Consider the following 72,089-nt stretch of genomic DNA (forward strand, 5'->3'; position numbering starts at 1 on the left):
GGTGGATGGATGGGTGGATGGATGAATGGATGGATGAATGGATGGATGAATGGATGGATGGATGGATGGATGGTTGGATGGATGGATGGTTGGGTGGATGGATGGATGGATGGATGGATGGATAGGTGGATGGATGGATGGGTGGATGGGTGGATGGATGGATGGATGGATGGATGGGTGGATGGGTGGGTGGAGGGATGGTTGGATGGATGGATGGATGGATGAATGGATGGATGGATGGATGGATGGTTGGGTGGATGGGTGGATGGATGGATGGGTGGATGGGTGGATGGATGGATTGATGGATGGGTGGATGGATGGGTGGATGGATGGATGGATGGGTGGATGGGTGGATGGATGAATGGATGGATGAATGGATGGATGGATGGATGGATGGATGGGTGGATGGATGGATGGGTGGATTGGTGGATGGATGGATGCATGCATGGATGGATGGATGGGTGGATGGATGGATGGATGGGTGGATGGGTGGATGGATGGGTGGATGGATGGATGGATGGATGGGTGGATGGATGGGTAAATGGATGACTGGATAGCTGAGTTCAGCACAATGTTTAAGTGAAGTTTTTTCTGGTGTTTTTTACCTAATGTGTCTACTTTCCCCACTCTTGACAGTCCTTTCATCCTCTGCTGTGCTTTTTTCTATTATTATTGTTTCTGTTGTTGTTTTAGTTGCTAAGTCATGTCTGACTCCTCTGCGAATCCATGGTTTGTAGCCTGCAGGCTCCTCTGCCCATGGGATTTCCCAGGCAAGAATACTGGAGTGGGTTGCCATTTCCTTCTCCAGGGATCTTTCTGACCCAGAAACTGATCCCACGTCTCCTACATTGGCAGGCAGATTCTTTACCACTAAGTCACCTGGGAAGCCCAGTTTTTAGTAATTACTAATATTGAATATATGATATAATTTACTTACTATGTTTTTCAATATCTTCTCCACTAGAGCATGAACTTCAGGATAACAGGGAATGTTCTCTGCTTTAGGTACTACTGCACCCCTGTAGCCTTTACTAGTGATAGTGCAAGGGGCTCTAGAGGTCCAAAGGGGGCCTCGCTGTACTGAGGACGTTGTTCTGAAAGCCACGAGAGCACAGGGTGACGCGTGTCACACGACAGCGGCGGGGGAAGGGAGGCACCTGTCCCCATCTCCCCATCTCTCTGGGATGGTGAGGAGGCTTTCTAAAGGAAAGGCCATCTGAGCCAACATTTCAAGGACTGATAAGAAGGCAGAAGGTGGAATTGTTGGCTGAGGTTCTGGTATGTGCAAAAATTTAGGGGTTGAAAGGAGGTTGAGTTTAAAGAAGAGGTTGGAAGGATGGCAAGAATCAAGTAAAAGAGTTGTGTATGGACAGAAATCACAGCATAACAAGTCCTATACTACATGTTGGAGTTTGGATTATGTCTTATTTGCAAGATTTTCATGAAGCAGAGTGATGGACCCAGGTATCATACATCCAGGTTCAAGGAGAGTCCAACTCATGGCCTTTGCAGTCTATACAGTAAGGTCTGCCTGAGTCACATCAAAGGGATTTGGACCACCAAGCTTTTCAGTGGGGAGTAGATTTTGATGTCTGTTCTCCCTGTATCTTCAGTTAATTACTCACATGCTAAGGTATAATGAAAAATGATGATTTATTTGGTCTTAATCCTTAGTTCCTGGTGTTCTCAGTTCATCTCCTAAAACAACTGGAATGTCCTAAGTAACAGGGCACTATCTTTCTGTCATTAGCAAGAAACCCTTCCTATCAGATCTGAATTTATGCTAAACACATGACTAAGACTGGGGGTCCCTAGATAGTCTTTAGGGAAAAGGTATTTTTTTTTTTTTTTTATAAAAGGGACAAATATGGCTACTCCCAGTTAGCTTTCCTTCTTTCCACTTTGAATACAGACGTGATGATTGGTTCTAAGAAAGTAGTTTATAACCGGAGAGCAGCAGTTGATATACCTGTAATGGCATAGCATAGCAGAAAGATACAACGAATCTGAGTGTTAAATGGTATCATGAAGCTGCTACTATTCCAGCCTTTCCCTGCTTACATCTAGAAATTTAAGGTGAAAATAGCAACCTCCTAATTGCTTAATTGAATAATTATTGGATTTTCATAATCTACAGAATCCTTTTCTGATACAGTAGAATTCCAGCTTGATCACTCTTTTTGGTATATGCCTGAGGGATTTAATATTCACTGAATGGTTTATAGCCCCTAACACTTTTTAAAATTATTTGTTTTGGGACTTCCCCAGTGGTCCAGTGGTTAAGATATCACCTTCCAATGCATGGTGTGTGATTTCAATCCCTGGTCAGGGAACTAAGATCCCACATGCCTCATGGCCCAAGATCCAAACACATAAAACAGAAGCAATATTGTAACAAATTCAGTGAAGACTTTAAAAACTGTCCACATAAGAAAAAAAAGTCTTTAAAAAATTGTTAAAGTGGGCAATATATTAATTGATTTATCTATCCAACAAATGTTGACTGTGTCAGTCCAATGTTTTAAGTGTTTGGGGCCTATCAGGAAATGAACTGGACTGAGATCCTTCTCCTTGTGAGGATTAAGGCCCACCTATTCCTTCCCCTCTATGCACTTCAGAGATCTTCACTGGAGTGCGTCCAGCACATGAGTATTCTTCCTCACAAGTTTCTCAGCGTCCATGCCAAGATCACCATCAATTTCCTCCGGCAGAGGCTGACCCAGGGAATGTCACTGACACCATCATCAATCACAATTTAAAAAACACACAGGACATAGAAAGCACAAATGTTTTGCATTTTCAATCACTGACGTGGCTATCTTGATATCATCCTGAAAACAGGAAAAAAGTGGACTCACATGACCAGCTTTCCCTTCTGCATCCCCTTCTGCTCTGGACACAAGAAGGCAAGGTCTGTTATCACAGAGAAGGGCTTAGAAAACATCAGGGTTCATCTTCACCACTGTAGCATTTCAACAAATTCTTTTTGGCCTTTAAATACGACTTTGGGAATTCTCCTACATCTTGCAGTCTTGTCTTTCTTGGATGACAATGTCTCCTTATTTCACTGTATTATTTTTTGTTCATTTTCTCACAGCCTGCTGTGGATCTTAAAATATTTTTAGAATTGTGGGGAGATGCTCAAAGTTTGGATGTGTGTGAGGCAGACAGTCATATTTATCAGTGCCTTTTCTGACTTGGAAAGAAAAAAAAAAAAAAGGTCTACATCTAAATTTAGTGAGGAGAAAATATCCTAAGTTGGGGCCTTTCCTGAAAGAGAGAGAGAGACAAAAAAAAAAAAATCTCATCTTTTAATATTATAAATATGTCTTCTCAGATGAGAATTGTTAGTGTCATTTGAAAGTAGTAAGATTCAAAGTTGCAGTAAAAGCAAAACTTTTGTAATAAGAAAAAAAAAGAGTAGAATCTATAAATGGTTTCATTCAAAGGGCTGTTTTTAATGTTGCTGTGGTGACAGATTAAGAAGGAGAAACTTGAACCAGACCTTTGACCAGTTGTGGGGTCAGGGGTTGCCTCTGTCTGTGTTCGGGCTCCTCTGACAACTTCCTGTATAATTTGACTATTATTTGCGTGTCTGGGCACTGTCTGACCCTGGAGTCTGGAAAAATGAGAAAGGCAGCCTGCATTTCCATGCCATATGGGCTGCAGTGAGGGAGGGAGCGTTTAATCAGATTTGGGTGGGAAACATCGTTTGATCCCAGGTTAGAGGAAGAAGCGTGCATGGGCTTTCCAACAGACTGGGGGAGGAAGGGTCAGATGACAGACATGGCCGTGATTTAGGGCACATGGCCCCCGCCAGACGCTGGTGTGGCTGCAACTACATTTTAAATTTGGAAGCAGATCAATTATGAGAGAAGGGAAGAGAGGTGCTGGTGGCATTTCAAACTGCAAGTGGACTTCTGCCATGAAAGTCCAGAAAAACTAAATTTTCAAAATCCAAATAAATGCATTTCTAACACAAACTTAAATAACAAGAAAATGGGCCCTTTGGACAGAAATAAAGAACTTTAAAAAAAAAAATGTAGGTATATATATATATATGGGCTTCCCTGGTGTCTCAGATGGTAGAGAATCTGCCTGCAACAGGAGATGTGGGTTCGATCCCTGGGTGGGAAATATCCCCTAGAGAAGGAAATGGCAACCCAGTCCAGGATACTTGCCTTAAGAATCCCATGGACAGAGGAGGCTGCTGGGCTACAGTGTGACTCTTTGGATCACAAAGAGTAGGACACGATTGACCAACGAACACATATGTACGTATCTATGTGTGTGCATATATATATACAATATATGATTTACTTACTTAAAATATAACAAATGTATTTCTCTACTTAGGGGACTTAATACAAGAAAATTGTATAATAGTACATCCAAGTTTCTGAGCAGCATGAAATAGTTTACATGGCCATGCAAAGTTCTTAAAATGTTACCAAAGGTAAAGTCTTAACTTTCTAACCTGTAAGATGTTATCATGTTAAACGATATACTCACAGATTTGAAAAGCCCTGGATTTTATTAAGAAAATTCCCAGGACCAGTGACCTCACTTGTTACAAAGGCTCATCTTCTTGACACCCATCGCAGCCTCCTGAGATGGATGGCAATGGGGGAGAGTCCAGGGTGGGTCTCAGATGGCACCCGCTCACCTTTGGATTCATAAAGATAGACTCTCAACAGCAATCAGTAGCCATGTCTGAGGGTTGGAGCCAAGAACTTAGGCATTACTTCAACAAACAGAGTGAAGGTACGATGAGCGAAACCCAATTGGTCTTAAAAGTCTGTAAGGGAGTAGGGAGCAAGGCAGGACCAGCTCAGGGCATGGTCAAGAGCCAAAGGTCTTTTTAGAGAGTGGGTTATAAATGCCTGAGCTGAGCCTGGAAGGAGGGGGAGATTTAGGGAAGAGAGAAGAAGGGAAGATGAAGAGGAGCAAAAGGACCACAGAGTTCAGAGCTAGGTCAGACTTTTCAGATATCACCATACTTGACTCTTTTCACTTTACAGACAAGGAAACTGGTGGGGCTTCCCAAGTGGTACTAGTGGTAAAGAATTCGCCCGCCAGTGCAGGAGACACGAGATGAGGGTTGGATCCCTGGGTAGGGAAAATCCTCTAGAGAAGGAAATGGCATCCCAGTCCAGTATTCTGGCCTTGGAAATCCCATGGACAGAGGAGCCTGGTGGGCTACAGTCTCTGAGGCCGCAAAGAGTTGGACACGACTGATCTACTGAGCACCTGAAACTGGGTGGAGACAGAGCTCAGTAAGTTGGCCCTAAGTTACTAACATCTGGTTAGGTAAAAGCAGACCTGCGTTCAGTCCCAGTGATGTGGCACCTGAAGTGTCAGACCCCAAGGTCACCCTGAAAGCAAGGACCCCAAGTCCCATGCTTTTTCTGCTTCAAGTGCAGAAGGAGAAAGCATCTAATTTCTACATGTTAAAAGATCCTCAGGCTTTAGATATATGAGTAAGTTTTAAGTTTTAGTGAGTTCATAGAAAGATAAAGGATCATAATCAGGGAGGTTTTGGTCTTAAGTTCCGTCTGACCAAAACTAGGATCTTAGCAAAAAAAGACTTCTTTTCCTCTTCTAAGAACCATACTACAAAACACTTTAGTTAATAGATCAGAGCTATTCTATTAAAATGTATCTTCTGGCTACTATTTTTTTTTTAATTTTATGCCTGTTTGTTTTAGTCACTTTAGTCCTGCCTGACTCTTTGTGACCCTAAAGACTGTAACCTGCCAGGAAACCTCTGTTCCTGGGATTTCCCAGGCAAGAATACTGGAGTGGGCTGCTGTGCCCCCCTCCAGTGGGTGCTCCTGACCCAGGAGTGCAACCCATGTCTCCTGTGTCTCCTACACTGCAGGCGGATTCTTTACCACTGAGCCACCTGGGAAGCCCCTAGGGAGGACATTTATTATGAAACGTATTTCATAGAAATGGACACCACTTACGGAGCATCTACTGTATATTAGAGGGTGTTTAGTAGTTCATAAACTCATTTAATCACAAGACCAAAGCTGAAGATGCATATTCATCACCTTGCTTCAGAGCAGAAGAAACTGAGGCTCCCAGAATAATGAGCCAGGTGGCTGCAAGCTTCAGTCCCCACCCAGGCCCGCCTTCCTGCAAGTTCCTCCCACTGCACCCTGCTGGACCCCTTAGGGCACCCAATCCTGGAACAGCATTTGAAGAAAGCAGTCTTACTTCCTACATGAGGGTTGCTGCACTTTGCATTTATTTTAATTGCTAATTTTTAAAAATGTAATATTCTAGTGTTAGTAACTCGGTCGGTAAAGAATCTGCCTGTAGTGCAGGAGATCCAGGTTCAATCCCCAGGTCGGGAAGATCCCCTGGAGAAGGAAACGGCAACCCACTCCAGTATTCTTGCCAGGAGAATCCCATGGACAGAGGAGCCTGGGGGGCTACAGTCCATGGGGTCGCAAGAGTCTGACACGACTGAGCGACTGAACCACCACCACCGGTGTCATAAATAGGAATTAAAGAGAGGTAGACATAGGAGGAGCCTGGGGGTCCAGGTTGAGGACCACATCATGATCCTCTTGATCCTCTCTGGACCCAGACCTTGTCAGGTCTTCCTTCTGGGCCTAAGTGACTTCACCCAAAAGGGATACAAAATGTACTGGGGACCAGATCCTCTCTGAGGATTCTTCCACTGTAGAGAGAGAGTCTGTCTTCCCCTTTGTTTCTTGCTTGGCATCGCCAAGAGCCTCAGACCATTGCAGAGTGGGGGAGGCAGAGGACATCCTTGCTCCCTTTTCCAGAGACCCGAGCCACTCTCTCTCTCTCATGTTTAGGGACACGGAAGCTGCTAGGGTCCATGCCCTGGTGTGCTTTGTCACAGTGGAGGTACTGGTGTCTGGCTTGGTTTTAAGACTCCTCTTTCCCCTCAGGCCCTGTGTCCCCTTTCACAGCATGCCGTGGGGAATGTCGAGCCCTTATTAAATATCAGGAGCCCTCCATCTGCCTCTGTCTTTCCTCTGAGACGACTGCCAGACAGCCAAGGTCAAGGCCACATGTGCCCCGCTGATCCCACGGCAGGAGGGGTGGGGGTCGGGGGGGCTGGAGGCTGCCTGTCTGCACAGGGCAAGACACAAAAGCACTGCTATTTAGAAGATTGCTCTGTACTGTGGGAGGATCAGGAGTTGTACACCCACACCACACACTCCCAAAGCCACGTTTTTGTGTTGCTTTTTTCCCATTCGCTTCATCAGGCTGTCACATTCAACTGAGACGTGAGGACTCACTTTGGAGTCAGAAGAGGCAGGTGAAGGGAACAGTTTTTTCCCCCTGCTGACGTCTGTATCTGATGGAGGCAAGGGATGTTCAGTTCAGCTTTAAGCCTTACTTGAGATCAGGTGTTCAGATTATTTGAACCAAACGATGATTGATCCAAAGACAGAGGTGTGTGCATGACTTCAGATAAAATTATTTCTCTGAAGGAGATGATAGTGAAGCATTTGGGTAGGAGGAAAATTTCCCCAGCCCCTGGCTTTTCACTTCCTAGCCAATGGGTCTGGATGAGTTACATCACCTCTCTCTGCTGTGGGCAATAATAAAACCTACTGCTTTGGATTTTGGTGAGGATTGAATGAATCAGTACCCAAGAGCGGGATGTGGCCAGTGGAAAAGTGCACAACAAAGGCTGATTGTCATTCTCATTATCAATTTTATCATTGTCATTGTTTGGGGACTGTATCATTGCCCTTAGCCTCGGTGTCCCAAATTGTAAAATCTGAATGGGGAAAAAAAAAATTTCGACTTGTCTTGCAGGTCAGGGCTCCTAATTTTGGGCTCACAAAGGAGTTCTACAACAGCAGTGGGGCTGTTTGAGAAAGGAGGCCTTGCTTCTCAAACTGATTCATTTCTTAGATGCTATCCCATAATCAAACTTGGGCAAACTCCAGGAGATAGTGAGGGACAGGGAGATCTGGCATGTTCAGTCCATGGGATCGCAAAGAGTCGGAGATGACTCAGTGACCAAACAGCAACAGCAATCCCATAATCAGAGGGGGAAAAAAGGGAGAAATTAGAAGGCCACAAATACGAAGGCTTACCTTGCTTTTTCCCACTTGAAAGTCCTCATTTCAAGAATGTTCCCTTGGTCCCCAGAGTTCTTGTGTCATTATCTCCTGTTAAAAGGATTCAGATGACATTATTTGTATGGAAACTCGCATGCCAAAGACGCCATCTATGTCAAAAGGCTGCGTTACAATGAAGGGAAAGATGACTGTGTCATGTGGACTTGCCTTTCCTAATGCCTTCAAATCAAGTCAATACTAGCAGTTCTCAACTGCCCAAGTCCACTGAAAATACATCACTTCTTATATGGAAGGACTACTTCCATATAAGGACTATATACAGGTCACATGGCATCGACCTGTAGTGTAACCGTTGTCATTTAACCACTGAGTTGTGTCCGACTCTTTGCAAACCCATGGACTGAAGACTGCCAGGCTCCTCTGTCCATGGGATTTCCCAGGCTAGAAGACTGGAGTGGGTTGCCATTACCTTCTCCAGGAGATCTTCCCAAGCCAGAGATCAAACCCTACATTGACAGGTGGATTCTTTACTGCTGAGCTCCTGGGGAAGCTCCGGTAGCCCAGGCAAAGATAGCTAAACTGAGGCAGGTGTAGGAGCTTTGAGTCAGCAGGGCAAGATAGGTTAACAAATTACAACCTTTCCCCAACCAACACCATCATGACTTGATGACAGTGTTTTTAATATCTTCTCAAAGCAGTTGCCCTTGGAAATGTCTGCAGGAAAAAAAAAAAAAAGAATGACTCTGTTGACAGGTGGGTCAGCAGACCCCAGATGGCCTTCTATTGGATGGAAACAGCTCTGAAGTCTTGTCTGGAAGACCAAATACTCTCTCTGTGTATAAAGCAAAATTCACAGGGTGGTCCAGGAAAAGAGCATTTAGGGAGTATGAAACAGAAAAGAAGAAGGGCATGAGATGTAGGATAGCGTGTCCTTATCAGTGAGTGTGGGAGAAAACACATTTATCCAGAGACCCAGCTGCACAGTTATGATTAGAGATGCCAATGGCAGGAAAAGGGAATAAATAAGAGAGATGTCTTCACCCTGTGAGACAAGACAGGGGAGTGGAGGCCATGGACTCATCCCATCTTCTCTTGTGGGCTAATGCTGGGGGCGACTCATTATAAACCCTACAGTCTACCAGGGCAGGCTGGGCACATGAGAGCCAACCAGCAAAGAAAAAAAGGGAGTTCTATGGTAAGGAAGTTATCCAGAATTGTACAGCAAGAAAAGCTAAGAAAGAGCTGACAGTAACTTAGAACAACTACAACAGCACCAATGAGCATGATAGTGGTCATAACCACACAAGCACAGTTAATTCTATGGTTACTCCCCTCTTCCCTCTCACATTTTGCTTTCTGGGTCCTGGAATGCCTCCCTTGCACCTTCACCTCTGGGATCTCACCTCCACTTCCTAGACCTTGTGAACTGAATGCGTTAAACCTGGCATCCCTGGCAAAGGCTAAGAATGGCAGCCATCTCTCTGCCTGGGGCAGCCTTCACCTGTTTGAGCCTAACCCCTAGCTGTCCCCGGGAGACACCGCCCTGAGACCACAGCTCTCATCTTTGGCTGATGTGACAACAGCATTACCAAGTCTTATCCTAACTAGGGGATTGGAGAATGTGTGCCCCCAGCGTGCTTAACGTGTCCCTCTAAGATAGCGACTATCACCCACTTTTCTGGATGCGGGGATGTCTGTCCACACCACTGCACCCGGAGCATCCTCGGTGAATGAATGAGTCCCCTCTCATCCCCACTGTGCTCGCCTCGAGATCTTATATCATCATCAGGATGAGAGCAGCTACCTGAGTGGTGCTTCACTGTGAGCCTGGCACTGAGATGGCTGCTAATTTTATCCCTATTTTACAGCCAAGGAAGCGAAGGTATCAAAACAGACCCAGCAAAGCGCCCCAAATCCCTGTGAAGACAAAGCAAGGCTGGGACTGGAAGAGTCTAGCCCTGAGTCATGCTCTAACCAGCAGGCTTACTGCCTCTCTTAGAAGGCAATCGCCAACTGGCTTTTTAATTGAATGAAGCATGTATGATCCTGTCTTTCAGAAAAGAGTGACAAAGAAACCACAAAAGTGATTATCCCTTTGGGCAGGACATGTTTACCTGGTCCCCAGTGAACTTAAAAATTCTCATTTTCTGGGAAGCCAACTCCCTAACCTTTTGCAAACAGCACATTCAGTGACACTATGTCATCGGAGGGTACAAAAATCAAATGTTATAATTAAATTTTTTCTCAAAGGGGGGGTAGTTTCCTGCCAAAGATAAGTGTCCATGATGACCAAGAGACAAAGCTTAAAAGAAGGGGGTCGTTGAAAGCTCCCTTTAGCTCTTCTTTTTTAATATTATTGCTACCACTGAAATATAATTGAAACATCCTTCAAAGCAAGCTATGCCAGCCACCCTTCAGCTTTGATACAGCTTTTTAATCAGGAGATATTGTTGTGGCTTCACAATGAATATGGAAAGCGTTTAAACTATTTTGTGGATGGAGTGCATCACTTCTGACCTCAGTCAAAAGACCACATTAAAAGGAGTTAAAAAGAATTCACTCTGAGTCCTCTGGGCTCCAAAACCCTGAGGGCACGTGGAACAAGGTGAAGGTCAGATTCATCCAGAGAAGAGGATTCAGCACCATGTCAAGGGAAACATGAGAGGTCAGCTTTGCCTCCAGAGGTAGAGTGTGGTGTGTCAGGGCACCAGGGATGCTAAAAAGATCCTGGGCTTTGCCCTGGAGCAGTGGGCATAATTGCTTTCTTCTGGGGATCCCTTAGCTCAGGGTTTCTTAAGATTTAGCCAGTGGACTGTTGGTCCAGAAAATAGTTCTCCTTCACCTGATGCCGCTGGGTCACCCGAGCCCAGGGGACGTTCCGCACTGCTGATTAACCACAAACACAAATGGATCCAAGGAAAGTCACCCAGAAAAGAATTCTCTGTAAGGCTTTAAAAACTTGAAAAAGACTTCTTTAGGGCCTTTGTTGTCTGCAGGACATAGTTTAGGACAAGACACCTGACTCAGAAAGGGAAAGAGCATAAGGGGTTAGGAGCGGTCTGGAGCGACACCCTGGTTAGTCCTTGAACCTGTCTGCCACCTCCAAATCCTATTTCCTCCACGCTCATCTGATTACATGAGTGACCAGGAATAAGTCAGATGTAATTAGTTGAGTTTTTTTTTTTTAATAACAAGATATAGATGATCTGATCTTACTAAAACAGGAGTTGGGATAGTATAAGACATAGAAATAAATAAGCGTAACATGAAGAGGAATGACATCAATACCTGAGTGGGGGAAAGCCTCTCCAGATGGAGGAACTAGGGGAGGTGGGAGGGGTATTCCCGGAGAAGAGTCCTGGGGGCGGGGTGGGAGGCAACGCACACCTTGAAGCAGGACTACAAGGTGTGCGTGTTTCCTATTAATGAGAAAGAGTCAATGATGCTCTTCTCCAACTCAAAAAAGGACAGTATCTCATTGTAAAAGAATTATAAAGAAGAAATGTGTCATCCATCACTCTAGCAATGAAAGATACCTGTGAGGATGCTCTTTCATATTCCTGTTCTTTCTCTATACAATACACAACTGTCTTTGCAAACAGCTTATATATATATGTGTGTGTGTGTGTATATATGTGTATATCATATACATACACACACACACACACACACACACACACACATATATATATATATATATATGCTATGCTAAGTCACTTCAGTCGTTTCCGCCTCTGTGCGACCCCATAGACGGCAGCCCACCAGGCTCCCCCGTCCCTGGGATTCTCCAGGCGGGAACACTGGAGTGGGCTGCCATTTCCTTCTCCAATGCATGAAAGTGAAAAGGGAAAGTGAAGTCGCTCAGTCGTGTTCGACTCTTAGCGACCCCATCGACTGCAGCCTACCAGGCTCCTCCGTCCATGGGATTTTCCAGGCAAGAGTACTGGAGTGGGGTGCCATTGCCTTCTCCATATATATATATATATATATATACACATATACATATACATATACATATACATACACACACACACAATATTTAGTATATATGTGTGGGCTTCCCAGGTGGCTCAATGGTAAAGAACACTCCAACCAATGCAGGAGATGCAGGTTCAATCCCTGGTCTGGAAGATCCCCTGGAGGGGGAAACGGCACACCACTCTAGTATTCTTGCCTAGAGAACCCCATGGACAGAGGAGTGCGGTGGGCTACAGTCCATGGGGTTGCAAAGAATCTGACATGCTGAGCACATAACCACATAGAATAAAGATATATATAATATAATATGCATATTATATATAATATAATATCTGTGACTTTGTAGTGTCGTTTTTTTTTTTTAATTGGCTTATAATGGCAAAAGAAGCCTATATTTCTTCCAATCATTCTTTCTAATCATTTTCTAATATTTTCCAATTTGACAGATCATTATTTGACTAAGTGATAATCTCTTATCAAATAATTTTCCCCTAATTTTTATATTTTTTAATATTTTCCATAACAGCTAAAAACATTTTTGTGCACACAAATTTTACCATATATCAAGTTATGCTCTTAAGGTAAATGCCTTAACGATTTCACTAGTCTTTTAGGGTAAAGAGATGCCTATCAATATGGCATTGATTTGGTGTATTGACATGCAAAGTGTTCATCATCCTCATGGACACATTCTTTGAATTTTCAGCTTTGTTCCACAAAGAACTTTATCTAAATCCAGACAGACGGATATGAGTCACCTACTGTCTGGGGGTGGGGGGCTGGGGAAGAGGGTCAGATTCAACTCCAAAATCTGATTCAAAGCTATGAAATTTTAACTTCTCAGTTGAAAAAAATTACTATTCAAATGTGAGACTGAAAGTTTGGAAAAGGGATACAGATGGAAAAAGTGTCTCCTCTTCCTTGTTAAACTTCTGAAGTCCTTTGAACTGAAGGGGAAGACAGAGAAAAAGAAAGAGAGCATATGAGTGAGGGTTTGTTGGAGGGGGGACTCTGCACCCTGCCTTCCGGGCTCCCAGCCTCTGTTCCAGAAGAAGAAGATCACAGACACCCTACTTTGAACCTGGGAGATCCAAGAGTTAGGAGGAACCGCCCACATGACCCGTCTCTTCTGGAATTCTCCTTGACAGCTGACCTGTCTTATTGTGACTCCAGCACAGAGGGTGACGATGGCAAGGGAATAGAGGACAGGGCACCCGTGAGCTGGAGAAGGTCACCGCAGAATGGAAGAGCCATTCAGAGCCCATAACAGTGGTGCAGAGCACTGAGGAGGGAACTGAGGTCTGAGTTGATCTAGTGACTGAGTGCAGATGGTGCAGGGTGGGTTGTGTGTGTGGTGGGGGGGGGTGGTCTGAAGCCTCCTCTGAGTAAGCTGAGAGCCAGGGCAAGGCGGGAAGTTGGAGTGTGAGCAAGAGGCTGGCATCCCTGCCCACAGCTGCCCTGACCATATAATAAGCCCCTGAGAGTTTCAGACCTATACTAAGAAGGTAAAGTCCTCGAAAAAACAGAGTAATTGCCTGTAGAATGTAGTTGCACAAAGTTAGTTCTACTAGGGATTTCAGATTTGTCTGAGCCCTCTCATTTTGTCCATAAGGAGCCTACAGCTCAGTAATTAGCCAAGACCCACTTGACAGTCAGAGGAAGGCCAAGAAACCAAATCTTTGAGTTAATCCCTGCTGTCTCACTGGACAAATCTACAGCAATTGACTGACCAGAGCAGAGTTCAATCGTAGCAGCATCTTCAGTGATGCATGACCACCTGTAGGAGAATAAGGATGGAAGGCAAGAGAGGTGATGACGACACCTGTGTTCAGGTAAGGGTGACACAGTGTGGTCCACAGGCAGGGGCTGGTGCTCCTAGCTCATCCTAGTCACAAGAGGCCACTTCGAAGGGACCAGCCAGAGGAGGACACTGTGACGCTCTCAGAAGCACAGAGCAGTGGATGTAAAAACTCCCGGCGTCTCTGGGCTTGTCTTTACTTAACACAAACCAATTGCATTCACTTCTTTTCCCAGGACTTTTGATCGTTGAATTTCAGGATGAGGCAGAGACATATTAAGGATTTATTATGTATCAGACCTGAGTTGAATTCCCGCCTTTTCTGCTCCATAGAGACATAAGCCACTTGAGCCACTTATCCTCTGTTGGCTTAGTTTCCGCATCTGTAAACGTGGGGATGGTGATGCCTACTCTAAACTGAGTGTCTTGCGTGAAAGAGCACGCACAGTAGGAACTCAGCTCAGGATCAGGGGCTGACACTTTTCACACGCCATGTCTCGTTGACGTCTTATGAGTTCTCCTGTGAATGTGGTTATCCATTTTATAGGCCAGGCAGTGAAAGTTCACTAAGTTGGATAATTTACAACAGACTGCGGAGTGAGTGTCTTGGCTGTTGTATATGTATGTATATCCCCTGTTAGGACAAACGAAGATCAAAATTCCCCAGCCCTTAGGCCACAGTGATGGGTTCAAAAGATGGTCATGGTTCCCAAGTCTGACCCATCACTGGTCCTTCTGATATAAAACATAAAGAAGGCTCTTCACTCTTCTGATTGGCCACCTGGCATTGTCCATGGCCAGGCCTGGGCCACACAGAGTGACTGGTCTGAGAGTCTGAAGGTGACACAGAGGGGAGTCAAGACACAGCAAGACGGAAGGTCTGGATCACAGACCCATTTATCCCTGGGGCCAACTCCATCTCCACCTCTGTCCCTCTTGTGCTTTAATTTATGACTCATAACTTCCCTCTTTCAGCTTTAGCTAATTCCAGTGGAGTTTCTATCACCTTAAATCAAAAAAGTCCTGGTGAATGTAGAATATGGACCTAGCCACCTAAATCCAGAGCATCTCTGTGTTCACTCTACTCCCCTAGAAGGAAGAAAGGAAAGAGGTAGGCAAAGGAGGAAGAAACACTTTCTCCTTAACTCCCCAAACATCAAATGGGAGCTTCCTAGGGTCTCTCATGAGATGGCCAAGGTGAGCTTGAAATGCATGCTTGCATTTTTAAAAGAGCGCCCTTTCTAAATCACCTTATTTTGATGTAACTGCAAAAGGCAGTACTATTTTGGGTTCTTGCTATGATAAAACTGAAGCTGTAAGCTAGGGACTTTCATGAGAGATTGCACCGAAATGTCAACAGATGGCTTGCTAATCATGTTAAAAAATACTCATTTCTTTTCAAAAATGGCATCCCCCTCCCAATAAGTAGATCAGAAAGCAGTGTTTATGATATAAAACATATTAGTCACAATGCCATTTAATTATCCTACTTAATCATCAAGGTCATAATGATAATTGTTTCTAAAAATTAACACCTCTTCCCTCAGCAAGGAAGCTTATCCAGAATTTATGGTCAGAAACACAGAACTGATACATTTAGATAGGATGTGAGCATTAAACGGAGACAAGAGGAATAAGCACAGAGGTTGTATGAGACGATTCACAAGCCTTTTGCCTTTGCAGTCTAAGGAATACCAAAGAATGTGTTGATTCACTTTTGCCCAATGGTCCCATTTTTCCCCAGCAAGGAGGAGGCAATGGAGGCTTAAAATCATTCACTCATGATTCATCATGGGCACCACCATATTTGCATTTAAAAACAAGTGGGTATCTTAACAATACTTAGGACCTACTCAAACACTGAAGACCACACCACATGGATTCTCTTTTCTGACTTGCAACAACCTCCTTACATCGGCTCTTGGGCTCTCCTCCTTGATTTTATTGTTGATCCTTTTCTAGCTTTTTTTAAATGGCCTCCATTACTCCAACTCTATTCTTTTTTTAACAATTAATTTTTATTTTATATTAAAGTGTACTTCATTTGCAATGTTGTGTTAGATTCAAGTGTACAGCAAAGTGGTTCAGTGATACAAATTCATGTATCTATTCTGTGTCAAATTCCTTTACCATATAGCTCATGGCAGAATGTTGGGCAGAGCTCCCTGTGCTATACAGTATGTTTTTATCAATTATCTATTTAATATATGATAGTGTGTGTTAACCCGATTCTGTCCTTAAATGTCACACTTTCTGGGCTGTCTCACTACCCCTTTCCAAGAGTAGGATCTCCCCTTTCTGTCTCCTCCCTTCCAGACGCAAATCCTGGATGTAGTCTTCCGAGTCAGCATCCTTTAGCAGACCCCTCCATACTTCCGATGCTCTTTTGAAGAATGCTTCAAATAACTGTATCACCCTAGTTACTTGGAGTTTTACCCATCAAGCTGGTTTACATACCAGTGACTGAAGCTTATCTTTCTAAGCATCTCAAACAACTTTTACCTCTTCAGCTCTCAAGTCCTTCTAAAATGAGTTTCAGGGGCAGGAAAAGAAATAAGCTTCACATTAATTCTTCGTAATGATTACAGGTTATTATTTGGGATTTTGATGACTCTAGGTGGCTCAGTGGTAAAGAATCTGCCTTACAATGCAGGAGACAACATAGGAAACGTGAGTTTAATCTCTGGGTCAGGAATGTCCTCTGGAGAGGGAAATGGCAACCCACTCCAATGTTCTTACCTGGGAAATCCAAGGACAGAGGAGCCTGGTGGGCTACAATCCGAGGGGTTGCAAACATTTGGACATGACTTAGTGACTGAACATGGATGCATGTTCTCTTGGGTTGACACCATCAGAGCTACCAAGAGGAAATAGAATCATTTGATCCTACATAAAACGACTTGGGTTTTTGAGCTTTTGAATTCTTGTGTCATGCCATTAATTATTTGCCCCTTGATCTCAGGCTGCCATCTGTCACTTCTGACCACAGCTCTTCCCTCGCAGGTTCAGACTTCTCATCTGCAATAGCCTCAGGCATGGAGTGCCCACCTGCTTTGACTTGGTGTCTGAAAGAAACTGGAGGGGTTTTGTTGGGTTTTGTTGTAGAGCTGCCTCCTCCAGGAAGCCTCCTCTGCTCACCTTTCTTCCCTCTGAACGGTATAGGGGTTGGGAATACTCAGAAGGCCTAAGTTCAAATTCCTGCCTTGTCACTTACCAGCTAGGTGACCTCGGGTAACTTGCTAACATTTTTTATGCCTCAGTTTCCTCTTCTGTAAAGTAGGAAAGATCATTGTATCTAATGCGTGGGGGTGTTCTGGAGATTAAATCCATGAATATTTGTAAAGCGCTGAAAGTACTTTCTGGCACTACTGTATATTTGTTAACTAAGTGGGGTTAAATCTTTTTTTTTTTAGTCCCTCATTGCATTATCCGTACACATGAAAATACTTAATTTGTTCTCAAGTTTATTTCATCAGTAAAGGAAGGAAAAGACATCATATGTGACTTACTTAATGTCTTGGGTGCATAGCTGCTCATCTTCCCTTTTTTGAATTTCTCACCATTCTTTTAGCTAAATAGCAGCACCCTAGTCCTCCACCACATCCTGTAGCGGGGGGTCTGTACCCCTGACCAGATTATGGTCAAAGAGATTATACCATAATCTGTCACAGATTATGAAACAGACTATGATCATCTGAGTCAAGGTCAGCCCACATCTAGCCATTGCTCTGACCAGAAGCAAAGCTGGGTTTAGGAGGCCTGAGCAAATGCTATTTGGGGATCCTCTTTATGAAAAAAAGTATAAAGTTTGTTTATGACATCAAATACATATTTAGAATGAGAAAATGCGTTTCAACAGATTTTTAAAAATTAACAGATATTCAGAAGAACAAAATAACTTGTATTTATTACTGCCTGAAACATCTCAAAGATTCTTTACCCCTGCATTTTTGGCTGCTTGTACATATAACTAAATTTTAAAATATCATTTTCTCCAGAGAGGAAAAAAAGGTAATTCATAGGTGATTTTGGAGCCTATTATACAGAGTGAAGTAAGCCAGAAAGAAAAACACCAATACAGTATACTAATGCATATATATGGAATTTAGAAAGATGGTAATGATGACCCTGTATGCAAGACAGCAAAAGAGACACACATGTATAGAACAGTCTTTTGGACTCTGTGGGAGAGGGAGAGGGTGGGATGATTTGGAAGAATGACATTGAAACATGTATAATATCATATATGAAACAAATCGCCAGTCCAAGTTTGATGCATGATACTGGTTGCTTGGGGCTGGTGCACTGGGACGACCCAGAGGGATGGTACAGGGAGGGAGGTGGGAGGAGGGTTCAGGATGGGGAACATGTTTATACCCATGGCAGATTCATGTTGATGTATGGCAAAACCAATACAATATTGTAAAGTAATTAACCTCCAATTAAAATTAAAAAAGGAAAAAGTTGGTAATAAAATCTCAAAAAAAATTAAAAAATAAAAGTTATTGTCTGAAAAAGCTTGCTTAAAGTTCACAACTCATTATTGTTCACAACTCTTTATAGATTTTTTTAAAACAATTTTTATATAATTTTAGGGCTTCCCTTATAGCTCAGCTGATAAAAAATATGTCTGCAATGCAGAATCAAACTCCTGGTTTGGGAAGATCCGCTGGAGAAGGGATAGGCTACCTACTCAAGTACTCTTGGGCTTCCTTTGTGACTCAGCTGGTAAAGAATCTGCCTGCAACGTTGGGACCTGGGTTCAATCCCTAGGTTGGGAAGATCCCCTTGAGAAAGGAAAGGCTACATACTCCAGTATTCTGGCCTGGAGAATTCCATGGACTATATAGTCTATGGGGTTGCAAAGAGTTGGACACGACTGAGAGACTTTCACTTCACTTCACTTCATACAATTTTTAAAGGTTAATTTCCATTAACAGTCATCACAGAATATTGGCTATTCATGTTGTTTTAACATGTGGCCAAGTACAAAAAATATTGTTAAATTTCTTATATAGATGCGCTGTTTCGAAATAGAGACACAGACATAGGGACTGGATGGATGGATACCAAAGGAGGAAGAGGGTGGGATGAACTGAGAGATTAGGATCGAATACTTTGTATAAAACGGATGACTAATTAGAGCCTACTGGATAGCACAGAGATCTTCACTCAGTGCTCTATGGTGACCTCAATGGGAAGGAATCCAAGACAGTGGGTATATGTATATAAATAACTGATTCACTTTGCTGTTAGTAGAAACTAATACAATATTATAAGGCAACCCTACTTCAATAAAAATTAATTAAAAAAGAGATCTTGATATCCTGAAAAAAAATATATGCTGTTTGTAGCTCTAATAGGGGCTTTTGTTCTACAAATCCAATTTCACTTTTAAAAGAACTGTGTGTTTATACCTGAATATGTTGCACAGTCTAGTGCATTTGTGATGGGACAGAACTTCCATTTTTACCAAGTGTTACTGAGAACCCAATGTTCTCCTACAGTATTACACATCTGCTAAGTGGAAGAACTTTCCACAAATAGCTTCTGTCTCTGTTATGTCTCCTCCTTTACTCATCTACCTCCAAGCCTGAGCACTGAGAATGCATTCATATCCCAATGCCCACCTCCAGCCACACTTCTTCCTGTTATCAGGGCAGGCAACTTAGCACCACAGATAGCAAATGGTTTCCAGAAGCCAGATAATTTACATAAGGAGAGCAACCAAAATTTAGCTTTTAAAAGTACATCACTTTGCTGACTGACAAAGGTCTGTCTAGTCAAAGCTGTGGTTTTTCCACTAGTCATGTGTGGATGTGAAAGTTGGACCATGAAGAAAGCTGAGTGCTGAAGAATTGATGGTTTCAAACTATGGTGCTGGAAAAGATTCTTGAGAGTCCTTTGGACGGGCATGGTGATCAAATCAGTCAATCCTGAAATAAATCAACCCTGAATGTTGGAAAAGACCCTGATGCTGGGAAAGATTGAAGGCAGGGGGAGAAGGGGATGACAGAAGATGAGATAGTTCGATGGCATCACTGACTCAATGGTCATGAGTTTAAGCAAGCTCCAGGAGTTGGTGATGGACAGGGAAGCCTGGCATGCTGCAGTCCATGGGATCACAAAGGGTCAGACACGACTGAGCAATTGAACTGACTGAACTGAACATTCATTGGAAGGACTGATGCTGAAGCTTAAACTTCTAATACTTTGGTCACCTGATGTGAAGAGCCAACTCAGTGGAAAAGACCCTGATGCTGGGAAAGATTGAGGGCAGGAGGAGAAGCGGGTGACAGAGGATGAGATGGTTAGATGGCATCATTGACTCAATCGACATGAGTTTAAGCAAACTCTGGGAGACAGTGAAGGTCAGGGAAGCTGGGGTCCTGCATTCCATGGGGTCACAAAGAGTTGCACATGACTTAGTGACTGAACAACAACAAGTAACTGTGAGTGTACAACCCCCAAACTAAACGTCTCCCCACCTTCCCCTTCTCTGGATGCCCAAAAATGTTTTGGCTGTCCCAAGATCGCCTGGGAGGAGAGAAAGAGTAGAGACAGCTGTCTTTACCAATGTGGATAAACTTTCTTACCAGAGCTCAAGTTCCAAAGATATAAGACTGGAGGAACACATTTCTAGGGTTCTTCTTCAAGGGGCCCAAGCTAGCAAAGATATAAATCTTAAGCTTCATTAGCTTCAAGGTATGTGTGCTTTAGCCAGAGACCACAAGTCTCTGTGGACTAGTGGGAAAAGATGAGCTGATTCAAGGAGATCTCTTGCCAAGGGTTATAGAAGTGGAATTCTGAGCCTATTGCCAAAAAGCTATAGGGATCTGAGCTAAAAGTCCTGGGTACGCACTGACTGGGGAAACTATCAGGGTATTATCTGAAACAAAAGAGAAAGATGCTGATCAAGAAGGAGTGAGGAAAAAAAAATTAGACATGCTCCTAAAATAATGACCGGGACCTTGAGCGAGATGTCCAGGAAATGCATAGACTTCCAAGAACTGCTAACATTATAGCCTTTTCTGAGATGTCTTGTTTGTTTTTTTCTGAATCCCCAAGCCATCACTCAGGCTTCCCTGGTGACTCAGACAGTAAAGAACTTGCTTGCAATGCAGGAGACCTGGGTTTGATTCCTAGGTCGGGAAGATCCCTTGGAGAAGAGAATGGCTACTCATTCCAGTTTTCTTGCCTGGAGAATTTCACGGACAGAGGAGCCTGGTGGGCTACAGTCCATGGGGTCACAAAGAGCTGGACACAACAGTGACTAACACACACAAGCTATCACTTTGTATCTGCAGAGTAAACCCCATTAGTTGAGCCAGTCCCAGTAATTTCTTTATCCCTTCAACTGAAAAGTGTGCTACAGTTGCACAATATCTGCTACTTTTGCATGACTTTTATTTGAAAAAAAGTAAACCACTAGAATGGGTCCACAGCCATGAGGGCCTCAGGTATCGATTTAAGTTACTCAGCATGGTCATTTGTCCCTTTGTTGCCATAGAGTAGTTCTGGGCAGCTGAATTGATGAATGAGAAGTTATTCTTATGTGAAGCAAGAGTGTGGACAGTGGGGTGTAATTTTAGAGGAAGATTGAAGGTAGTTTCGTGTCTACCCCAAGTCTCGGGGTGCTCCCGAAAGAAGTTTGTTCTTGAAAATCACAAGCACACATCTCCGGAAAGAAAGGAAAACTCTTTTCTCTCAAATGCCATATCCTTTCTGATGCTTTCCTATTTCTTTCTGTTAGTGAGTGTTTAGCTTAAGCTTAGGATGTATCTTGGACTGTTCTAGTCACTTTCAGTTCAGTTCAGTCTCTCAGTTGTGTCCGACTCTTTGCCACCCCATGAATCACAGCACACCAGGCCTCCTTGTCCATCACCAACTCCCGGAGTTCATTCAGACTCACGTCCATAGAGTCTGTGATGCCATCCAGCCATCTCATCCTCTGTCGTCCCCTTCTCCTCCTGGCCCCCAATCCCTCCCATCATCAGAATCTTTTCCATTGAGTCAACTCTTCACATGAGGTGGCCTAAGTACCAGAGTTTCAGCTTTAGCATCATTCCTTCCAAAGAAATCCCAGGGCTGATCTCCTTTAAAATGGACTGGTTGGATCTCCTTGCAGTCCAAGGGATTCTCAAGAGTCTTCTCCAACACCACAGTTCAAAAGCATCAATTCTTCACTTTACAAGATATAAAAATATGGAGTCTTGTTTTAATTCCTTGATAGCCTAGTAATTACCTTAGTTAGTTGTAGTAGCTTAATCGTGGCCAACTCTTTGCAACCCCATGAACTATAGCCCGCCAGGGTCCTCTGTCCATGGAATTCTCCAGGCAAGAATACTGGAGTGGGTTGCCATTCCCTTCTCCAGGGGATCTTCCTGACCCAGGGACTGGACCCCAGATCCCCTGCATTTCAAGTGGATTCTTTCCCATCTGAGCCACCAGGGAAGCCCAGTAATTACTTTATGTCCTTTCAAAACCATTTCCTATTAAAGGCCTGCCATCATTATGAAGTTCACAGACATTTTCAGAAATTTACTGCCCCAAAGGAAACCACAAAGCCTCTCTCTTTTGAAAAATACCATCATCTTATCATTTAGTTCTTTTGAATGAAGACTGTTTGAGAAACAGACATATTTTTATAACCATGCAAGAATTTTTCATGAATAAACATGCACATCAAAAAATATATATCTTTTTCTTGGGGCCATATACATTTCAACTTAGATTTAGAAAATATGATCACTTATTTGACAACTAATTAGTTATTCGGTAACACTGTTAGTTTCCATTCCTTCTAATTTTGCCCCAATTTCTCAGTTGGACTACAGTCTCCTACGATAAGTATTACATTTAAAATACTACAGTGTTTCATTCTTGTTCTTTCTACATGTTCTATGGATGGGTGTGAATTGTTTTAAAATGTTTGGACTATGGGATTCCTCTCTTTGTGGGATTACACCCTTTATAATGATTTAATTACTACTTTTTGATTTTCTAATATGGTCTATAACCTATATTTGGTTTCTGAAAAATCTCTCTGTAGAATAAGACCATTTTATTACTAACACACAAGGAGTCTTCATTTTAGAGAAGTTTCAGAATCTTCCAGCCACGAACAAGGATGATGTTATGGAGAGTTTTCCCGCCATTGGCTTTGTCCTCTTTCAGCCAGCTCATGGGGTCTCTCATAATGTCAGTTCCCTGATAGCTGATGGTCACCAGGCACAGAAGCGGAGGCAATGGACTGAGTGGATAAATAAAAGAAAACTAGAGATGAGCTATCTTATAGTAATCATTGCTGGCCCACTTTCTGCACCAGATCATATGCGGGTGTCTAACTCTTCTCCTAACCCACCTCTGTGCTGTGCTGTGCTAAGTTGCTTCACTCGTGTCCAACTCTTTGTGACCCCATGGACTATAGCCCTCCTCTGTCCATGGGATTCTCCAGGCAAGTATACTGGAAGGGATTGCCATGCCCTCCTCCATCAAGGTAATGCGCTATGGGATCTGATTCCAGAGGTTTTGGACTATTGGGGAAATAAATGAACTGTATCCTTTCATCAATAGACTCCTAGCTTTTCCAACACACCCTGGGGTCAAGGGAGGTCCATGCTTCCAGATGCTCTGCCTGGAGTTACTCTCAGGCTACTGTCCTAATTGTCATTTACTGGACTAGCTGGGCTCCTCTGCATCAGCCATCAAAGTTCTGGTCACTGACAACAGCCCAAAAACCTAGAGAGAAGGGAAAAGACTTGTGTTCTCAGTATCTCCAGATGGTGACCGTAAGTCAAAACCCCACTATAGTTTTTATCTTGGTGTTCTGGTAGCATGCAGGTATATGCACTAGACCTTCTGTCTTCTGTTATTTGTTTCTGGAATATTCTGAGGATTGCCAGAATCCACAAGCCCATCAGCTACAACTTGGTTGCCCAAACAGTTTGCTGTCCATGTGTGACTTCACATTGCCAAATTAACATGAGCCTGGTGGGGCTGTAGGTGGGTTTTGGAGTTTTCCCCATGCCTCAGAAATGTAACAGCCAAGTGATGATAGAGACAATGAATTCAACTCTCTCTCTCTCTCTCTCTCTCTCTCTCTCTCTCTCTCTATATATATATATATATATATATATATATTATTTTTTTTGCTGATATTGCTTTGATTTTTAAGTTAATGAAATAAACATACTTAAAAAAAAAAAAACAACTAAGCATTGCATGCGAGAGCCTCAAACTGTCAGCTTAAACCAATCTGAAAGTTATGTCTTTTAATGCAGACATTGGACATGAAAAAGACCTCACGGGTCATAAAGCTCACCCCCTGCCAATATCAGAGGCGCCCCAGGCTGGTTTGGGGGGTGTGAGTGTCTCGAATTCCCTTCCATCCAAATCAAGGGAGGGTTGGGCTGAATCCTGACTCTTGTTAGTCACGCCCTGTGGGGTGAGTTGGAGCTCACAGCCGCCCTCCCTGGCCTAGACTCCACTCTCAGCCTCCTCTGATCAAAATACATGGGACCATTACTCCCATTACTACCTGACCTTGGACTCTGGCCAAAACCCTGGACATAGACTTTGAGTCTTAAGGATGGTCCATGGGTTGTGCAAACATTTCTAAGGGATCCCAGTCCAGTTCCCCACTTAAGTCACCAGATAGGGAGAATCACCCCATCTCTGTTGCTGAATCACATTTACCCCCATGAGGGTTTGGTTGGGGCACAGCCATCCAAGCATTTATCTCAGCTCCGGCCCTGCCTCCCTCCTGCCTCCTCTTTGTGTCCAGGGTGAGACAAACCCAGCGGTTGCCTTCAAGATCACCAGCCTGCATTCCAGCCAGTTCTCATTCTTTGCTTGTGTTGAGAAAAGTGTGGGAAACTTCATCCTGATTTTAAAGCAGTCTCTTCTTCTTGGAAGATACCACTCAGTGTCTATGTCCAGTGAATTACTGCAGTTTGACACACTCGGAGAAATATTTTTGCCATAACCCACCGCTTGCTGCACTGTCGATCCAATTATTTGGAACAAGCAATCTGTCATTCCATTGTTCCTTTCCAATAGTTTGACTTTGGTGGCAGTTGTAGAAAAGAAACAAGTATTTACGCTTTCAATTTAAAAAGAGAGGTGACGGGAGCAACCCAAAAGAACATCTTAAATATGTATTTCTGTGGTTACTGGGGACCACGGGTCTGAAGACCTGCTCACTTCAAAGGACAAAGAGTGCTCTTCTTGGACAAATGTCCAGGAATAGGTAAACTCAATCACATGTTTTGGCCACTTTAGAAATAACACACTACCTCCTAAACTCTCTGCCAATGAACATAGCCTCCTGCTACTAAAAGCCACCAGCTTTCTGGAGCTGTGACTATGGGATGATCTGATTAGTTCTATTAATTAAAGAGTTTCTATTTTCTCTAGCCTTGCTGGAAATCACTAGTTGCCATGTTGCAAGTATTGTAAGGTATGAAATTCTTTATTGATTTATGTGTGTGTGCTTAGTCGCATCCAACTCTTTGCAACCCCATGGTTGTAGCCTGCCGGGCTCTTCTGTCCATGGAATTTTCCAGGCAAGAATACTGGAGTGGGTTGATAGTTCCTACTCCAGGGGATCTTCCCAACCCAGGGATCAAACCTTTGTCTCCTGCATCTCCTGCATTGGCAGGCTGATTCTTTACCACTAGTACTGCCTGGGAAGCCCCTATTGGTTTATATGCCTACTTTTTCAGAACCACAAAAGAGGACTCCTGATTCAAAAACAGGTCTTTCCTTTCTTATTTGTGAATACAGTTATTTATTTAAATATGTTTGTTTAAAAATATAAGCATTAAATATAGTATAATATAATGAGAACATTATCTTTATAATGTTGAAGGAGAATCCAACATTCTGGACAAAGCAGGTATGAAACAAACAGTTACTTAAATTATAAAAAAAAAACATGACATCAATTTGTCAGAATTTGGAATTGACTACGAAAATGAATCCAGCATGTATCGTGTGTTAATTGGCCAGAGCTGCCATAACTAAGTACCACAGACCAGGGGGCTTAAACAGCTAAAATGTAGCGGCTCAGTTCTGGAGGCAGGAAGTTCAAGCCCAAGGCGTCCACAGGGTTGGTTTCCTCCGAGGCCTCTCTTCTCGGCTGGGACCTTCTCCTTGTGTCTTCGCATCATGTTCCCGCAGCGTGCCTGTGTTTAAATATCTTCTTATTATAAGGACACCATTCATATTGTATTAGCACCCACCTTCACGACTTCTTTGTAACATGACTATCTCTTAGAAAACACTGTGTACAAATACAGTCAGATTCCAACGTTAGGACTCCAGCACGTGAACTTGGAAGGGATGCAATTCAACCTGTATTAGGCCCTTCAAGCCACCACCGCCACCTCTATGTTCTTTAGTACTGACTTCCACGTAACACAGCTTTATCGAAGGTTCCAGGGACCTCATCCTAAAACCCGTGGTCTTCGCTAATCCATAAATTAATCCAGACCTACTCACGTGGATCCACTGGATTCTCCCAATTTTTGCATCTTTACATGTGGCTTCTCCTTGCCTCACATATCCCATAATCATTTGCCCTTCAGCTTTTCTGTCTTTGCTCACCCCATGTAACACCCTTCTTCCTACCTCCTTTCCATTCCACTGGCCATTCCTTGGTTCAGAGCCTGTAGCTCTTAATTTTCAGGTTTCACTGAAGCCAGGGAATCTGAACTCATGTTAGGGAGGAACTTTCAATGCTGAATCAGAGTGCAGTGAAAAATAATCTAGCTTGCAGATTTATTTTCAATTCCGAATACTTACACTAAATTCCCAATGTTAGCATTTATACTGACCTGGTAGCTTCTGAATTTCCCAAAGTAGTCATAAATTTGAATGTGCATTATGGAAGTTATATTTGTCAAAGCAATTACTCCAGTGTAAAACTAAATAGCCAACACATATTAAAACTTCAGAGAAACATTTCACCTTGCTTTTTATTCTGAGGCAAATGAGGCCCCAAAGCCACAGAGGTAAATTGTTAGACATCTGAGTATAGGCTCTAATGTTTTTTAAAACTCTATGTCTTTTGGACACATGCCCTTCAGAATGGATGCATAGGGTTCCAAGTTATCTGAAGGAAATGCACCGAGTCCAAGAAACACAACATCCTTAGAATAAGCTTGGCAGAAAGAGCAGTTAATATAGATACATTGTAATTCACAAGGGTGCCTGAACAATCCTAATGTTAAATGCCATTCTGGTGGCTCAGAGGGTAAATAGTCTGCTTATAGTGCAGGAGACCCAGGTTCAGATGCCTGTGTGGGGAAGACCTCCTAGAGAAGGGAATGGCATCTCGCTCCAGTATTCTTGCCTAGAAAATTCCATGAACAGAGGAGCCTGGTGGGCTGCAGTGGTCCATGGGGTGGCAAAGATTTGGACATGACTGAGTGATTAACACTTTCACTTTTTCATGGCTGGTGAGAGCATCTGCTGTAGGCTGCTATGGTCAAGAAAGATTCAGAGAAAGATAGGAACAATCCTGAAGTTTTCTTAAGTTCAGGGAGACCAAAATGAACCAGTGCACAGAGAAAGAAAGCACCTAAATGTCCAAATATTTGTGGAGCCACAGGAACAAATACCACATTCAACTTCAAATACACTTGGGTTCTGATTCCAGTTCTTAACCTACTTTGGAAAGACTGTTAACTTCTTTGTGTCTCAATTATCCCGTTTGTACAAGGGGGCTAACCATCTGCATGTGAGAATGACATGAAACTTAGAGAGATGATGCCTGTAATGTACCAGGCCCAGTTTTAAGCCCACAGTGGCCATGTAACAAGGCTCTTGTTAAGGTTTTACTCCAGTGGAAATTTGACAAAATGCATAGGAAGAGATAAGATTGAGAGATTCTGCAAAAATGTAGAGGCAGACGCACAAAAGAAAAAGATATCCTCGTAACTGACAATTGTCTAGAACTCGTATGAATCATGCATCTCTGCTACATGTATGATGAGCATGAATCTGCTCAGTGGCAAGTCTCCAGGATTCTGCAGCCAAGGCGATGCTGGACTATAATAGTCAATGGATGTTTTGCATGAGAAGGAATTTTTCTGTTACACTTAATTTGAGACAGTTATTTTGAATCCTTGTAAAAAAAGATTACATGATATATCTTATCTCCCCAATATACTATGGCAAAGGGGAAGGCAAGTCCTTTGCAGTGTGTTTCTGGAAAGGCAAACTTTTCTAAATTTCAGGATTATGCAAAGACTCTTGCATCAGAAGAATTGGAAGCAAGGAGTTGAGACTGTGGTGAATAACTCTATGAAGTCCTAAATGAGAAATACTGTCAAAAATAGTGAAGGGGGATTCTGGTCATTCCAGGGACCTGATTCAAAGCAGGAGAACCCATAGTGGAAAACGGCCCTATCTAGGCCAGTGTGGGACACTGAAGAAAATGAGTGAATGACACAGCATCAGATCAAAGAGGTAAAAAAGCACCTGCCCACGACACAATGGAGAACTGTCCTCAGTTCCTAGTGAGATGTTGCATTAACACCAGGCCACAATTTCATGTAGTTTGTGCATATAGGTGGCTTAAATTTGTAAATGAAACCTGACTTCTTCTACTGTATAGAATTTGATTTTTTCAGTGAAGCTTCTCTCCTGCTATTATAAATCTGAATTCAAGATTCCTAATAATTTTCCCTAATGAGATGGAAAGAGATATCAAGAAGAGTGCTAGCTCTTTTATATGCAGGATTTCTTTGTATTGTCCTAACAATCCTGAAATATGTTATTATACCCATTTTATGGAAACAGCAATACAGAGACTAGAGAGAGGCAAACTCCACCTGCAAAATTTAAGGTGGCTCTCACTGTCAGGTTCCAACCCTACACTGGTATAGCCCTTAGAGCAAGAACTTCCTTAAATATGACACTCTAGATGGCTTTCTTTTCTTTATATACTTTTATTTATTTCTTGACTGTGCTGGGTCTTTGTTGCTGCATGGGCTTTTTCTTTAGTTGCTGAAGGCAGGGGCTTCTCTTCAGTTTTGGGGCGAGGGCTTCTCATTGTGGTGGCTTCTCTTCTTGCGAAGCTTGGGCTCTAGAGTATAGGCTCAATAGCTGTGCCACACGAGCTTAGCTGCTTTGTGGCATGTGGGAGTTATTTGGACCAGGGATTGAACCCGTGTCCCTGGCACTGACAGATGGATTCTTTACCACTGAGCCCCTAGGGAAGTCCCCTAGATGGCTTTCTTGTCTTGCCCTTGGAAAATAGGTACAAGGAGACCTGGCTACCATTATCAAGCTGGTTCTACTTAGACCTTAAATATCTCCCAATTGAAACCAGCTGACATTTGTCGAGACTCTGGTGGCTCATGGGGCACTATCTTGCCGAGATGTCCCCCTGGTGAAGGGGCTCTAAACCATCTGAACGAGCTCGATTTCTGATCAACTGATTACACATTACATGAAAGCAGAGGAGCCATAGCAGTGTTCTGCGCAGGCGCACGTGCCGCGGAAGGAAGCAGGTCTGGTCTCCAGGGATACCTGGGAACACAGCCAGAAGGAGGGAGATGATTTGGTGCCAGTTGCTTGACTTTCCCCCAGCAGGAAGGCAAACGGACAAATGGAAAGAAACCCCTGTTGATCCCTGCAGTGGACTCCAGCAAGGCCAGGGTGATGGAGATGGCAGAGGGTGTAAACTGTGGAACAGGACTCCGAACAATTTTCTCTTGGAGCAAAACTGTCCTTACACCCCAACGTGTGGAGCACACAGTGTGCCGGTCGGTGGCTAACCAGCCTGTTCCTGGGAACAGGGACCCAGCAACCTCCTCCGAAGAGGAGAGGCATGTGCTGTGACTGTTATCTGGGAGGGACATCTGCGATCTCAGTGCTCCAGGCACAAGCTCTGGCAGGATACCCTAGCCACCCAGACATTCAGCTCGTCCCTCCGTCTGCTTGGGGTGGTCTGCAGCCCACAGGTCCAGCCACGGCCACCTGTGAGGCCGCATGTTGGGGTGCAAGAGAGCATTCCTAGAATAAGATGTCATTTGTCTATTTATGATGGAGCCAGATGACAGAAGGTAGAGATACAAAAGCTAGGAGTGTTTCCAACTGGAGGTCTCCTTGATGTTCATGTAGCCTGGTACTGCCTCTTCATTGCACAGAAGAATCTGAAGCCCAGGTAAACTAAATGACGTCTGCCAAGTGCGGAACAGGAGTAGGATGCCAATGGGATTCATACATGGTCAATAGGACCAAGACACATAGTTACAGAGCACAAAGATTATGTTTTTTTAAACCCTGAGTTAAATTTAAATATATTTTCATTCATTTAGCAGCCCTGAATCAAGAGCAGTACATATATAGGAAACCCAAAGAGGAATGTCTTGCTACAACATGCATTTGCTTTGTATGTTATTTGTTTCTTTCATTTTGCTTCACCTGTCCACTTAGGTGCCTCGAATCCTGACTGTGACATAGTGTTCTGTTGAATCTATCTCTTCCATATATGTATGTCTTTAATTTTATTGGAGTATATTGATTTATGCTGTTGTGTTAGTTTCATGTGTACAGCAAAGTGATTCAGTTATCCATAGACATATTCACGCTTTGCATGCATGCATTTGTATCATAGCTAAACATATCCTTTACAAAACGGTCTGTTGAGAATGCAGGTTGACCAGGTGGGAAGCAATCTGAGTTGCCCAATGAAGACAGGACACCTGTTTTGCCCTAAGGTGACAGTAGTGAAGAAGGAGTGATAAGAGGATTCAGCATCTGCTTAGGAGATAGAATCTATAATATTTGCTAATGAGCTGGTTTCGTGGTGGATGGTGGAATATTTGAAAATGCGGGTGAAGTGTTCAGATTCCAAGGTTTTCAACACATGTAGCAGCTGAAGGAGAAACAAGTCAATGACGTTACTTCTTGTGCTCAGCAAAGCTCTCTGCCTTCACTTAGACGGAACTCACTGCTCAGGTGACTTCAGTCTGTGGTTTTTGCAGTGGTCACTAAACTCTAGGCAGCATTTGAGAAGTTGTAAGGACTCCTTTTATTTTCCACATCGACATCCTAAAGACTGAAATGAACCTTTGGGATATATGGATACAGTCCTACATTTAATGGACCTGAGGTGGAAAAAAAGAATAAGAACACATGTTCGCATTTCAGCAAGTCAGACAGATGGGTCCTCGCTGGCCCATGTCCTGTAATCTGGCTGTGTGGCTCAGGAGGGAGAGAGGCAGGAAAAAACATTAAGGGTTAGCTTTATGCTGAGTTCTCAAAATAGCCTCATTTCCAAGAAGTCAAGGGAAAAGAAGGCCATTTCTATTGGAGGTGTTACGGACTGACTGTATCTTCCCAAAAGTCCTATGCTGATTAGGAATGGGAGGTGATTAGGTCATGAGGGATTCAGTTCAGTTCAGTTCAGTCACTCAGTCGTGTCCGACTCTTTGCAACCCCATGAATCGCAGCACGCCAGGCCTCCCTGTCCATCACCAACTCCTGGAGTTCACTCAGACTCACATCCATCGAGTCAGTGATGCCATCCAGCCATCTCATCCTCTGTCGTCCCCTTCTCCTCCTGCCCCCAATCCCTCCCAGCATCAGAGTCTTTTCCAATGAGTCAACTCTTCGCATGAGGTGGCCAAAGTACTGGAGTTTCAGCTTTAGCATCACTCCTTCCAAAGAAATCCTAGGGCTGATCTCCTTCAGAATGGACTGGTTGGATCTCCTTGCAGTCCAAGGGACTCTCAAGAGTCTTCTCCACATGAGGGATTAGTGCCTTTATAAAAGGGACCCTGGAAAGCTTCTCTTGCCCTGTTTCTGCCATGTGAGAATATTAGGAGAAGGCAACAGTATTCAACCTGGAGGAGCCACCATCTGAAACTGATCATGCTGGCACCCTGACCTTGGACTTCCAGCCTGTGAGAAATAAATTTCTACTGTTTACACAGTGCTCACTCTATGGTACTTTTCTATAGCAGCCGGTATGGACTAAGATGAGAGGGAACAGCACCAACGAAGGCAGAGAGGCAAGAGGGAGCTAGGGCCCCTTGAGTAGGGAGGGGGAAGTTGGTGGATAGAGAAAAGCTTGTAGATTTCAAGCAGGGGAGTGGCATAATTAGGTTTGCATTTTTCAAAGAGAGTTTATTGAGGTGGAAAGCAAAGATCCAAGGTTTGAGAGAGGAGATGGTTAGAAGTCATTAAGTTATTCCAGGAGAGATTAGATGACAATTTGGGGTAACATTTTAGTGGTACCAAGATTTTTGAGAAAAAGTAACAGATTGGCAGATTTGGTTGTCAATCCAAATGCATATATTCAAAACAATGTTGACTGATAGATATATAATGAGAGTCACATATAATTTTAAATGTTCTAGTAACCACGTTGAGATTATCATACTGAGTGAAGTAAGTCAGACAGAAAAATATATTGCTTAAATGTGGAATCTAAAAAAATTGGTGCAAATAAATTTATTTGCAAAACTATTTACACTATTATCTGCTATTAAAACTATTATAAAACTATTATCTACTATTTACAAAACAGTAGAGTTGCCAATATAGAAAACAAAGTGTTTTCCCTTTGTTTGGTTACTAAGGGGGGCAAGGAGGGAAGGGATAGATTGGGAGATTGGGATTAACAGATGCACACCACTATATATAAAATAAATAACTAATCAGAACCTACTGTGTAGCACAGGGACCTCTACTCAATACTCTGTAGTAGCCTATGTGGGGATAGAATCTGAAAAAGAGTAAATATATGCATATGTGTAACTGATTCACTTTGTTGTACACCTGAAACTAACACAAGATAGTACATCAAATATCCTCCCATAAAAATTATTTTTTTTTAAAGAATAAAGGACAAGAGGAAAGGTCATGATTTCCCTTTCAAATAAATCTGTCAGTATTTAAAAAAACAAACAAAAACAAAACAAACGGAAATTCTCTAGTAGCCACATTAAAAAAGACAGGAATTTAAAAAAATAAAGGAATAAATTTTACTATTTTATTTATCCCTGTCTATCCAGAAATCATCATTTTGACACATAAATCAGCATAAAATATCAATGAGATAGTTTACGTATCTTTTTTATTCCCCACTAAATCTTGTGGTATTTTACACTCACGGCACATCTCAGTTTGATCTACCTGCATAGTTTGATCTACTGGGAAGTGCTTAACAGTGACACATGCTACCGCCTACTGCCACGCACAGTTTCAGTCTGGAGTTTCTAGAGTTCTCACTTCTGCATGGAGCCGTGACCTCCTGTAAAGATTCGTCACTGCCGTCCCATCACAAACAGTGAACCTGGAGCCAGGAGATTCCGATTCTAGTCTCAGTCCTTCTACAAAGTTTCAGTAAGATCTGAAGACAAAATAACCAACGGCCTGGACTTGAGTCATCCATTGTCTCCCTGAAAGGCCTGGCAGTGATGATCCCTTTTAGCTCTGAGGGCCAGTGACTGAGTAACTTTTCAGTGGTGGTAATGGGGGGAATTCTAGAAGATTCTTCCAAGGGACTGCTACAGTCCACAGTTTCCGTGTGTGGACATTTTTCCTCTGTGGAGTAGTTTCACTCCAAGCCCTATTTAAATCTGCTATGGTCAGATGGGTTAGCTGAGTCAGTCATTGGTCAGAAAGCCTGAGAGTGTGTCTATGGGTCCGTGGGAAGTGAGTAGGGTGGTTCAGCCTCCAGGCTTGTCCCATGAGTCAAGACTAAGCCAGATGAAGCCAGGGGCCCTGACAGAGATAAGAGGTGGCTTGGACAGATCTCTGGATTCATCACCCGCTGTCCCAAGTTCCTTCTTGCAGAAGGTGAGGTGTTAACCTATCCGGCTGCATTTCAGCCTGGGAAACTTCATTTTCTCACCTGTATTCCCCTAAAAGCTTCAGCTGGCCAAACTTTTTCCTTCCTTTCAGCTCCTCCTCTGCAATGGGTTCAGCTGGAAAAGTGCCAAGTTTCAGGAGAAGGTAGGGGGAGATGGGTGTGTAAAAAATATTTTCTGTCGACCACTAAGAGCTCTTGGAGGTATTCTTTCATTCTGAGTTAAGAAAAGAGACAGAGTGCCTATATTCATAAACAGATTGGCAAGTGGATACATGGCGAAGAGAGAGAAACAGAGAGACAGATAAGGAGAAAAAGATGGAGACAGAAAGGTTTGTTATGAATATAAATATACACTGACATCTACAAAATTAACAATTGCTCTGATGAGACTTGATAGGTGAGGAAAATATTATTTGCAGAAGCCAAAATAAATTTTACCATATACATTCTTCAAAACTCCTATACTTTTCTCAATGGAAAAAAAATAACTGGATCCTAATCAAAGCTTAATGGGTGTTCCTTTGCATGTAATTTCAACAGACCTGGTAAACAGAATAATTAGCATGGGTGTGAATGCTGACTTATAGTGGAAATCTTTTTTATTCCTTTTAATTGAAACTGGATTGAGCTTCATTACTCTGCCATCAGCCCCAACTTGATTTGGCCAAGTCTCTGAGTTCTTTAGGCATTTGTAGGCATCTCCTATGAAGTACTTCTATGAAGTCTTCACTTGAGCCCTCCTCTATAAACTCCAGCTTCCTGTGTCCACTCTCCATACCCTGTCAACTCTCCTGTCTCTGTATTATTCACCTTTTCAACTGAAAAGGATCTATAGGAGAGTTTCTGAATCTCTCCCATAAAAAAGAAAAAAAAAGGGGGGGGTCAGGGGCCAGTTTTATTACAATAGTGCAGGGTAACACTTGAAAAAAAAAAAAAAAACACCTCTAGATTCTGTTAGGTAGTTAGACTAGGGAAAAGAGTCCAGGATGGCAGTGGCTAAAAGACAAAGAAGGGGAAAACCTGAAAAAATAGAACAAAGGAAGGTCGGAGGACTGGAGTGAGGAACTCAGGTAGAACAAACAGCTCTCCTGGCTAGCCTCATTTATATAGGGCAGGCCCAGGGGGAGGAGAAAAAAACATATAAAAAGAGGAGTCAAAATTGGGCCAAGGGCCTCTCTTCTCTTCCATCTTTTGGGTTGGCATGCCATCATGCCTCAAAGATGTATTTTCCCTTATTTTCTAAATAAAACTGAGCTGTAACACTGGTCTGTCCGAAGGTTATAATGCTGGTCCAGCCGTCATGTAACTTCAAATTTTTGTTGCAACAAGACAGAACCGAGGAAGTTACAAACTTCCCTGACAATTCTACCCCAGGGCTTCTGAATTAGAATCAGCCTTTGTAACAAGGATCCGTATAATCCTGCTGCTAAGTCGCTTCAGTCGTGTCCGACTCTGTGTTATCCCGTAGACGGCAGGCCATCAGGCTCCCCCGTCCCTGGGATTCTCCAGGCAAGAACGCTGGAGTAGGTTGCCATTTCCTTCTCCAATTCATGAAAGTGAAAAGTGAAAGTGAAGTCACTCAGTCGTGTCCAACTCTTCTCGACCCCATGGACTGCAGCCTACCAGGCTCCTCCTTCCATGGGACTTTCCAGGCAAGAGTACTGGAGTGGGCTGCCATCGCCTTCTCCGCCGTATAATTCTAAAGCTCTTTAAATGTTGAAAATGTTCTAGAAGGGCAGTGGATTTCTTGTCTTTGGTTGCATATTGGAATCACTTGGACAGTTTTGAAAAGTACTTCCTGAGTTCCACCTTCACATATTCTGATTTAATTATTAGGTGGTGTGACTTTAAAAATGCAGGATGTTTAAGACTGCTTCAGCTTCCCAGGTGGCCCTAGTGGTAAAGAACCTGCCTGCCAACGCAGGAGACATAAGAGATGTGGGTTCAATCCCTGGGTCAGGAAGATCCCCTGGAGGAGAACATGGCAATCAACTCCACTATTCTTACCTGGAGAATCCCACAGACAGAGGAGCCTGACAGGCTACAGTCCATGTGGTTGCAAAGAGTTGGACACAGCTAATCAACTACCACTACACTATATTACACTACAGCAACTTTAAAATGTATGGCCAAGGTTGAGAACCACTATTTGGGTTTAGGACAAATCCTCTGTAATGTCCTGGCAATTTGTTAAAAGGGACCCAGTACCCTCAGCGCACGCACATGCACACACACATACATCACACACACATACATCACACACACACACATGGACACACACACATTCATACCATCTGCACTGGTATGACTCCCCAGTCTTGTCACATGTTCACCCTTCTCAACAGCCCTAGGCAGAATTTTGAAAGTCAGTCACACCCTAAACTTTGACACCTTGAAGTTGAAACTTAATATTATGAAGCAGTCAGGGGACAATTTTTGCATTTTCTCCAGTTTATTCACATTGCTGTAACCTTCTCTCATTAGCAAAAGAACATTCTGACACACAATCCTCCATGTGCAGAGTAAACATGCAGACATATCCCCCATCGCCCTTCTGATGGCCTACCCAACTTCCAAGCCGTGGCATACTGATGCCCCCTTAATCCCCATCCCATATCCCAGCACTTATTTATATGATGATCAATCTGAACATCTTATTCCACACTGTGGTTCCATAGGAACAGAGTAGTCTTGGATCCTGGAGTGGAGGTGACCTGAGTCTTGCAACAGTGCTTAATGTTTATATTTGAGAAACGAAATGCATTTTTCCCTCGCTGGTAAATATCTCCTTCATTGATAGTCTAATTTGTTTTTCAGCTAGAAAGCCTGAGGCTGTAGTTTCCTTGGGGGCTAAGAAATGAGTTTGTGGATGACCAAGGCCAAGCGGAGGGTATGCCTTCATAACAGCATGCTTACTGATATCCAGACCCAGGTGCCTGGGTCCTTGGTTTGGTTGTGGGCACCTGAATCAAAACACAGAACATGGTCTGTTCCTCTGTGGTAGTCTCTGCTGGGTGCCCTCCTGGCTGCCCACAGCATGGCAGCTGTAAATTTCCTAGGCTATTTTGTCAGAAATCTACATTTAGATAGACTATTTCATGAAGTAGAAAGCCTGACATTTTTGGTGCTTCTTCCCTCCCCCCATTTTTTTTTTTTTTTGGATAGGTAAAAGAGTAATTTTGTAGCATCTTCAATAAGGAAAAATTACAGCACATATTCCAACCTATTATAAATACTGAAAATACATTAATCCTATATTCTTCAAACCCCCCCAAATAAGCTGACATAGCCCCTGGGGTCTCTTAAGTAGACAGATGGCAAGCTCTCAATTGCACACATTTTCTCTTTAATTTAAAGACAGTTAACCTCTCCTTTCTCCTGTTGAAAAGTAGGTCTAGAATTGGTGAGTTAATAACTTAGGGCTTTTTTCTTTTTACAATATGTGCTTTTCCCCTCTGTGTCTTGGTGCTATTTTTCTTTCTTCATTTATAGACTATGAATTTTCTTACTTTTTGGTGGCTCAGATAGTAAAGAATCTGCCTACAATGCAGGAGACCTGGGTTCCATCCCTGGTTTTGGAAGATCCCCTGGAAGGGAATGGCGATCCACGCCAGTATTCTTGCTGGAGAATTCCAAGGACAGAGGAGTCTGGCAGGCTACAGTCCTAGGGGTTGCAAAGAGTCAGACACGACTGAGCAACTAACACTTTCACTTTCATTAAATATATATGTTCTGTGCTCAGTTGCTCATCATGTCCAACTCTTTGCAACCCCATGGAATGTATTGGCCAGGCTCCTCTGTCCACGGAATTTTCCAGGTAAGAATACTGGAATGGATTTCCATTTCCTACCCCAGGGGATCTTCCTGATCCAGGGATTGAACCCGAGTCTCTTGTGTCTCCTGCGTTGGCAGGCAGATTCTTTACCACTGTGCCACCTGAGAAGCCTATTATATATATATATATATATCTTTAAGTAGAATTGAGTTGTGACTCAAGACTTAATTAGTTAATTCTTTAAGTGAAAATGTGAATTCTTTAGGGCTTAAATCAGCATTTTTTGTGTCTAAAAATAAAATTAATCTTTTGGTTTGACTAGTCTTATACTATGTTTAAAAAATTATTCCAGTGAACTGATCTTTTAATTTTTTTTTCTATTCTCAGTAGTTTAATTTGTGTATGATTAAGGATAAAGTTTAATCAAAATGCTTCTCATCTAATTTTCCCAAAACCTCCTTGTTTCAATGCTTAGGAACTTTGCCGGGTCAATCTCGCTTGGAAATTGTGGAAGGCAGCCTCCAATGTGACTCCTAGTGAACCACCTCTCCTGATATTTACAATCTTGTATGGAATTTTTCTCCATTGAATCAGGCTGGACTTCACAGTGAGCAGAATGTGGCAGATGATTTCCAAGACTCAATTATATTAATAAAAGGCTCTGTAGCACTTTTCCTTGATCTTTTGGTCTCCTGGATGGTTAATTCCAGTGTAAGCCAGTCGTACCTCATAATGACTAGAATGGCCAGATATAGCAAATAAAAATGCAAGACTCCTAACTAAATTTGAGTTTTAGAAAAATGATGGATTTTTTTATAAGTATAGGTGCATCCCATGTACTATTTGAGACATTCTTGTACTAAAATAAATCTTTGTTATTTATTTAGAAATTAAATTTCACTAAGAATTACATGTTTTATCTTGGAAAAAGACCCTCCATTTGTGATCAATCCTTCAGATAACTACAACTTCATGAGATACCCTACCTAGAACTCACCAGCTAAACTACTCCAAATCTCTGACTCACAGATACCTTGAGAGCTAATAAGCAATTATTATTATTTTGGGATATCTTATTTTGGGATATTAGATAACTAATAGAAAAAATGTTTATAGCTAGTAAAGAAGCTATTGACAGCTTGTTTTTATTTCTGTTTTTATCAAAGGAGGGTTTTCAGATCATCACCACATCCACTGATTCTGGCAAAGGGAAGAGCAAAGTTGTATGTCTTGATTAAGACAACTTCAAGGGGACTAGTCAAGAGTTTGTCAGCTAAGGGACTTAAATTTAAACTAAGAAGGATTCCTGAAGGACCAGAAGTATTAAATCTGATCTAACTTCCTTTGAATCTCTTAAGAATTGAATTTGGGAAAATTAAACCAGTTGACAAACCTGGAAGTCAGGAGTTATCTTCAAAATAAGAGAAAAAAACTCAGACTGGGAGCTGAAAAGAAGATAAATAGGATTAATTTCATGAGTATAAATGAGGAAGGAGGATTTTGGCCAATTTCCCAAAGTGAACCTGAGACTCTTGGCTTGCCATTATTGACCTGTGTTTTCCCTGACTTCTTTAATACTTTTTGTATGCAGCAATGGTACCTGAGTCTTTTTTTGCACTAGGGGTTAGAAGCATCCTGATAAAAGAGTAATCAAAACCCTCTTTCTCTCTTTTACAAGTTCAGTATTGTTGTCAGGCGTTTGATGGGTGGTGGTGTCCTTTCTAAAGCTAGCCATTAGAAAAGGACTTCACATATAAGCTCGTCTTTAAGGAAGGTGAGCTGGAACATGATCTCATTGCCAGGGCCCTTGGCTTGTGAGGAAACTTGGCTTCTTCAGTGCTTATCTGAGCCCAGAAATCTCTCTAGACCTGCCCACCCCCCCATCAACCATGGCCATCATATAGCTTCAGTGGCTGAGACTGGAGTATAATTTGACCTGAAAAGTCTGAATGAGTGAGTTAATCTCTAGAGAAGAGGATAATTATCCATTGGATTATGGAGCTCCATGTCCAGTGGTGAGTCCCAGTGACACATAAATCCCTCATGGCTTAGCATTAGGTATGAGAACTAACCTGTTTAGACTGAGTGTTTGGATTAGTTACATAAAGTGATGTATCTTTACAAGGGAGATATTGACAAGCATGCTAAGTTGCACAAGTAGAAAATTCAGTAAATAATTATATATATGGAACAAGATCATATTGTAACTCAAATGAAGTCATTCCTGACAGTTGCATGTTACATAAGGCAAGCTTGGAAGGTTGTCTGGATCTGTATTATGTTTTAAAACCAAACTGAGAAATTTGAGCTTAATGTCATAAGCCAGGAATTCTCCAACTTTAATGGGCATCAGAATGACCTGGAGAGCTGATTAAAATATAGTCACTAGGCCCTGTGTTGCAGAGTTTCTGATTTAGTAGGTTGGGGTGGGACTCCTGTGCTTGCATTTCTAATATGTTCCCGGGTGATGCTTCTTCTTCTGGTCCTGGGACCACCTTTGGGAACCACTGTTGTAAGCAGCAAGGTGTCAGTGCTGATTCTGAGCAGAGAAATAATGCATGCTGGTGGAAGGCTCTGGTTTAGAATTACGGGGCTGAAACGAGGTAGAAAAATCAACTGAGGGGGCAGAGTTTCCAGACCAGGTCAAACTGGGTTCTCCTTGTGTAGTGATTGAAATCCTTGGGAAGATGCTACAGAACAATTTGAATCCTCCTCCAGTGCCTGGAACTTGCTATTCGGTTATGGCTTTTCATTCTGAGAAATCCCACCTTTTAGCTTCTTTCTTTCTTTCTTTCTTTTTTGGTATGCCATTCTATTCAGGGAACTATAAAATGGATTTGAAAATATAAGGTGGAAATATCATTACATATTATTTCTGGCACTCTTTTTATTAATATATTTAGTAATCTTTAAGACATATTTACACTATCATTTACACTATCTCAAAGTTTTCTGTTAATTATTTTCTGACAGAGAAAAATCTTTTGTATATTTATTTATATGTATTTTTATTGAAGTATGGTTCATTTACAGTATCATATTAGTTTCAGGTATACAGAACACAGACTAAGTAGTTTTACAGATTATCCTCCATTAAAAGTTATTACAAGATAATGGCTATAATCCTCTATGCCTTGTTGATTATCTATTTTATGAATAGTATTTTGTATCTCTTAACTTGCTACCCCTAATTTGCCCCTCCCCTTGTTGGTAAACACAGTTTTTTTCTATGTCTTTGAGTTGCTTTCTGTTTTGCATATATATTCATTTGTATTATCTCTTAGATCCCAAGTGATATCATACAGAATTTGTCCTTCTCTCTCTGACTTATTTCACTAAGCATAATATTCCCTAGGTCCATCCATGTTTCTGCAAATGGAAGGATTTTATTCTCTTTTATGGCAGACTAATATTCCATTTTGTATGTATGTGTGTGTGTATATATATATAGCATTGTGTGTACGTTTGTATGGCATCACCGATTCAACGGACATGAACTTGAGCAAACTCTGAGAGATGAGAAGGGGCAGGGAGGCCTGGTACACTGCAGTCCATGGGGTTGCAAAAAGTCTGACACAATTTGGTGACTGAACAACAACAGTGTATATAAATACACATTTTCTTTATCCACTCAGCTGTTGATGAAAACAGGTGCTTCCATGCCTTGGCTACCATAAATGATGCTACTATGAACATTGGGGTGCATGTATATTTTTTGAACTAGAGTGGCTATCACTGAAAGTCTACAAATAACAAATGTTGATGAGGAGGTAGAGAACCTCTGTATCCTGTTGATGAGAATTCAAATTGGTGCAGCCACTTTGGAAACCAGTATGCTGCTGCTGCTGCCAAGTCGCTTCAGTCGCGTCTGACCCTGTGCGACCCTATGGACAGCAGCCCACCAGGCCCCTCTGTCCACAGGATTTTCTTGACAAGAAGACTAGAGTGGGTTGCCATTTCCTTCTCCTGGAAATGAGTATGGAGGTTCTTTAAAGAAAAGAAAAACCAAGGCCTAGGAGGTAGAAGAATCCCAGCTTTCGTCCCGCCAGCACACACCGTATGACCCAGCAATGCTCCTCATGGATTAACCAAAAAAAACCCCAAATTACTAATCAACTGGTCTCTTAGTTAAGGAAGAATAATGATATTTAAGGTTGTTAAGACCACACATAGGCTTTTCAGTGCAAATGCGTCTCACATTCCAGTTGTTAGAACAGGTGATTTCACTGATTTGGTGTAGGTAAAGCTGAGGTCAGAGGCAAAGGAAGTCAGGTGCTCTTACCCCAGAAAATTCTGTGCAGTTTGCTTTCAAACTGAGCTCTGACATCCTCCCCTGCTACTGAGGAAATGATCTACTTGAGGAAAGAAAAATGTTTCTTATGTGTGTCCGTGTGTGTGCTGGCGGGACGAAAGCTGGGATTCTTCTACCTCCTAGGCCAGACTTCCAGCTTCGTGCTTGCCAGATGCAGTCAGCAGCTGGCACCAAAGACAGAAAGCAATGTTGAGCGGCTTTCTTCTTTCTTTTTCCCCCTTGATTTTCTCAAGATTTAGACAGATGAAATAATACTCCTTCTGCTCCTTGCCCCTGCCATAATGCAGTCCATTTGTCTAAATTACAGACTTCAGCAATTATTTGTGCTTTTTTTTTCAGATTGAAAGCAAATTATCTCCATTCTGAGTGAAGGTGGCGAAAGCAGCAGTAGAATCATCTCTTGTCAGGGAGGAGGAGAAGTTTATTGAGACCCTGCGCTGTAGTACTTATTTTGTATGTTATCTCCTTGGATCCTTACTTCAGCCTCATGAATTAGCAATCTCATTGGGCCCATTATTTTAATTCTAAAAGTTTATTTTAAGTAATGTTAGGTTTGCCGAAGAGTTGCAATGATGGATGGTACATCATCTCTATATACTCTTTTTATAAAATTGTTGTTTAATTGCTTTACAAAATCATGTTACTTTCTGCTGTACAGCTAAGTGAATCAGCCACAGATAGACATTTATCAGGCTTCCCTGGTAGCTCAGTGGTAAAGAATCCGCCTGCTAATATAGGAGACGCAGGTTTGATCCTTGGGTTGGGAAGATCCCCTGGAGAAGGAAATGGCAACGTACTCAAGTATTCTGGCCTGGGTAATCCCACGGGCAGAGGAGCCTGGCAGGCTATAGTACATGGTATCATGAAGAGTGGGACATGCCCTAATGATACAACAACAAAACAAAATACCTATATCCCCTCTTTGTTAGTACAGAGCATTGAGCCTTGCTATCTGTTTTATATATAGCTATGTTCATGAACCCCAATGTTCATTGCACCACTATTTATAGTAGCCAGGACGTGGAAGTAACCCAAATGTCCATCAACAGAGAAATGGATAAAGAAGAGGTGACACATGTATATGATGGAATATTATTTGGCCATGAAAAAATGGAATTGTGTCATTTGCAGAGACTTGGATGGACCTGAGACTTCTAATGTTAACATCTCACATAACCACAGTAGCTTTTAAAATTAAGAAATTATCATGGATAGACCACTATTCATTCAATTACAAACTTTATCCAAATTTCATCAGTTTTCCCACAGATAATGTCTTCCTGTTCTAGGATTCCATTCAATGGAATTATATTTCACAGTCCTAGCTCCTCTGTCTCCTCCAGTGTGTGACAGTTTTTCAACATTTACCTGTTTATCATGATTTTGACACTTTTGAAGAGTATTTTGTAAATGAAATAAAATAAAATAAAAAGCTCCTCAACATTGATTGGTCTGATGTCCCCGTATGATTAGACTGAAGTTGTGAATTTGGGGAAAGAAGACCATAGATGTGATGTGATTGGCTCCACTCTGCAGATGAGAAAAGTGAAATTCAAGGTGACTTAATAAATCAGTCAAGGTTACTCAATTCAAAAGCTATGTTATCTCAAATTTCTGAGTCAATTCATCAAAATACTTCCATAGGAAGAATGAAACAAAAGGTTTATGACAGAGGCAATGAGAAGAGTTTGGCTTTAAGGAGAAAGGCCACTTGAGGTGGGGGGATGGCCCTCTCAGAAATTGTCTTTATTCTTGGGCATCACCTGGGACAACCTCCCGGTGCTTTATTTTAAAGTTGAAAGCAGTCTGGGAGGACATCAGTTCAGTCATGTGTAGATTTTAGATTTTATCCATTTCTATGGGATTTTTTTTGTCAGTTTTGATTATCAATGCAAACAACATTCACTCAGGCCGTCTATCATCTACTGCACAGCGTGTTTGTTTGCATCCCTTTTCCATTCATTACCAGCTTAGGGGAAACCATAATACTTCGTAAATGATTTGTGTGTTTTTAGAACATTTTTACAACATGAGTCTCATTTAGCCCTAAAACAAATCATAAGATTTTTTTTCTTTTTGACTCGTCCAATGCCTTCACTTTAAAACTGGGAGACTGAGCCTCAGTCAGTGTATCTTGAGTCACTCATCTAAGGAACATTATTGAACCTAATCTTTAAAGCAATACTCTAAAGCAAGTTTTAAAATTTCCCTTTGAAACACAAGGTAGTGATGAGAATCATCACCCACTTCAAGGTTTTAAATGATAAAAGCAATGCTTGAATGCAGCCAGATCTGCTAAACCCCAGCCTAGAGCTTTCTCACTTGCCAGTCTGCTAGCTCAAAGCATTTGCCAAACCTCGTGGTGATCTCACAGTCTGACACAGTGATGAATCAGTATCCAGTGTATTGCCTCATAGTATGGAGACACCTAAAGGTTACCAAGCCTTGGGCACGTTTGCCACCTCTATTCCATATTTTAAGAGCAACAGGATTTGACATGGAAGATTAAACAGGATACTGAAAAGATGGCCTTAATCCCCCCCCCACCCAGGTGGGTAGACACTATTGTTTTTTTTAATTTCCCCATTGGTTAAGTAATATTTTTAATCATTCAACAAACATGAAGAATTCTCTGTGTCTAACACATTGTCTTAGATGCTTTGAGAAACAAAACAGATGAACTGGGTGTGTCCAGTCATCAACGAGTTGGTTGCCTTGCACCTTTCCCTCAGGTTCATGAAAAAATTCACCAGAATCCACAGAACTCTACTCGTGTCCTTCTGCTGAGCTGCTCTAGTAGGGAAGAGACGACGTGGTAACTCACACCATATAATGTGACCACCGAAAAATTCATGGCTAATACCAACCGTAAACTTAGTTGTTCAGGAGACTGTTTTTTCTTTGCACCCAGAAGATTCATCAAAGGTGTATGGAGAAGTGAATATTTGATGGCGCCTCTATGGTGAATATCTTTCTTTTGTCTTGTTTGTTCAGGGCCCATATTCCACTCCCATTCTGCCCTCTATCTTGAGTCCACAGGTTTCTTAATGGAACTGACCCAACCACAGCTCCAGGGATGGGACTAGGACACAAGCCCGAATACTCATATTTAAGATAACCATGTGACCTAAGGAGAAGGGGACGACAGAGGATGAGATGGTAGGATGGCATCACTGACTCAATAGACATGAGTTTGGGTATAAACTCCAGGAGTTGGTGATGGACAGGGAAGCCTGGCATGCTGCAGTCCATGGTGTTGCAAAGAGTCAGACACAACTGAGCGACTGAACTGAACTGAACTGAACTGATGTGGCCTAAAGCATGTGGATGAGAACTGGACATGGGAATTTTGCAGAAAAGAGGTTCCCTTCCTCTGCTATTCTTTATGCCATGGTGATGTAAAACCTGATTAAGACAGAGACCAGCATAAGGGGAAAAGATTCTTACATACATCATTTGTGTGACTAGATCTAGCTATGCCTGAAACCCAACCAGTCCTGGATTTCTTAATTAGTGGAAACAATAATTAAATTTCGCTAGGTTGCTTCCATGTCCTGGCTATTATAAACAGTGCTGCAATGAACATTGGGGTACATGTGTCTCTTTCAATTCTGGTTTCCTCGGTGTGTATGTCCAGCAGTGGGCAACCTAGATGTCCATCAGCAGATGAATGGATAAGAAAGCTGTGGTACATATACACAATGGATTATTACTCAGCCATTAAAAAGAATACATCTAATGAGGTAGATGAAACTGGAGCCTATTATACAGAGTGAAGTAAGCCAGAAAGAAAAACACCAATACAGAATATTAATGCATATATATGGAATTTAGAAAATGGTAACGACAACTCTGTATGCGAGACAGCAAAAAGAGACACAGATGTATAGAACAGTCTTTTGCACTCTGTGGGAGAGGGAGAGGGGGGGATGATTTGGGAGAATGGCACTGAAACATGTATAATATCATATAAGAAACGAGTCACCAGTCCAGGTTCAATGCACGATACAGGATGCTTTGGGCTGGTGCACTGGGATGACCCAGAGGGATGGTACGGGGTGGGTGGTGGGAGGGGGTTCAGGATGGGGAGCACGTGTACACCCGTGGAGGATTCATGTTGATGTATGGCAAAACCAATACAAATTGTAAAGTAATTAGCCTCCAATTAAAATAGATAACTTTAAATTAACAAAAAATTTCTCTCACTTGCAACGCAATGATTCCAGGTGAATGTATTCTGTCAAGGGGAGTGGGGAAAGGCAGTTAATGGTGTAGTTGAGGAGGGAGGAGAACAGCAGATTTGAGGGAAATGACATGTAGTTTCCACTAGCTGAGGCTCCTGGTCTTTGAAAGGTTGCTTGGAAAGGCATTCCGAGTTTAAAAGGTGTCTCCCTAAAAGCCAGACATTACACGTTCTTGAGATATCCAGAGAACAGCCTCAGAATCTTATTACAACCTCAGCATTTTGAATCGGTTTTCATTTTAGGAAAATCAATTTTGTTCTTCTTAATTCCATTCTGGATGATTGTTAGAACTAACAGGAAAAAAATTAATAGTCACTTCAGCCCTTTTAAAGCAAGAACTGCCCTCTTGGCTTCATATCATCTACTCAGTTCCCAGTTTTCCCCTGAAGGAAGAAGAGACGGGAGAGAGAAATATATATAAGAGTGCATTTTCTTTTATCATCAAAATGTATCACAGCTCCCGAACTGTGTATGTTTTGGCTGCTGGGTATAAATGTGTGTGGTTTTATCAAAGACACGGGAAGCTTAGCAGTGCAATTCCACACACAGTGCAGCTCTGGTGATGTTTTGAATTTCAGGCTGCACCTTAGAGGTTAACTATACCAGAACCTTTCCTGGAGGTGGCCGAGTTAACACTCCCTGTGGGGCAAATGTGCCTTAATATCTGACAACAGTAATAAAGCTTCTACCTCTGAGCACTGATCTGGCCCACTCAAACACTCATTTAGTAACTATTTATTAAATACCTCTCATCTGCCTTCAGGGATCCAGTTTAATCCTCATGGCAATCAAATGAGGTGGTTGCAAAGATAGATTAAGACAATGCAAATACCACACCTGGAAAGGGATGAGGCCAAAATACAGTGGAAGCCCCAGGCAAGACCACCTAACACCTAGAGAGATCTGTAAACTATTAGTGAAACTTATTTATGTAACATCTCTGAACTGCCACCACCATCCTACAAACATATGAATGGGCTTGCCTCTCTTTCTTTGCAACTGAGGTAGCTGCTTATTAGACAGGCTGGACTTCTCCAGTGGAAGATTCAGGGTAATAAAACTTGTTATAATTGGTGTTGCTTGCTTTCTGAGACTTTCAAAGCCCAGGAGTGGCCACAAATCTGAGTGCACATTGGAACAGGGTTTTGATGAGTAGAAGTCTAATGACAGAGGTTCCCACTTTACTTGCATTATATCGATGAAGTTTGAGGATTAGGGGCAACCTCAGAAACCGTCAGAACCTTCAGATTCTACTTCATACTCTCTACCCACCCCCTCTGCCTCTCTCCCATTTGCTACTTTTTCCAAAAATGCTGTAAGATCCTTTCTTCAGACTGTAAGTTTTTGAAGTGTTCTCCTTTTTTCCTTTACATATTCATTGCAGCTGAAATGTTCTGTTAAAACTGGGAAATGTGGTTCTGTTTGTGCCAAAGTGTTTCATACACTGGTCCCCAAATCCTAGATAACTTCATCAGGCTACAATTCTTTCTTCATGTGATTTCGGGACAAAGCCAGTTTTGGGTGGCAACTCATCAAAATCTACAAAACTGTATATTTTATCTTTTTGTGAGTTGTTTTTTGTTTTTGTTTTTTAATCCACCCCCCTCTCCTCTGGATAGATAATACTGGTGGGGGGTGGAGAATGTCTGGGAAAGGGTGCCACTTAGGCTGTCAAGACTAAAAACCCTTAATCCTCCCCTTCCCTGTAATGAGTTTGAGACACCACTGATTTGGTTTCCCCCAAGCCTTTCTGGGTGGGCTTCCCCGGTGGCTCAGCAGTAAAGAATCCATGTACAATTCATGAGAAGCAGGAGACTCCAGTTTGATCCCTGGATCGAGAGGATCCCCTGGAGGAAGAAATGGCAACCCACTCCAGTATTCTTGCCTGGAAAATCCCATGGACAGAGGAGGCTGGCCAGCTACAGTCCATGGGGCCACAAGGAGTCAGACATGACTCAAGTGACTTCGCATGCATGCACACAAGCCTTTTTGGTACGATTCAATCCAATCAGTGTTTAATTTCCCCAACTGGCTCTGTGAGAAGATTTATTTCCTTGCGTTTGTCTTGTAGACAATATTTGTTCAAAAACTTTACACCAAACAAGGAGGAAATGCTTATTTATTTATTTTTTTTTTTAAGGAAGAAGTTTTTACAGGAGGTGCGTACTGGAAGGCCAGTTGTGCCTCAGCAAAGCAAGCAAGAGGGGAAGCCACTCAACCTGACACTCTGGGTTTCCCCAGTCACCTACCTGTGACAGCTTACCTTAAACAGAACATTCCTGTTGAGCTGTTTGCACTCAGTCTTGTCTTGTATCATGTCAAGCTGTTCTCGTCTTTCCAAGTTTGCTTGTCTATAAACATGCTTCAAGTGTCCACTGGACACATGCTTGGGGTCTCCTTGTTCTCCAGTCTCAGTTCCATGATCAAGGTCTATTGCCTTCTAGGAGATGTTGCCCCCTCCCTAAACTCAAGGGCCATTGCTTTGTCTATTCTGCGGTATTATGAGTCTTCATTTTGCTCATGATTCCTTTCTCCCTAATTACCTGGAGGGATGGACATTTTCCTCAGGGTCAACCAGAGTGTCTAGCATAATGGAGGTGATTCATATCCAATAGCCAATTATTCAACTGATAACATTACCCATTCTTGGGGATCATTTCATTGTTTAATAAAAGATATGCATTCTCATAAACATGAAAATCTGAGCAACATAAAAAAATGCAAAGACAAGATAGTTAAATTACTAAAATGCTTTCATCGAAAAAATTACTTTCAATAGTTAATATATTTTTAAACTCTTTCTAATGCATACACATAGATAAAAAGCTACATAGTTAAACTAACACTTAGGTGGAAATTATTTTGGTAAAATGTCACATTTACTATACATATAACTTTTTAGGGTTTTAAAAATAATTTATTTGCATGTAAAAGAAAAAAAAAGCTGTGAAACTGAGATCATTGTTGAACTCTAGTTAAATATCTTTCAACAACTCAGATTACTACATACTACTATATATAAAATAAACAACTCAGATTATCCCTTAGTACTCAGATTTAGCTGCCAAAAAACAAAATGTGAAAAACAATTAGAAGTTAGGAATCATCAGCAGTTTATTATTTGATTCTTTTTTAAAAATGCTGTAAATATAACTTTGAGATAGTATTCATTTGTTCTTTACCATGAAAAATGAAAATATTTGCACAAACACATTTACTTCTACGTTTTTATTCTCTCTTTGGAATTTTTCAAATATATTATTGCTTTTATATCACCAAGGTTTATAACATGTGTGTTTTATTCTGTAACCATAAATCCCAGAGTTGCTTATTCCTAGCTCAGTGTTCAAACAGATTTAATTCTCAGTGCTGGCCTTTTAATTTTTTTATTTTCTATTTCTAAATTCTTTATTTTGATCTTCCCTCCCTGGAAAGGCTCATTTCTCATGTTCTTTGCTTTTTGAGAATTTTTGTGCATGAGTCTCATACATGAAGGACATTGGATAATATTATTAAGTAGGAAGATATATTTTACTGAAGAGGGATATCACTTTAGAAAATCAGAAATTTAGACATAGAATGTATTGAACCAATAAATTCAGGGAGGGACCCTGAGAAAGGCAGAGAAGATGAGGGGGAATGCCCACAAGGCCTTGCACAAAATAATCCCATTGATGAGTTCATCCCAGGCACAGCTGGGAATCCACCTGGGTCTCCAGAGCTACCAGGTTAAAGCAGTGTTCTGCAGACACGTGTTACCTGTTTTGATGCCCTTCTCTTATTTACATTTCTTTACAGTGGAATGTTACAAGGAGAGTGTCTGGGGTAATAACATTCTTTTGTTCACTTGGTGAATATGTAAAGAATAAGACTGATTTGATATAATTGACATGATTGATCGAGCCAGCTCCATCTTGGAGGATAGATAACATGGGGAAAATTCTGGACAGGACAGAGGTTGAGATCCTGAAGCGATGGAATTGGACCACTTCAGTTTGTGAATTGGGAATTGCCAACATGTTTCCTAAATAAGGATATTGCTAAAGGAAAGGAAACCCCAGAACTGAGAGGTGACAGAGCCTTTACAAACATGTTTGGTGCAGTGGTGATTGTGGCGGTTCCCTAGCTTGATGTCATTCCCCACAGAATGCTGTACATCCAAGGCATTAGGTGAGCAGAGATTCTTAAGACATGCATCATTGCCTTCAGAACTTGGGAAATGCTGCGTTCCAGTCTCCTGGCACTGGTGTTTGTTATAGAGAAACCTGCAGCGAACTTGATTATTTCCGTCTTTGTCAGGAACTAGCTTTTTTTTTTTTTTCTCTTCCTTGATGCCTGTAGCTTTCAGCCTTCATCCTTTTTCAGTAAATTTTACATATCTTGATGTTGTTCACCTCATCAAATTCTTCCCTGGGATCTTGGGACCTACTATGTACTTTTTAAATTAATTAATTTATTTTTAATTGAACTATAATTGCTCTACAATGTTGTGCTAATTTCTGCTTTGCACCAACATGAACCAGTCCTCCTTCTTGAGCCTACCTCCCACCCCTCCAGCCCATCCTTTTAGATCATCACAGAGTACTGAGCCCCTGTCCTTAGCCCAGTGTGTACTATACATTTTTACTCCAAATTCAAGCTTTTATCTAAGCATTAAACTTTCTTTATAGCATTGGATATTTTCCTATGACCTTTTATGTTGACCTCTTGATTCACTGTGCTCATTGTCTTCACTCTGACTCTCCTTCCCCATGTGTAGTAACTTCTCTGTAGTCATTTATTACTCAGCCATCAAAAAGAATACATTTGAATCAGTTCTAATGAGGTGGATGAAACTGGAGCCTATTATACAGAGTGAAGTAAGCCAGAAAGAAAAACACCAATACAGTATACTAACGCATATATATGGAATTTAGAAAGATGGTAACAATAACCCTGTGTACGAGACAGCAAAAGAGACACTGATGTATAGAACAGTCTTATGGACTCTGTGGGAGAGGGAGAGGGTGGGAAGATTTGGGAGAATGGCATTGACACATGTATAATATCATGTATGAAACGAGTTGCCAGTCCAGGTTCGATGCACGATACTGGATGCTTGGGGCTGGTGCACTGGGACGACCCAGAGGGAGGGTATGGGGAGGGAGGAGGGAGGGGGGTCCAGGATGGGGAACACATGTATACCTGTGGTGGATCCATTTCTATATTTGGCAAAACTAATACAATATTATAAAGTTTAAAAATAAAATTAAATTAAAAAATAAAATAAAATTTAAAAAAAATTAAAAAAAATAAAATAAAATGCTTTCTCATTTAAAGGACTGTCATTTTTCTAAGAGAATTTTCTATGCCCTTGTCTCTGCTTTAGTTTGTTTATCTCTCCATTTTCTTTCTGGTTTTTTTTCTAATGTACCTTTTACTTCTTTTCATTTTTCTCTAATACCCATTTTCCTGACCTCAATTTCTTTCTATTTAATCCTACCATCTAGTCATCAGTTGGTTGCATCTCTTTCCTGAGCTGTTTTCCCAAAACACCAATTTCGGGATTGGTGTCTTCAATGTCTCCCAACTCTTCATCTGTTTCCAGGATTTATTCTTTCCCAGATTTATGTGTCTTACCTGATATGTTCTCATTTCCCTCCTTCCATTCTTTCTCTTTCCTCAACAACTTTTGAACACCCTGATACTTGCTTTCTGGTATTTATTCATCTTCAGTAAGAACGGTCCTTTCTGGGGCTAATATTTTTTTAAAAGAGTGGGAAGCTGGCTTAGTCTGAGATTGTTCATGTTGTGATAGATATCTAATACATCCATTTCTCGCAGTCAGGTAGCTTGTAAGCATCCCGCGGGACCACATGACCCATAGCTGCTTGTGCTATGATATGTCAGTTACGGCTTCCTCTCCCTTCTGCACCTTATCTGGTCTCCATCACTCCTTTTGCTGAAGAGATAGAATCTCAGAAAGTGGGGACAGAGCATCTGTGCTCCGCCTTCACCTCTACCAACCTTGACGTTATGCAGCACAGAATTGTGTCTAGAGAAACATCTTTCTACTGTTTCCTTTCTTTCTTTGCTCCATTTTCCCCTCTGTGTCTAATCCATAAGTCAGGGTCTAAGGATTTAAAGAATCCATCTGCAATGCAGGAGACCTGGGTTCGACCCCTGGGTTGAGAAGATCCCCTGGAGAAGGAAAAGGCTACCCATGCCAGTATTCTAGCCTGAAGAATTCCATGGACTGTATAGTCCATGGGGTCACAAAGAGTCATTCACGACTGAGCGACTTTCACTTTCACCTTCCACCCAAAGTCTGAGGAGATCTGTGTTGGCTCTTGCCCGCCTTCCACATTTGGATTCACATTTTATTATATCTGGCAGAAAGTCTTCATATTTTGTGGTTTGGGATTGTGGCCATTTCCTTGTCTCATTGAAAATGATGGTCTCTTCTTTACAGTGTGTGTTTCTCAGAAGAGAGAGAGACTTTCTAGCAAAAACTATATCCTCTGACCATGCTTTCTGCATTGTTACAAAAGATACACAGAATTTTTTGAGATGCACGAGAGAAAACAAAATTTTTAATAGGTTGAATTGCCTGATAGTCTTTCTTTTTTCACAAAAGGTCTGCATGAAGAGAAAACTAATGTGGCAAAAGGGCCATGTTGATAACTTACCCCTCTAGAAGCTAGCGAATTTCCTGACAGTCAAGGCAATTCTGAGAAAGCTGCCTTTAACAGGCTTTGACTACTGGATTTCTAAGTTACTTTGCAAAATAGAGTTCTGCTTTTTGTCACTGGCCTTGGAAGCTCATACAGGCAGTAGTAGCTAAGAAGAGAAACAACCATATCTCAGATTTCTAAAACTGGCTTTTTCCTTGGCTATATAACTTTGGTGACATTATGTAGCTTCTTTAAAGGCTCAGTTCGGTCACCTGTGAAATGAGTATTTGTGTTGATAAAGTGAAAATGAACACAAGAAAGAGCTTTTTAAACTATAGGCCCCTCTGCCTGAGAAATAATGGCAGGAGAACAGGTAGAAAGGCTGAGAGACATGGCTTTCAGTAAGAATTACTCTCCTGACCTGCGAGACACTTATTTTCACTGACTCTAACTTTCTTCATCAGTAAAAGAGATAGTCTATGCAAGATGATTGAAAAGATTTATTAAGACGATCACATAAGTAGAGAGTCTGGAGGCAAAGATAGGGAAATTGTTGAAATTCAATTAATGACTGGCCCTCTTTAAATTCTTGCTAATTTACTTTGTCATGAAAGGTTCAAGGTATTTATGGGTGTCAGAAATTCCGAGGGACCTTTGCAGGCCCCAGGCTTCCCCTGTGGCTCAGCTGGTAAAGAATCCGCCTGCAATGTGAGTAACCTGAATTTGATTCCTGGGTTGGGAAGATCCCCTGGAGAAGGGAAAGGCTACCCACTGCAGTATTCTGGCCTAGAGAATTCCATGGACCCTATAGTCCATGGGGTCTCAAAGAGTCGGACACGCCTGAGCAACTTTCACTTTTGCAGGCTCCTCACATCCCCTTCCTGCTGCCTGGTCAAGGTCCTTAATATTCTTGTTTTATGAATACTTTCTATCTGCAACTACCAGTGGAGCCACTGACATTGTGAAAAAAATAATAAATAAATAACATGGAGGGACAGGCAGGCCTGTACCAGGGCCAGGACCCACTGCAAACATGGCTGCCCAGTCCTGCTCTCTGGGTCTCCCCAGTCCTTCTTCCTCACCAGGGTGGCCTTTTATGGGACTGACCCCATTTCTCTGAAATCACAGTCCTCTTATTCATGAATGGCTTCATTTGACAGTTCTGCTTCTTACCTGCCCTCTCTGGCAGTCGAGTCTAGATTCCTCCTGACACTTGCCATCACAGTCTCTGCTCATTCAAAAAGCATCCCCATTTCTATGAGTGCAAAATGATAGGGTTGGGCTAGATCGTCTCTAGGACTGCTGTAGAATGTGGTGGTTTAGTCATTAAGTCATGTCTGACTCTTGTGATCCCATGGACTGTAGCCCACCGGGCTCTTCTGTCCATGGGATTCTCCAGGCAAGAATACTGGAGTGGGTTGCCATTTCTTTGTCCAGGTGATCTTCCTGACCCAGGGATTGAACCCAGGTCTCCTGCATTGCAGGCAGATTCTTTACCGTCTGAGCTATGAGGAGGGAGAATGCAAGAAGACAAAAGCATGGGAAAGATTCGCTCCTATTTCCTGAGCCAACGAGGCACAACTCTGTAACAGGGCACTTTTCTATCTGGCCTGGAAGGATTTTGAAATCTCCTTCTACACCATGGTCCAGCATCAGTTGTAGGTGAATTAAAATCTCTTCACTGTGCAAAGACCAAGAGACAATGGAAGACAGTGATTTCTCCTGCTTCTCTAAAAACCCAGCACCAAGCCCAGTGCCTAGGACAGGTGGGTGCTGAATGGGTGCCTGACGAATCAATTAGTCTCAGCCATCAAAACTCTTGCTCCTACATCTTTGAAGCTGGAACTGAAAAGTGATGTCATCTCTCTGGGAAGGAGCATTGAACACTCCTTTATTTATTTGAAAGAGAAGCGGCTCTCTCCACGTCTTGGAGATGATGTAAGTTGGGCAGAGGACAGACCATTCTCCAAAGGGAAGAGACATCATTAAGAGCAATCGCAGTTCCTGCCTTGTTGGCTTCTTCTCAGAAAGCAAAGAGCAGTTACTGTAAGGAAGCTGGCTGTCTGGGCCAGCGGTGTTATCAATGAATAATTTCCTGAAAGGAAGAGAATCTGTAGAGACCATACACTATATTTGATCTCGGTGTGTGCACCAAGCTCGCAGGACTATCTTTGATTCAAAGGAAGCGAGATAATTGTTTCCCAAACAGACTCTTGCTGGAGAGCGTGCTCCCTCCCACTCGGGTGACCCGTGCACCAGCAGCCTGGGGTCTGCCCCAGACAATTATCCTGTTTTGCTAGGGAACAAATTGCTCTTTTGGGGTAATTCCGAGCAAGTTTGCCAAGTTCACAGCCATCCCAGGGGAGCCTCTGGGGGAAAAGCACTCTCCAAATCCCCTCTCCGGCCCTTTGAAAGGAAAGCAGGTCATTTTTTACAGAATTCCAAAGAAAGCAGCTCATTCTGAATGATCCATCCCACCTTGCGAGAGGCCTCGGGGGCCATCCGCTGAGTTCCTTGTGCTGGTCTGATGCTAGGGAATCAATTTCCCATGCAAGTAATTATGTGTACAATTAAATAATTATAGATGGAAAGGGAAAAAAGAAGAGGACAATGCCAAAAAAGAAGTTGTGTGCCTTTAACTTTCAAAAGACAGCCTGTAGGACTTGGGAGTTGAACCCCATTTGGATCTGAGTCTTGCAAAGGACTGAATAAAATCCAGAGCTTGGAAAGAATAAACGTTAGCTATCATGTAGTACTAAGAATATGGACCCTGAGGCCACCTTGTGCGTGTGCAAAGCATGGACCTGTCATTTGTCTGCCGTGGGATTTGGGGCAGGTTACTTAAGCTTTCTGCACCTCCCGTTATTGAGTCAGGTTAATAACTGAGCCAGCATCACGTGGTTGCCAAACTTTAAATAAATAAATGGCGTTAAGTCACCAAGTCATGTCCAACTTTTGGTGACCTCATGGACTGTAGTCTGCTAGGCTCCTCTGTCCTGCCTGGGTCCCAGGCAAGAATATTGGAGTAAGTTGCCATTTCCTCCTCCAGGGGATCTTCCCAACTCAGAGATCAAACCCACATCTCCTGCACTGGCAGGCAGGTTCTTTACCACTGAGCCACGTGGGAAGCCCATGTATGTGTGTGTATATATATGGGTTATATATGTGTATAGAGGTGTGTGTTTGTGTGTGTGTGTGTGTGTGTGTGTGTGTATGTATGAAGTTTAAAACAGTACCAGACATTATAAAATTAACTATTATTGCAGTTTAACTGATGATATTTTAACTAAATCCTGAGCAGTCATTTTATTAAAGAGCTAAGGTACTCATTCAGCTTCTTTGGGAATTCTTTTCTTGTGACCTTTTCCCTTTAGTCTTAGAAAATCAACCCAATAAGTAAAGGGTAAACAAGTAAAAAGTGCTTGGTTAGGAGATGACAAAAAAGTACTCTGAATCCGGCAGGGAAACGGTCAAGGCCACGACCCTCCAGGACTCCCCAGAGAACGGTGTTGTTTACAGTATATGTTTAAAATAATATTCTTGCTTAGTTGGGGCTCCCCTTGGGACAATGCAATTTCAACAGTAACAGAGGATTAATTAAAGCTGGTCTCGCTGGTGAGCCTGGTGATTTGGGAAGCAGCAGCGGGGTGCACCCCCCGCTCCATGGCCCCCACTGCCCACCAGGAAGGGGCCAGGCCTGCTGGAAGTAATTAGTGCAGCCCAGGGGCTCCTGATGCCTTTGTCCCATTTGTATGATTTTGATTAATACTTTCATTTCACCTTCTTTGAATGCAGAAGAGGCAAGAAATGAACAAGGAAGATGGAGCCTCTCCAAACCAAAATTAATAAAGACTGAATCCTTTCTCAGGCCACCTTGGAAGGGGTTATCTATTTTTCAGATGTTGTGGGAAAGGGCCTCTGGATGGATCATACCTGTGCTGTGAAGGGTGGCTCCCAGCAGATTCGTTTTTGAAAACAGACACAAAGGCATACGTTGGGGACAGGGAGTGAGCTGGTTTGGAGCCCCAGGGGCTGCAGGAAAGAGAGCAGACAGCCCTTTTATGCCCCAGGAAATATCCGCAGGCTGCCCACTGTCTGCTGGGCCACACAGATGCTCTTGGCTTAGGCTGCACATCTTAGGGTATCAGCCCTGCATCACTCCAGCCATCCTTCACTGGCTCAGGGAGCAGTCCCGTGACTGCTTCCCTATCCTGGTTCAGATCTTCCAAGAATGGGCTTCCTGGGGTCCATGATCCTGTCTGGAAATTGTGTACCAAAGCATGGAAGGGGAGATAGAGTCCATAGCTCCCTGGCCCTAAAGGGTTAAGAACCACAGCTCTAGGGCATCCCTATTCCCTTTAGGACAAGGGTTTCCCTGATGGCTCAGCAGGGTAAAGAATCTGCCTGAAATGCAGGAGACACAGGAGATGTGAGTTTGATCTTCTAGAGTAGGAAATAGCAACCTTCCCTGGTGGCTCAGAGGTTAAAGTGTCTGCTTGGAATGTGGGAGACTGGGGTTCAATCCCTGGGTTGGGAAGATCCCCTGGAGAAGGAAAATGGCAACCCACTCCAGTACTCTTGCCTGGAGAATCCCATGGAGGGAGGAGCCTGGTAGGCTACAGCCCATGGGGTCACAAAGAGTCGGACACAACTGAGAGACTTCACTTTTTTTTTTCCCTAGTATACTTGCCTAAAAAAATCCAATGAACAGAGGAGCCTGGTGTGCTACAGTCTAAAGGGTGTACAAGCACATGTACCTTTTAGGACAAAGCCCAGGCTCCTCAGTATGATGAGCCAAACTCTCTAGGATCTAGGATCACACCTCTCTGGGCTGTTCCCTCCCCACACTCCTATCATGGGAGTCCACAGTCCACGCCTAGAGCCTCTTTGATGCCCAACCCTTCCCCTTTCTGCCTGGAGCTCTCTGCTCAGACCCAGATCAGGCTTTCCTTGATAACCCTTGGCCCAGCTGAGCAATCCCACCCTGTTCTATCTTCCAGATACCCCCAGATTACAAAGGTGAGCTTTGGAACACTGGACCCTGTGTCCCTATGTCTGTATATAGTTGGGAGGAGAGTCTGGTGAGGTGTTGGACTCAATTGAGTAATTAGGATTAGGACCTTGGGGCTTTCCTGGTGGCTCAGTTGTAAAGAATCCACCTGCCAGTGGCAGGAGAAACAAGTTTGATCCCTGGGCTGGAGAGATCCCCCGAAGAAGGAAATGGCAACCCCCTCCAGTGTTATTGCCTGGGAAATCCATGGACAAAGGAGCCTGGTGGGCCATAATCCATGGGATCACAAAAGAGTGGGACATAACAGTGAGTAAACAACAACAGCAACGATGATAGGACCTTGGGTAAGGCAAGCAGTCCAAGGCTCTGAGCTTGGAACACAAAAATGTTGATAATCAAACGAAATCTATTAGAACAGGGAAGATTCTCTCGGACTGTGATGTTGGATGGATAGTCACTAACCATGTGCGGCCATTCAAGTTAAATAAAATGGAACATTCCAGGCCTCAGTTGCTGGAGCACTTCCGGGCCGCGCAGTGACCTCTCTCGGCTCACGGCTTCTGAGCTGTCCTGCACTGTGCAGTATATTGCAGAGTGTATGTACTTGCGCAGAATGTTGCATGGGACGCAGCCATCTTTGTGGACATTTCTGATGGACAGCAAGGCTCTAGGTAGCTCAGTTCCTCCACAGCTGGCACACTGGAAGTTTAGAAACCTGCAGATTCCTTCCCTGTTGGCCCTTTCTCCTGCTGATCCCAGGCTTTCCTTTCAAAGTGACTGGAATTACAGAGAAACAACTCCCTGCTCACCCTGTGTGCATTCCCTGCACTTGGATTTTTTGGATTGTCTTCCTTGAGGCAGGGAGAGCAGGAAATGGAGGGCCTCTTCCCCTCCTCCCCGGGGAAACCCAAACAGACCCTCCTCTATGCTGTGGGTCACCAGTGGGGAGGGATGGGGCTCCTGGGGTTCCTGTGGACCAGATACATCTCAGGGTGGGCCTGGAGATGAGGGTGAGACCCTTCAAGTAAATGTACCCCTGGATAAGCCTTCTGGCTTATTCAAACCTGGAGCTTTGGAAATAGGTTCTGGGACAGAAAACTTCAGGCATTTGGGAGGAAAAAACAAACAAATGTTAAAAACTGAAAGAAAGTTTGGTGAATTTTTGGAAAAAGACTCAAGTACAGAGTTCAGACAAGCTCTGTTTCCAAGCATAGGAGGCAGGGGCAAGCTCTGGCCAGGGAACTGAAGAGGCTCATTTTAGTGCCTCTTTGCCACCCACTGGCAGGTGATCTACGGTGAGTCCCTGCTCTCTTTCTGGGCCAGCACACTCCCCATCTGTTTACTAAAGATATAAGCAAGAGCTCTCAGTGTCCTTTATTCCAGAGTAGGGTGCCGAAGGGTGCCAGTCTGTTTCCTTTGGTAGCTCTTAGAATGGTGCAATCAGGAATTCCACTGAAGGCCTTTTAGGTCTGTGGATGGAGTCTGCTCTCTTGAGGGTCCCCATGAGGCAAAGTGGGCCTTAGAAAGCATCACTACGAACAAAGCTATTGGAGGTGATGGAATTCCAGTTGAGCTGTTCCAAATCCTGAAAGATGATGTTGTGAAAGTGCTGCACTCAATATGCCAGCAAATTTGGAAAACTCAGCAGTGGCCACAGGACTGGAAAAGGTCAGTTTTCATTCCAATCCCAAAGAAAGGCAATGCCAAAGAATGTTCAAACTACTGCACAATTGCACTCATCTCACACGTTAGTAAAGTAATGCTCAAAATTCTCCAAGCCAGGCTTCAGCAATATGTGAACCATGAACTTCCTGATGTTCAAGCTGGTTTTAGAAAAGGCAGAGGAACCAGAGATCAAATTGCCAACATCTGCTGGATCATGGAAAAAGCAAGAGAGTTCCAGAAAAACATCTATTTCTGCTTTATTGACTATGCCAAAGCCTTTGACTGTGTGGATCACAATAAACTGTGGAAAATTCTGAAAGAGGTGGGAATACCAGACCACCTGATCTGCCTCTTGAGAAATGTATGCAGGTCAGGAAGCAACAGTTAGAACTGGACATGGAACAACAGACTGGTTCCAAATAGGAAAAGGAGTACATCAAGGCTGTATATTGTCACCCTGCTTATTTAACTTCTATGCAGAGTACATCATGAGAAACGCTGGACTGGAAGAAACACAAGCTGGAATCAAGATTGCCAGGAGAAATATCAATAACCTCAGATATGCAGATGACACCAACCCTTATGGCAGAAAGTGAAGAGGAACTCAAAAGCCTCTTGATGAAAGTGAAAGTGGAGAGTGAGAAAGTTGGCTTAAAGCTCAACATTCAGAAAACAAAGATCATGGCATCCAGTCCCATCACTTCATGGGAAATAGAAGGGGAAACAGTGGAAACAGTGTCAGACTTTATTTTTCTGGGCTCCAAAATCACTACAGATGGTAACTGCAGCCATGAAATTAAAAGACGCTTACTCCTTGGAAGGAAAGTTATGACCAACCTAGATAGCATATTCAAAAGCAGAGACATTACTTTGCCAACAAAGGTCCGGCTAGTCAAAGCTATGGTTTTTCCTGTGGTCATGTATGGATGTGAGAGTTGGACTGTGAAGAAGGCTGAGCGCCGAAGAATTGATGCTTTTGAACTGTGGTTTTGGAGAAGACTCTTGAGAGTCCCTTCGACAGCAAGATCAAATCAGTCAATACAAAAGGAAATCAACCCTGAATGTTCACTGGAAGGACTGGAACTGAAGCTGAAACTCCAATACTTTGGCCACCTGATGTGAAGAGCTGACTCATTAGAAAAGACCCTGATGCTGGGAAAGATTGAAAGCAGGAGGAGAAGGGGACGACAGAGGATGAGATCGTTGGATGGCATCACCAACTCAGTGGACATGAATTTGAGCAAACTCCTGGAGATAGTGAAGGACAGGGGAGCCGGGTGTGCTGCAGTCCATGGGGTCCCAGAGAGTCTGATGCGACTTAGTGACTGAACAGCAACAACAACAAAGTGAGTCCATGAGCTTCTGTGAAACTCTGTGCTGTTCCGACCAGAGGCTGGGCCCGAACACCGCTTGCTGTTGTAAACCTACAGTCATAGATCACAGGGAGGTATTGAGAAAGCCTGGAGATGAAATCAGGTTCCTCTTCCTTTTTTCTTGTGAAGCCAGAACTTGTGCAAATTCACCTCCTGCAGGCTTACAGTCCTCCTTTGCAACAGAGTAGGGAGTCCCTGCCCTCAGGCTTGTTTTGAGAACAGAAGCATGGTAATGAAGCTCTTAAAGTAGATGCCCCCGTGGTCTTTTTCCTTTCTTTATAACAGCTTGCAAGAATGGCTGAAAATAGGCAGAGAGAAGGACAAAGCTTCGTGTTCCTGGCCGGGGAATGAGCACTGAGACTGGTGAGCAGATGCTCCTAACAGATGTGAGACTGGTTCTTGCCAGACGACTGTTTTGGATGGTGGAAGCTTCTGCAGAAAGTAGGGAGGTGTGGCTGGGACCATGAGAACCTGCACGGAGACCCCAGAGCCCAAGGACTGAGTCTTTCTCTTGTATCCCCATCCACCCAGGCTTCTCCAGCTCCTCTGTTCACTCCTGGCATGATACCCATCCCTTCAGCCAAGCAGGGAGGAGGTGGGGTTAGGGGTGATGGCAGATTCCTGCCACTGAAGGAAAGAGGCCAGGCTTTGTCCCCGTTTATGGTGGGGTGGGTGACTCAGGGCTTTTGCTTAATTTAGCAAGAATTATGTGAACTCAATCCCGCCCCCAACCCTGCCCCGCCCCCACCTGGCAGTCCCAGACATTGCTCTATGTGACTTTCCCAAAGATGGTGATTGAGTTCAGAGTTGGGATGGGAATGAAGCTGCCAAGTGCCGTGGGAAAGGGCCGGGCCTGCAGAGAGCTCAGTGACCTCTCCCTCCCAGGGTAAACAAAAGCAGCTGCCAGGGGACCCTGCCTCTGATGAAAAACTGACCTCTTGTTATCTGACTCTTTTATTTTCTAGAAAGAAGAGAAGAAGATAAGGAGCTCACAGGGACCTGGGAGCCATGGATTCTGCTCCACCTCCTCCCTAACTTTAGGTGTGACTTGAGATCAGGAGTGAGTGAAAGTCACTCAGTTGTGTCCAACTCTTTGCGACCCCATAGACTACAGCCCTCCAGGCTCCTCTGTCCATGGGATTCTTCAGGCAAAAATACTGGAGCGGGTAGCCATTCCCTTCTCCAGGGGATCTTCCTAACCCAGGGATAGAACCCAGGTCTTGTGCACTGCAGAAAGATTCTTTACCATCTGAACCACCAGAGAAGGAACTCAAATATAAATTAAGAATTATGACCTAAGATCAGATGCTACAAGTCACATCCAAAACACTGTTGGCGTGTGCTCTTTTAAAGAAATTAGCCCCCTTTTTCCAAGTTGTTTTTAGCAGTAAATTCACACAGGCCTATGGGGGCAAAGTCTCTGGTCTCCCCCCTGAAATAGAAATACTCTCCTTCAGTTCAGTTCAGTTCAGTTCAGTCACTCAGTCGTGTCCGACTCTTTGCGACCCCATGAATCGCAGCACGCCAGGCCTCCCTGTCCATCACCAACTCCCAGAGTTCACTCAGACTCACGTCCATCGAGTCAGTGATGCCATCCAGCCATCTCATCCTCTGTCGTCCCCTTCTCCTCCTGCCCCCAATCCCTCCCAGCATCAGAGTCTTTTCCAATGAGTCAACTCTTAGCATGAGGTGGCCAAAGTACTGGAGTTTCAGCTTGGTTTGTGTATTTCCTTTTTTTCTCCTTGTTTATTGTCACGTATCTTTCCTGCCAAGAAGAATAACAACTGTGATTAATTTTATTGGGTTCTGACAATGAGTCAAGTCCTGTCTAAACACTTTCCCTGCCCTCTTACTTACTCCTCAGCAGATCCATGATGTCGTGGCACTGTGAGTGACCATTTACAAATGAGGTGACCGCAGTTCAGAGGAGGGAGATGTCTGCCCAAGCCCCCACTCTTGGTCACTTGAGAGCCCAACTCTGTGGCCAGCTCCTCTGCTCTCAGGGACTACCTTCTCCTTTGGAGCACCCAAGCCTGGGGTCAGCCTGAGATCTTCCCCTCGGGTCATCTGGGCTCACAGAGTGGGACTCCCAGTCTCCCCACTTTCCTATTGGGCTCCAGGCTCTCAACACCTGGGGTGCCTTGAGAAGTCCTTCTGGTCTCTCGGGGCAGGACCCATCATTCCTGCAGGGGCTACTCCCAAGAGCTGCTAAGGGTAGGGGCCTGTGAGAGTCTTCCCCAGTGTCCTGAAGAAAGTGAGTGAGGATGAGGGGGAAGTGGGGGCAAGGGAAGGGGTTTTACAGTGCATTCAAAGGCAAGCATTAGTGTCTAGATTTTAAATCGAAGCTAAAATGCATCTAGGGGCTTCCCTGGTGGCTCAGTGGTAAAGAATCCACTTGCCAATGAGGAGCCACCGAGATGAGCAGCCCGTGCACTGCAACTGGGGAAAAGCCTATAGAACAGTGAAGATCCAGCACAGCCAAAAATAAATAAACAGACAAAATGCATCTAGGAAGGACCATATTTGCCCTGCTTCCAACACACAATGTCACCAGAGGTGCAAAGGACTTGAGGACATTCCTATTTTGAACCTCAATTAAGTCAATAGGCTCGATGAAAACAAGCAAACAAATAATCTTTGTAACTGAGTTTATTACAGAAAAATTTAAGGGCTATATACATCGACAGGCAGATGCCAGAGGACCCATAGTATTTCTTAAAGGATGGAGTGAATGGATGAACTAAATATAAATGATTTAGATTATTAATAATTGGCTTTAGTCTTTGGTACATTCTTACAAATGGCAATGATTGCAGTCTTGCGAGAGAATGAGGTGGATCTGGAGACTGAACAGAAAGGTGGCCCTTCTTTCCAGACTGGACTCTCCTGACGGAAGGTCTGGGGCTGGTGGGAGGGCGCACTAGATGCTGACCAAACCTACTCTCAAAATTTGGCTCCTCTGCTTCCTAATTCTGAGTCTCCTGAAAGCCATTTAAACTAGTCCAAGTTTCTTCATTTATAATGCAAATTACTTTTAGAAGTTCTCTTGACATTTTGTGAGGACTCGAGGATTCTAAAGCATCCAACTCAGAGTCTGAAATACAGTCCTATATAGAGAAAGATAGGGGGATCAAGAGCGGGGATCCTACCTATTAGCCTAATAGTTATAGCTATAGTTCTAGTTATAGCCTAACTGCCTGTTAGCCCACAGCTCCAGGAACTGTATCACTCAACTGCCTTTAACTATTCTGGGTACAGGACATGTTGAATCCAAAAGATTAGCAGATTCTTTGGCTTTTCATTCACATTGGATTCTGGGAGCTTGAGCTACTGAGATGTCAGTCAAGGAAAAGTGTTGGATGCTCAAAATAACACACAAAGTTGTGTCTCTCTCAGGGTTGTCCATCTATCCAATTGATTGTCCTTATCTCAGGCTGAGTCAGAAATTCAAACACCAAGGCTGTCCTAAGACTAAAGGGATGGAGTCTATCAAGTGAGTAAAGCACTGGACCAGCTATTTAAGGATGCTGGGTCCATCTTTAACCACCTATGAGTATGCGAAAGTCATTAACCTCCCTGATCCCCAGTTTCCTCATCTGTAAAATGGATTTGATAAAGCTTATCTCCTAGGGCTATCATGAGGTTAACTGTGATGAAATATTCAAAAGTCCCTATCTCATTAAGGTATCAAAAATATCCTGGCAACTTGGGTATGTTTATGAACAGATCTAAACTTTATATGTTTCATAAATGATTTTCCAATGTGACATCTGTGGGACCCAGTCTATGAAATGCACCTCCATTTCTCAACTGAGCTTTCGAGATCAGGATTCCATCAGTCAGGCTCCACTGCACAGACACAGAAGGAAGTCAGAGGGTAACAACTTGCCTTGGGCACATGAAGAAGCATTTTGAGAGTCAAGGTAAACATTCATGACTCCCAGCCCCCTGCAGCCTAAGCTGCATCAGTCATGTCCAACTCTGTAACCCTATGGGCTGTAGCCCCAGACTCTTCTGTCCCTGGGATTCTCCAGGCAACAATACTGGAGCGGGTTGCCATGCCCTCCTCCAAGGGATCTTCCCAACCCAGGGATACCATCTACATCTCTTCCATCTCCTGCATTGGCAGGTGGGTTCTTTACCGTCAGTGTGACCTCGGAAGCCAATTCCCCTATAAAGACCGCCTCCTGCTGACATAGAAACTTATAAGGAAAGCTTGGGGTCAGCCAGGATTTACCCTCAAGGTGGGCTCAAGTTCAGCACACATAAGAAAGATTTTTAGCTATTATTCTGAAATCTTTCTCATCTCAAGTGATTCCTCCATCTTGGAAGGCAGCAAGTAAATAAAAGAGACCTCACCCAGACTTGCCTTCACTGTGAGCCCATGAAAACCTGCATGACTTCACACACCAGAATTTACTCTCCTGAACCTTAGCATCTCACCTCTGAACTGGGAATAATGAAAAGTCTTTAGGGAACAAATGGGATGAAATGTGTAGAGTGCTTAATCAATGCCCCTGCCACACCTATCTCCTGAGATAGTCACATTAAAAAAAATTATTGATTTTTAATGGAAGGATAATTGCTTTCCAATATTGCTTTGGTTACTACCATACATCAGTATGAATCAGCCATAGGTATACCTATGCCTCCTCCTTTTTGAACCCCCTTCCCACCCCATCCCATGCCTCTAAGTTGTTACAGAGCCCTGGTTTGAGCTCTGTGGGTCACATAACCAATTATCCCCAGGATGTCTGTTTTGAATTCAGAGAACTTATCGAAGCTTCAGAAACTCTCCAACTTGAAAGAGCCTGGGAAGCAGCTGGGAAGATTGTGGATTTGGACTCTGTGGTCTTGGGTAAGACCTGAGATTGAGACTCTGCATTTCCTACAAGCTCTCGGGATTCTAGTGGTTCACGAATTCCATTTGGAGTTTTGGTGACTTCCTGGATGAAGGAAGGTAGAACCAGGAAGCATGAAGCCAGGGATCTGATTTGTCTTCAGCTCACAGGGGGCCTCCTCTTTGTATGCACAGAAGCACAGACACACTCCTGCTGACACACACACTCCTGGAGACACACACAAGCATGTCTTGGTGCACACTCAACTGTGCACAGACTCCCACTGCGCTTGGCCTCACCAAGCTGCTTGACTCCATACTCCTTCTCAGAGTCGGAGTTCCAGCTCCTGTGCTAGCTGCAGTTCCTGAGCACAGGATTGATCCTGGAGCCTGTTCTGGGTGTGACAAAGCTCATTTCACAAATGGGAAATCTGAGTGCCACAGATGGAGTGCTTGTGTTCCCTCAAAATTCATATGTTGAAATCCTGATACTCTGCTACCCACCATTCCCACTCGCTGCCTTGAGACCATATTAGAACTCAGAGCCTTTGGGAAGTGATTAGGTCATGAGGGTGGAGTCCTCATGAATGGGGTTAGTGCTCTTATAAATGGTGCGGTAGTAAAGAATCCTCCCACCAAAGCAGGAGATGGGGGTTTAATTGCTGGGTCAGGAAGATACCCTGGAGGAGGAAACGTCAACCCTCTCCAGTATTCAGTCAGACACAACTGAGTGACTGAGCACACATGCAGCACACATGCACACTCATAAAAGAGACCCCACAGGGCTCTCTGCCCACTTCTACACGCATGGTCATAGAGAGAAGATGGCTGTCGGTGAGCCAGGAAGACGGTCCTCCCCAGACACCAAATCTGCTGACACCTTGATCTCAGGCTCCCCAGCTTGCAGAACTAAGAAAGATATAAATTTCTGTTGCTTATAAGCTACCCAGTCTGTAGTATTTTGCTATAGCAACCTGAATAGATTAAAATACCAAGTCTTGGGCTCATAAAGAGAGATGACACAAGCCTCTCCAGGGGTAAGTGGCAGCTCAGAAGTTGTACCTACCCTGGCTGACACTTTTCACTGTTACTTGGTCTTTCCTCCTACACAGGAGTCACAAAGAGGAAGATAAGAATAAATTTTGAAGAAACATTCACATGTGAGAATTATAGATGGTCGTAGTGAAGGAGAATTTATGTAGAAGATAAGAAACTTGGGCCCTTAGAGGAGAAAAAGCTTGACTGATAACTGGAGGTCATGGGGCTCACCAATGACCCTGACATCACTACACCAATCCATGGAATCTTCTCCAGGCTGGTGCCGTGGTGGAAGGTGGGCTGCAAGTCCTGTTCTCAACTCACAATCCTTTATCATGTAACACACATACAAGCACACATACACACAATCACACACAATTTGAGTCATGGGAAGTGTTGTGTCAATTCCACTGAATCTAAACTTTGTGTGGGTTAGTTACTCAGTCATATCCAGCTCTTTGTGACCCCATGGACTGTAGCCCACCAGGCTCCTCTTTCCGTGGAATTCTCCAGGTAAGAATACTGGAGTGGGTTGCCATTTCCTTCTAAAGGGGATCTTCCTGACCCAGGAATTGAACCTGGGTCTCTTGCATTGCAGGCAGATTCTTTACCAACTGAACCACCAGGGAAGCCTATCTAACCTTTATAAGGCTGTTATTTCAGTCTCTGATCCTCTGATTGTCAAAGGCAACCTCTAATTTCACTATTTACAGAGAACCAGGGTTTGGTCTCATACAGGTCTCACCTAGTTGTACACATGGGAAAGTTCATGGAACTCAGTATTTTGGGTGCCCTGGTGTGATCTAGCTTCATGCTCATACCCTCTTGTTACATTATCCAATTCATTGCCAAGACAGATTTCTCAACGATACAGTAAGATGTGGATTTTGGACAAAGGGATTTCTGTGAAGAGTCAGGCTGCTTCGTGATGAAATGTTTATAAGGTGATATTTCTACACATGGTCCTCTCTACCAGATTCATTGGTGTTGTGATAAAAACCACATTGATCCACACCTATTTGTCTTGTTGTCTCATCTCTTTCCCACTCCTCACCATCTTTGCTTACATGCAATATGGCTTTCCTTGTAATTTCCTAATTCAATCCCGCTGTTTTTAGACTTCTGTGCTCTTCCTCATCCATTTGTTCTGCTTGGAACTCCATCCTTTCATTTATAAGACATCTCAGGGATCCCCCTGAGCAAGCCACCTGCCCGACCACAGCTCTCCTTTTATCCAAAGAAGTTTATCTTCACGACTGTCCAACACTGTGCATGGGTTTCTATCTTAGCTCCTTTCTCCATATATTTCAAAGATTTTCTTTGCATTGCATCTCCTCTATAGGCTCAGGAGTTCCTGAAGTTGATGAGTTTCCTATTTATCCCTGTAGCTCTAACACAGAACATAGGGCCTGTCATGGAAAGACTTCCATGTGGCTGGTTCAGTGAGTGAACAAGTGGATGGATGGGTGGATGGATGGATGGATGAAGACATGGATGGATGGATGGATGGAGGCATGGATGGATGGATGGATGGATGGGTGGATGGATGGATTGGTGAGAAGGTTAAGGGGGGACAGCTTAGTAGATGTTGGGAGATTTGCTCCACCATAGTGAAGGTCGCTCAGTCGTGCCTGACTCTTTGCAACCCCATGGACTATACAGTCCTGAAATTCTTCAGGCCAGAATACTGAAGTAAGTAGCCTTCCCCTTTTCCAGGAGATCTTACCAACCCAAGGACCGAACCCAGGTCTCCCGCATTGCAGGCGGATTCTTCACCAGGTGAGCCACCAGGGAAGCCCTTGTTCCACCATAGCGAAAGAGTAAATCCACATGGGAGAAGCTTTACAAAGCTGAGAAAAATTCATTTTTTACTGAAATTAGCAATGAAGAGCCATAGACACTGCTTGTGTAGGAAAGAGATTAGATCAGAACAGTCCACAGGAAGAACTGAAACTCTGTAATTACAACTCTGCTGTCTTTTCCTGATCATACTCTCCATTGCTCGTGATACTCCAGCCACACTAGCCCTGCTGTATTCCCCTTAAGCACACCAAACCTGAGCTCCTCTTCTACTAAGCTGCTCATCAGCAGCTGCTTTAAAACTGGAGCTCCAACATTGGGCTCCTTCTTATTCAGTTCAGTTCAGTTCAGATCAGTTCTCAGTCGTGTCCTACTCTTTGCGACCCCATGAATCGCAGCACATCAGGCCTCCCTGTCCATCACCAACTCCTGGAGTTCACTCAGACTCACGTCCATCGAGTCGGTGATGCCATCCAGCCATCTCATCCTCTGTCGTCCCCTTCTCCTCCTGCCCCCAATCCCTCCCAGCATCAGAGTCTTTTCCAATGAGTCAACTCTTCACATGAGGTGGACAAAGTACTGGAGTTTCAGCTTTAGCATCATTCCTTCCAAAGAAATCCTAGGGCTGATCTCCTTCAGAATGGACTGGTTGGATCTCTTTGCAGTCCAGGGGACGCTCAAGAGTCTTCTCCAACACCACAGTTCAAAAGCATCAATTCTTTGGCGCTCAGCTTTCTTCACAGTCCAACTCTCACATCCATACATGACCACTGGAAAAAACATAGCCTTGACTAGATGGACCTTTGTTGCTAAAGTAATGTCTCTGCTTTTCAATATGCTGTCTAGGTTGATCATAACTTTTCTTCCAAGGAGTAAGTGTATTTTAATTTCATGGCTGCAGTCACCATCTGCAGTGATTTTGGAGCCCAAAAAACTAAAGTCTGACACTGTTTCCACTGTTTCCCCATCTATTGGCCATGAAGTGATGGGACCAGATGCCATGATCCTCGTTTTCTGAATGTTGAGTTTTAAGCCAACTTTTTCACTCTCCTCTTTCACTTTCATCAAGAGGCTTTTGAGTTCCTCTTCACTTTCTGCCATAAGGGTGGTGTCATCTGCATATCTGAGCTGATTGATATTTCTCCCGGCAATCTTGATTCCAGCTTGTGCTTCTTCCAACCCAGCATTTCTCATGGTGTACTCTGCATAGAAGTTAAATAAGCAGGGTGACAATATACAGCCTTGACGTACTCCTTTTCCTATTTGGAACCATTCTGCTGTTCTATGTCCAGTTCTAACTGTTGCTTCCTGACCTAAATACAAATTTCTCAAGAGGCAGGTCAGGTGGTCTGGTATTCCCATCTCTTTCAGAATTTTCCACAGTTTATTGTGGTCCACACAGTTAAAGGCTTTGGCATAGTCAATAAAGAAGAAATAGATGTTTTTCTGGAACTCTCTTGCTTTTTCAATGATCCAGCGGATGTTGGCAATTTGGTCTCTGGTTCCTTTGCCTTTTCTAAAACCTTCTTATTACTCAGGTCCTAACCCAGATATCATATCCTTGGAGAGGTCCTTGAGCCCCGCCCTTGTACTGCTAGTCCACCCACCACTCTGTATCATATCACTCTGGTTCATTTCATCCACAGTACTTTTCACTATTCAAAAATATCATGTTCTTTCTTTCCTGCTTTTTTTTTTCCCCCTCCAATAAGAATGTGGCTTTTCATTGACTTCAATCTGGTTTATCTTGTATTCAGTACCAGGATTGCTTGGCATAAAATAGAAGCTCACTTAACATTTCCTGAATGAATGTATGAGTGAATGAATAAAGAATGGATGGAAAGATCCAGAGAGTAAAGACAGGACATCAGTTAGGAGGCTGTGGTAGCCAAAGCCTTGGGAAAAGGGAAACATCCCTGAGAGGGGAGCAGTGGCCATGGGATGGACTGAATCTGGTACTATATTTCAGTTCTAAAGGCAAGGAAAAATCTGTTAACACCCCATAACCAATGCTTCACTGGTGAATTGACAGAGGCCCTGGGGGTGGAGAGAAGACTCAAGGAATCAGCTTGGTGGATGAAGAAAAAGGGGTTGTAGAAGGAGGAGCCCAGTACTCTTTGATGGAAGAGTCATGCATTTCTGGGTGTGATTGAATTGTCAGCTGGAAATATGGGACTGGAGTTGAGGAAAGAGATTTGAGGCTGAAAGTAATCATTTGAAAGGTACTCATTCATTCCTTCATTTATGATCTGACACTTTATAAAATCCAACTACAAACTGAAAACTTACTGAGACACGTATTGAAAAAGCAAAATAAATAAATAATTAAACAGTGCCCTGACCCTGTCCCCAGGGAGCTGACAGTTTCATTGGTCCTTCTGAGCTTGCACATTTTCAGATGAGATTTCTGAGGGTTTGGGTAAAGCTAGTAAAAGAGAAAGAGTTTGCTGTCTACTCTGGGCAACAGGAGAGATGGGGGGCAGGGGGAAAGGAGGCATTAGAAAAAAAGATTGGAAGTAAGAAAACAGGAGACTTTACTGTCACAGTAGATAGGGGAATCCCACTGAAGAGAGACATTTCCTTTTGTTTATGAATGGTTGCACTGTATTTGATGCTACGGTACCTTAAAGGTACAAAGAATGGATGCTGTTGAGTGAGGCAGCCCTACACTGGTGTCCCAGTGCTTCAGTGAGCTCTCCTGCTTCTAGAATGATATCAAGACTTTGATACGCTTCCTCTGGTCCATCCTGGGACCGGAACAAGACATAGAAAAGGGAGAGCGGCCAGGTCTTTGCCCTCACAGTTGCAGCTTTTGGTAGATCAGAAGCTCTGCCCACTTGCAGTTTCGGCTGGAGTCTTGAGTCTCGTAGCCTGACAGCATCCTGGCGCCCTTGGCCCCGTGTGACCTCACATCCTCTCTATTTAAATGATGTGAATTAATTCATGAAAAGCTCTTGAACCAATGCCTGGTATACCTTACACTCTTAAAAATAATATTACTCTCCCTTATTATTCCTTGTCGATGAAATCTACAGCCATCTCTAAAAGTTGTGTAAGTCTGCCAGGACCTTCAAGCAGTCAAGTCACACTGAGGAACCCCCTTGCTCAAAGGACCTCTTCGTGACCCCAAGTCAAGGCTCTGTTAAGTCCTGATGCACAGAAAAACTCTTTCAGCCACTGTGGTCCACAACTACTTAATTTGTTAAAAGTATATTTAATGACTGTTTGCCTTTATCAGATAGCGTGTTTTACATACCTGGCAATTATATTTCTCCTTTTAATCCAAGGAGGTTTTTTCCTGAACTCTACATGGAACATCTCACATTTGTCCTTTAATGCCAGAGGGGGAGAAGGGTGGTTCATTTTATTAGCAAGAGGGACAATTAAAAACACCCCCTGCCCAGCTTTATAGCTCTCCTAAACACTTTCAAACACACTTGCAGTAGTTACACGAGGTTAGTGTTAAATGCTCCACGTCACTAGATGGAATCATGGCTCAGAGAAGTTGTGTGATTTGCCCAAAGTCACTGAGCTAGAAGGGCTTCCCTCATAGCTCAGCTGGTAAAGAATCTGCCTGCAATGCAGGAAACCCTGGTTCGATTCCTGGGACAGGAAGATCTGCTTGAGAAGTGATGGGCTACCCACTCCAGTGTTCTTGGGCTTCCCTGGTGGCTCAGCTGGTAAAGAATC

The sequence above is a fragment of the Bos javanicus genome, chromosome 21, assembly GCF_032452875.1.
Source record: "Bos javanicus breed banteng chromosome 21, ARS-OSU_banteng_1.0, whole genome shotgun sequence".
Taxonomy (NCBI): domain Eukaryota; kingdom Metazoa; phylum Chordata; class Mammalia; order Artiodactyla; family Bovidae; genus Bos; species Bos javanicus.